General features: G+C 40.8%; 6 protein-coding genes across 7 annotated transcripts in view; 2 read left to right on the top strand and 4 right to left on the bottom strand.

Annotated features, from left to right (window-relative positions):
* Positions 1–11,105: 11,105 nt before the first annotated feature.
* LOC308142045 (mitogen-activated protein kinase kinase kinase 7-like) lies at positions 11,106–22,390 on the bottom strand. Its single transcript, XM_080512335.1, has 14 exons — positions 22,203–22,390; positions 21,714–21,824; positions 20,535–20,600; positions 19,707–19,752; positions 19,465–19,603; positions 18,664–18,788; positions 18,303–18,431; positions 17,339–17,469; positions 15,998–16,082; positions 15,761–15,891; positions 15,543–15,681; positions 14,719–14,780; positions 13,801–13,916; positions 11,106–13,567 (listed from the first exon to the last, which is right to left on the bottom strand). The coding sequence occupies exons 1-14, from the start codon at positions 22,281–22,283 to the stop codon at positions 13,402–13,404; spliced, it is 1,527 nt and encodes a 508-aa protein (XP_080368461.1). The 5' UTR covers positions 22,284–22,390; the 3' UTR covers positions 11,106–13,401.
* A 1,076-nt stretch (positions 22,391–23,466) lies between these two features.
* daam1a (dishevelled associated activator of morphogenesis 1a) lies at positions 23,467–40,864 on the bottom strand. Of its 2 annotated transcripts, none has more exons than XM_080513263.1 (26): positions 40,338–40,864; positions 34,552–34,765; positions 34,375–34,464; positions 33,884–33,955; positions 33,612–33,706; positions 33,315–33,534; positions 32,739–32,852; positions 32,145–32,255; positions 31,928–32,031; positions 31,734–31,800; positions 31,427–31,544; positions 31,190–31,328; positions 30,443–30,501; positions 29,922–30,109; positions 29,555–29,812; positions 28,843–28,950; positions 28,362–28,462; positions 27,866–27,950; positions 27,450–27,556; positions 27,251–27,339; positions 26,438–26,606; positions 26,201–26,308; positions 26,015–26,075; positions 25,762–25,896; positions 25,229–25,399; positions 23,467–25,045 (listed from the first exon to the last, which is right to left on the bottom strand). In XM_080513263.1, the coding sequence occupies exons 2-26, from the start codon at positions 34,735–34,737 to the stop codon at positions 24,842–24,844; spliced, it is 3,159 nt and encodes a 1,052-aa protein (XP_080369389.1). In that variant the 5' UTR covers positions 34,738–34,765; positions 40,338–40,864; the 3' UTR covers positions 23,467–24,841. The 2 variants fall into 2 exon arrangements, with proteins under 2 accessions (XP_080369389.1, XP_080369390.1); XM_080513264.1 differs by having other exon boundaries at positions 28,362–28,459.
* A 2,912-nt stretch (positions 40,865–43,776) lies between these two features.
* gpr135 (G protein-coupled receptor 135) lies at positions 43,777–47,815 on the bottom strand. Its single transcript, XM_080512455.1, has 2 exons — positions 47,604–47,815; positions 43,777–47,190 (listed from the first exon to the last, which is right to left on the bottom strand). Exons 1-2 carry the CDS (start codon positions 47,717–47,719, stop codon positions 45,840–45,842), a joined length of 1,467 nt encoding a protein of 488 aa, XP_080368581.1. The 5' UTR covers positions 47,720–47,815; the 3' UTR covers positions 43,777–45,839.
* A 2,560-nt stretch (positions 47,816–50,375) lies between these two features.
* jkamp (jnk1/mapk8 associated membrane protein) lies at positions 50,376–53,890 on the top strand. Its single transcript, XM_080512454.1, has 7 exons — positions 50,376–50,445; positions 50,770–50,849; positions 51,648–51,802; positions 51,887–52,093; positions 52,307–52,488; positions 52,716–52,792; positions 52,930–53,890. The coding sequence occupies exons 1-7, from the start codon at positions 50,442–50,444 to the stop codon at positions 53,146–53,148; spliced, it is 924 nt and encodes a 307-aa protein (XP_080368580.1). The 5' UTR covers positions 50,376–50,441; the 3' UTR covers positions 53,149–53,890.
* Positions 53,891–54,560: 670 nt separating this feature from the next.
* On the bottom strand, positions 54,561–59,201 carry fam241a (family with sequence similarity 241 member A). The gene is made up of 2 exons (XM_080513205.1): positions 58,859–59,201; positions 54,561–58,356 (listed from the first exon to the last, which is right to left on the bottom strand). Exons 1-2 carry the CDS (start codon positions 59,006–59,008, stop codon positions 58,060–58,062), a joined length of 447 nt encoding a protein of 148 aa, XP_080369331.1. The 5' UTR covers positions 59,009–59,201; the 3' UTR covers positions 54,561–58,059.
* Positions 59,202–68,177: 8,976 nt separating this feature from the next.
* enpep (glutamyl aminopeptidase) overlaps positions 68,178–70,964 on the top strand; it is a gene marked incomplete at its 5' end in the record, with an annotated part of 12,951 nt that continues 10,164 nt past the window's right edge. The window contains 2 exons of the mRNA XM_080513509.1: positions 68,178–68,812; positions 69,945–70,086. Of these exons, the coding sequence (XP_080369635.1) occupies positions 68,178–68,812; positions 69,945–70,086 (777 nt within the window). The remainder of the gene's footprint in view (positions 68,813–69,944; positions 70,087–70,964) is intronic.

Raw genomic sequence — 70,964 nt, 5'->3', positions numbered from 1 at the left:
TGATTGTTTGTTTGTTTTTCTAGAGCAGTGAATGCTTCACCTGCCACCAAAGTCATTGTCATTGGAAAATTCCATGAATGGCATAGAGAACAAAAAAATCCTAGTTCACTGGATCTGGATGTGAAAAATCGATGAGTGCAGAGGGTGAAAGCCAAAATTGATTAATTGGTACCAAGGAGAAGGATCGGTGTCTCTGAAGAGCTATTGTCTTAGTGAAGGACTTCACAAAGCTTCATCTCCAAACCGCTGGGGCTCTGAATTTAATCTAAACTCCTATCTCCACTTGACTATGAGATTACTCCCTGCAAACTCAGTGGAATCACAGGTACAGGTGCATCGCAATGTATTAAAATATTATTGAAAAGCTGATTTATTTTAATGATCAAGATTTAAAAATGAATAAATGCCATAAATATACAACCATATGGAATAAAAGTATGATATATTAAGTTTGGCGTTTTGAACTGAATCACTGGAATAAATCGACTTTCCAATGATATTCTCATTGAAATGCACCTGTACACCGAGGGCATGACGGTGCTTGTGTGAACGGGCAAATCGCCACAGTGGGCCGACACACATACAGTCTGCGTGAGTCACTGTAACATAACAAGGAGATGGTAAATGGCTACACCCATGTTTTGAAGGTGTTGCTGAATTTCTCTCTGAAAGGGACTTTTCTTACACTTGTATGACGTTGCGAGGCTGAAATCACCAAACGGCATTCTCACATGGGTGTTTCCCCGGTCCCGTGGTGACTGCAAACCTCCGTCAGCCTGCTGGCTCCAAGTCTGCAGGGCCGTAAACTTTAATGTAAAGCAGGATGGGTTTCTCAAAACATTTGCTAATGAAGATGTTTTAGATTTCAATTGCTCGATGCTCACGATTCAAGATATGAGTTAAACCCCTGCCATTATTGCCATAATAGCAGCTGCTATTGCATTATGGTAGTCTCCTATCCAACAGTGTGGCATTGGAAAGATTGCCGCACTTGAGCTCACAGGATTGAGAGTCTATTGAAAAACATTGAAGGTCCACCGACGATCCTTGAAACTTCACTGGATGAAAGATTCTGTCCTTTGGGGGGGAAATCCCTGAGATTGGAGTGGATACTCAGTGCACTTGAGGAAGTGACCTCACGATACTCTCAACATGAGAAACATCATTACAACTGCACAATAAGATATTTCAGCTTTCATAACATCTGATATCATTCAGGGAGGTACTTTTAGATATAGTGCAGATTTATGTCGGCATTGTAAGAAATCTTTGTTTGTAATGTTGGGTTTGAATATTCAGCCCCCGACCTCTATAAATGCAGCCAAAAATATTAGAAACATTTCTGAATAGATGATCCAGTGAATGCACCTGAATGACATCTATAGGGGCCAGTCCTAACAATCTATGGCATTGGGTGTGTCAACATCTTTGTTTGCAGATACATTCATATGATAGGTCCCTTCGTAGCAAAAACATGCATTTGAAGTTAATTGGTGATTTAAAAATCTGTCATTACTGGGAATCTGCATGTGTACGTGCATGCAAACTGTACTTAACTGTAGCACATTTCTAAAACAGGTTACAATTTTAATTTAGAGAACTGGGAAAGATGAGCATGTAATAACTAATAAACTGTAAATACTAAAGTCATCACTGCTGTATATGCAGACAGAGTAAATATAACCTTTTGAACTATTGTTCTACTGTCACATAATCAATGTGAAAATTCACACGTAATCATTTTGAAAGCCGGCTGCCATTCTGTGCATTGCTCAGTCGTGGAAACAGATGATTACAAAGGGGCTGTTTTAAAGACTGAATGTCTCCGCACAGATGAAAGAAATACAGTCCACACTCTTCGCAGGAAGCCAAACACCAACTGCTTCCATTCAGTAACACCAGTCTATAGATAGATTATACACAGACCGACGCAAATGGCACTTGATCCGTTTATACCAGATCGATGCCTGAACAGTCATTCGCCGTTTTGATTCAATGAACAATGCCCCTCCAACAAAATGCTAGATGGTACAGAGATCCCATTTCTTCAGTTAATTAATGTATTATAGTGATGTTTGTTTCATCTTTCTTTGGACGCCACCAGGCTCCCTCTCCCTCTTCATCACGGCACAGCAGGACCTCTCAATTTGCTCCTATGTACACGTCATTTTTCACTGTGAATCATTCAGCTGAAACATTCTGAGTTTGCATACATTATGTACATTTAGCTTATTAATTAGCGTGTCATACAGCCCAAGGACAGCAAACATGCTGTCATACTTCACTTCAAATACAAGGAAATGACTTCATCAAGTACAATTACAGCAGATACAATTGCAAAGCTCATCAATGCTTAATCCTGTATATATTACTATTCAATATTACTTTCAACTTTATTCTGTCATATTGATATTTTCACTTCCATGCTTTTTATTATTCTGTGTGGTGTTTTACGACAAGAATTCCCCTCTGGGATCAATAAAGAATTTTTTTATTCTATAGTGAAATGCTAAAAACAGATCAAAACAGCACCTTAGATAGAAAGATAATCTGCTCATGAAATTCACCGGTGCTGTAGTGAATTTTTAAATTTACACTTGTGACATCCTTTTTTCAGCTCAAGAACTGAGGCCATTGTTTGATACCACAAAGAGGAGATGCTTAAATAATTAATTAATACCACATACAGGAGAACAACTTCCACCATTCACTAAATATAATTGACCCATCGCAGGTGTTGTTATGGAAATAAAGGGGCTGATCTGGTGCTGACCGGGGACACAAACACTAAATGTTGTTGCCAGCACTTTAGTGTGATTACGCAGTTAAAACCAAACACTTACAATGTGGTCGCACAGCTTAAGCTTATCTGGACAGACAATCACACACACAAAGCTGTGTGTGAGCACTGGAGGGTGGAGGAAAGGTCAGGAGAAGCAACGACTTAAGACTGAGTCATTGTCCGGCGCTTTGCTTCTGTTGACAATAACACTCGGCTGAGCTGAATTTGGTCGAGGCCCTTTTTTTTTTAAACAACCGGCCCTATTAAATCACCATCAACAACACAACATCATCTGCATACACACAGTCTGACATAAAGAGGTGGGAACAAAGGGAAGTCATCTGCTCTCTGATTGGTTGCTTGATTGCACAACTAAAAACAGCAGCAATGATGGAGAGTAAGAATCCTCACTGTTATCTTTGTCGTCTTTTATCCATGTTGAAGGAATCACTAGTTATGTCTGTTTGTGTCCCTCTACAGTAGGACCATGTGACTGGGGTGTGACCAATCATGTCATAATGTGAACCAATCAGAAAGAAATCATTTTCACAAGCATCCAACCCAAATTCCACAGAGAATTTAGGATCTTACAATTAATTTAAAAGAAAAAAAAGACTTATTTGAAACTGTATATCTCATTGCATCACGCATCCATTACTTCTGTCTCGTTATTACTACCTTTAAATATTCTAAATCAGTTGCATTAACTGTGAAGTACGTATTTTCTCAATTATGTTTGCGCTCCAGGTTTCTATCATTTTCTATACACTGTTTAAATATATTTGCACCACAGTTAAAGCGTCAATATTTTAATTAAACAATGAGAAATAAGAACGGAGGTTGACTTGGGGGGAAAGGAAATGTAATACTGTGATATAATCTTGATTACACCACCGGGGTAATTCCCAGAAAATCAACAAGGCTCCACAGGAAACATGACGAGTGTTTTTCATTAGACATCAGAGAACCTCTATAATATACCTGCTTATCTTGCTGATGAATTTACTTATATAACCAGCTGAGGAAGGAGACATCAGGCATTATTTACGGGACACCATGGGAGCATCTCAGCTGCCTTTGCTCTAGAAAGCTGTCTGCAGCAGAGGTGCTGCTGGTAAATATTTCATTGGCTTCAGTCACCTCTCATCTGCTCTGTTCAGCTCAACTGTATGCAAACCATAAAAGAGGGAGAGAAAGCGAGTGGGACAGAAGTGCTTCATACACTGCTGCTGCTCATCCATTAGGACTAAAGAAGGAGGATGCAGAGGAGGGGAGAGTGGCTGTTTTGCAGAGCCCCGGAGGATGCAAGGATAACAAAGAGCTAATCTGTTCACAACAATCCAGGTTCAACAATGGCTTTAACGAGTGCTACAAACAGTGATTATGTACACGGTGTAAAAACAAAAAAAAGGAAGGAGAAAAAAAAGGCTGGAGTTACTTGAATGTAGCACAATTTCTACATGCATGGCTATGCATGTGCTTAAGCTGAGGTTGCAGAATAAAGAAGAAGAAGAAGAAGAAGAAGAAAAAACAGGGGTGAAGCCCAGTGTGATCTAACCTTTGTATTTGTAGGAGAGTGAAACAATGTGGGATGCATCAGCGTGCAGGCATCATCGCTGCCTTGTTGCAAGATGTTTACTGAGGCGGCTACGGAGCGGTGCAGGGCGGGAATAAGGGGGTGGGAGGCAGGGTCCTTTGTCCCTCTCAGCCCCCTTCCTCCCCCGGCATGACAGCAGCCCGATCCCCGGCGATGGCAGCGTTTTTGTTGTTGTTGTTTTGGTTTTTTTGTCTCCCCGATCAGTCCATCCACAAAGTGCGCTTTCACTCAGCAGAAACGATCCAGACAACAAATGACAACTTCCTCGTAGAATCAACGAGCGCGTGTGGTCTGTCAGAAAACCATCACACACACACACACACACACTCACACACTGTCCGCTCCGCAACGTGCAATACACAAAGCAACCGTCTCTACTGTCAGTGTTTTCCTATTTTAACTTATCTTTAGAAGAAAAAACAAACAAGCAAACAAACAAAAAAAAAATTCTTAAATAACCATCCGCAGTCTGCACGCGGCCACGCGTTTCTCGCGGACGCACATTTTACGCACAAACACGCCGAGTCAGGTGGGCGCACCTCCCGGAGGAAACCGTGGTCAGAGCAACTCGGATAAACACAACAAGAAGCGGGCAGACAGATTAGTACGAGCAAATCCGCTGCTGACGAGAGGTGGTGGGGGGGGGGGGGGCTCCCTCCTCCTCTCGTAGCCTGCTTTATCCCCGGCGTAGTAAAAAAGAAAAGAAAAGAAAAATCCCAGCGGCGGGGACTCACCCCCTTTTCTTTCCTCGCTCGTCTTTCAGATCCTCACAAACAGCAGCGGCTCCACATCGCGTTCGCCCGTCTGCGCTCCTCCAACGACCGGACCCCCGCTTTCACTGGACCCCGGGCATCGGTCGGTGTGTGTGTGTGTGTGTGTGTGCGTGTGTGCGTGTGCGTGTGTGTGCTCACACGGCGTGTGTGTGTGTCAGGATGAAACGCCTTTTCTCCTCCAGGAGCTGCATTGTTGACATTGGCTTCCTGACGTCATGCTGCTGGTGCTCATTCACAACAGCTGCCAGCCCCCCCCCAATGCTCTGCACAGTGCCCCTCCTCCTCTTTCTCCTCTTCCTCCTCCTCTTCCTCCAGCCTCCCTGCTTACGACACCCCCCACCCCCATTCCATCCTGTCACTATACCCCCTCCTCCCCCATCAACACTGCTCATTTCACCCCTCCTCCTCCTCCTCCTCCCATCGCCCCTGCTCACAACTCCCCCTCTGGTTTCGCTTAAGTAACACGTGTTCCAGATCATTTTATCTCTTTAACAGGCACCTATTATCTTATTAGACAATGCATATTTCTATGTAAGCACATTTTTGACAGCATTTGTTGAGCTTTTATTTCAGTAAAGATCTCCGGTGGGCCACGGGGTGAGCTGTTTGTGGTTTTCGTAATGAAACCACACACACGTGAGCAAAGAATAATACACTATAAAACTTTAACACAATTGAGAATACCCAACATTCATGAACTGATGACAAATTGGATCTCAACTATAAAACTAGAATATGGACTGGGGGGGGGGGGTCATGATGTCGCTCTGGAGGCAGCCATGTTTGTTACTGGTGCCTGAGCAGAACTAATGTATCAGAACTCCATAGACTCCGGCTTACGGTTTCACTCGCCGTGTAAACAGGGCCTAAGCTGCACTGCCACATGATGTGTCTAAATGACACATATCGTCCAGAGATGTAAAGAAACGCCATATCAAGCAGCAGCAGACGAGAACCGACTGGTTGCTTTTGATGTTGTAATCCTGCAATATATATTGTAATGTGAAAAAAAAACAAAACTGGATTTTTACCTGATGTACTATATGTTATGCCACAGTGCTGCCATCTTAAAGGACGATTAACCCACACTGATCTCACCTATTTCCGCGAACGTTTCAAGTATGGCTTCCAACTTTGCTTTCGAGATGTTCTTATTGTTATCTTTTATTGTGCTGGGACCTGTGTAGATGTCTCCTTAACATCTACACAATGCTTTAGCAATGCTAAATTGAATGACAACAAGCAAACATTTGACCCTTTTGAGCTCTCCATCTTAAAATGGAACATTTTAGCTGTCAGGATAGACCCAAGTGCCGACTCGCACTCGAGTTTATTGTTTAAATAAAATACAGGAAAAGCAGGGGAAACAGGATTTAAATACACAGGGAAGGCGGGGAGACACAGGTGCTGCCCATGAGCGCTGAGCAGGGGAGGAAGACGATATAGGATAACTGGAAACATGAGGTGAGACACACGGGGGCAGACTGATAGAGACCTGACACTCGCTTCATAACTACATTAAGTAACTAACAATTAATTTCAAACAGGTTGTCCAAACTTTCATTCAACAACCGGAACAGTTTGAACAGGAAGCAGCCAGCACGGTCAGATGTGGTAGTTCGCTCATTCGTTCTTTTGAATTTAGGCACCTTGCAAAAAAAAGCCAAACTGCTTTATATGAGGTGTAAATTCAAAACCATAAACTAGGGTTTCTTGATGAATTTAGTGTAAAATGAAGAAAAAACTACTTTTTTTTTAATTGAATCGATTCTACAATGAAGTGGTGCCTTTTTTAGATTGAAAAAAATCCCCTTGTGGTGAAATGTATTGCACTTTTAAACAGCAAGTGAATAGAGAACACTTGTATTGTATTGTAAACCAAATACAAGCAGATGCTTTATGCGGAAAATAAGTTCCAAAATGCATCACCTCTTCTTTTCATTGCCAGTATTGCTTCCCCCAAAATACCAGTCCCAATGCCTTTTGTAGGTTCTTCTCTGCTCTGAAAGAAACCGTCTCCAGGCCCTTCAAATACAAAACGCTCATTATTTAGCATCATGTCCCACTTGAGACACCAGCGGAGCAGCATGTTACATCGATGGGCCACATCTGGCCAGCCAACCGTTTCTGGGGTTTTCTTCTTTCCTAATAAAGTCTACTCACGTAAATAATATTTGCACATATTGAAATTTATTTTTGATTAACTTTTAAGAGGTCACTTTTCAAAGAGAAATAAAAAAAAAAAATGACACGAACAAAATGATATTTAAATTCTATTATTATGTCATGTTTTCAAAATTACATAGAAGACAATAAATCACAGATTTTTGCTTGATAGGTTATTATTGTCAGCAGCTGTTAGGATCCATGGTGGGGAAAACAAGAAAAAACTCTTAATTTGAAATATCTGGTCATTCCTTTCGGAACAGTATCATTTATTGTTTTGCACATAAGCCTTGTTTGATTTTCAGTCATCTGTATTATACTTTCAATTAAAAATAATTCTGAAAATGTGTTTTTAAACGCTTCCTACAACTACAAAAAAACATACACAAAAAAACCCAATGTTGGTTAAAAAAAATGTACCCATAACCCACGTTTCGATGGAGAACAATGATACATCTGTAAAACCCTTATTATTTTTCCTCACCTAATGAAAACACAACATATATACTTCTGTATAAAATTTAATAGGATTGCAAATTACAAGAGGAGGCTCTATAAGCTCGGAGCAGCTGAAGACAGTCAGTCACATTACATTAAATCACAAAGGCAAGTAAATAGGATAGAACAGAGAGAAATTCCAGCGTCAAATCACAGCCATGCGATACCATGTTCGCGACGAGCTTGAGACCATTCTGAAGAGGACAGTAGGTACGATATGGTTTCAAATACAAAGTATAATCCTGCCGGAGCTGGCACAGCTTTCACATTTTTTATCAGTTTGCCACAGACAGGCACCTCTTGGGCCTCATTCTGAGCAGCTGAATTCAGATCAGCCCACATTCTCAATGTCAAGATGTTATAAATAGCCATAACTGATTCGTACTGCTCCTCTGGCAGCTAAGATCAGTGCAGGGGGGGTGGGGGGGGGGTGGGGGTGGGGGGATGTACTCAGGGATGGATCCATGAGTAACCTAATATGGTTGGAATCACAAAAAACACCAAAAAAAAAGAAAACAACCTTGCCAGCATATAGAAATATGTAAGCATTGAATATATGTTCAATCTTACTGCATGCAGTAAAATCACTGTCCTCTTCATCACTTCGATGAAGTGCATTGCTCCACAAATGAATGCAGTGTAATGCAGAGTGAGTCATTCATGCACTCAAATGCAAACATTTACTACCAATAATGGTTCTCTTTTGCACACATGAAGTCTAAGAAATGAGATCAGGAAGAATCTCAAGGAGCTTGTTGACCGTTCACAACATGAATGGACTGTTTTTCAAAGAGTGTTTCCTTTTCAGCTGGGAGCAAGTAAATGTAGTTTTCCCAGAAATTTAGATAAAAAGTGCAAAGATCAATAGCATTGGTTTACTTGTTTCGCATTTCAAAAGACGGCTGGTTTAAACTGCCAGCATAAAGGTTGATTCAGGCATTAAATCTTACCTTCCCCGGGTGTCTTTTCTTTATTACTGCTGCTGCTTATTGTGAGAATGTGCTCAGACTCGACATTAAACACTTATAAAAGCTTGCACTCCAGCAGGATATATAGGGATGGCATTTTTTTTCTCCCCTCCAGTTGCCATGGTGAATCGTAGTATCTGAGCTCCATTGATGATGGCTTTTGTTATATTCATCCCACATGCGCTGAACTCAGAATGAACGAGCGAGCAAGATGATAAAGTCACTCCAGTGAGCTCTTCTGAAGAGAGATTTCCATCTCAAAGTTTTAGGCTGCAGTTTCTCAAACCGACATTCATTCGAAGTCAGAGTTCTACACTGAAAACAAACTGAATATTGCAGCGTACAAAAAAACCCAAGGAAAACCCACATTTACTCTATTCAGATTAATACATCTTTTACACTGCTTCATCCAATTCAGGGTCACAGACACAAAGAGACAGACAATCACCCAAATTTGGCTACAGGCAATTTAGTCACCAATTAACCTCAAAAAGAGTTTTTTTTTTTTTTCTTTTAGTTTTTTTTATTGGGACTGTGGGAGGAAACACACACTCCAGATTCAAGGCCCAGCCCACAACCTTCTCACAATGACAAGCATGCCAACCATTACATCACCATCTCTCTCTCTCACACACACACACACACACACACACACACACACACACACACACACACACACACACACACACACACACACACACACACACACACACCATACAGTGGTTGAGAATACGTTCTATTTTAGGGATTGCTGTGGTTGTTTCTAGAGAAAACAGCCTGTGGGGGTAAAACCTGTGTCACAATAATTCAAGTTTAATTTGTCGCCACCTTCGTAGATGAGGGCTGTTGAAGTTCTGCAGACGAGCAGAAGATGATAAATCTCATATTCGCCGCAACGTCGCTGCACTCTGCCTCTTTTAAAAGACAGATGCAAGTTCTAGTGAGGTGCTGATCATGACAGAGCATGGCAGGTTCAAAGCCAGCTCAACATATCATCCTCTCTCTCTCTCTCTCTCCCTCTCTCTCTCTCTCTGTGTGTGTATGTGTGTGTGGCCAAATCACCACAGAGCACATTGCACTGTTGTTAAAAGGAGTACTGGGATCTATAAAAACCACTGCATTGCTATGGAAACTGCAGCTTTGCAGTCAAGTGATTTCAGGTTTTCGCTCACATCTTCAGTGGGAAATGACTTCGAACATCAATAACCTGCCGCACTGTTGCCGCAGCGGCTGATAACGGCTCTCAGGACATATCGTTTCACCTAATTTGCTTCCCAATTTCCCCCCACAAATCAAAACAATGTTCTCCATTCATTCACAAGGACCCGCACCTCCTTACAATGAAACGATCTGTTTGAAGATGTAAATGAAGCTGAGCATGAAATGAAAGATTATAATGTCCTTGCGAGAATACAGCAGTTTAGTCTTCAAATGACTGTGTTGAAACTCGAAATGCATCCGTCTTTTTAGTTTGAAAAGTGTGGTTATCAAAGAGGCTCATCATATTTCCCTGCATTTCCAGGTCGACATCATATTTGTTTACATTAATTCAATTAAATCCATTAATGTGAATATTGTCTTGTTGCTTTGCTTGTCCACCGTGTCTCAAGGCGTGGTCATGAGCCAGTTCTTTTTTTTGCATTTGCTTCCGCGGCAAAGCTTGATTTCCATTTCCCTATTGAATTGTAGTATTTGGACAAGCGGGGCCTTTAGAGTGTCTGCAGGAATGTGAGCTCAGCACACTGAGCGTGGGCCGGCTGCCTGCGTGAGTGGGAGGTTCAGCCGTGATCCTGCAGACAAAGCCGTTTCTCTGTGAGCTCTACTGCCCCGTCACTATTCCTGAACTCGCCCCAGACTTCCCTCAACACGCTCTCTGCACATGCCTGCGGTCCTGGCGAACACTGGAGTTTGACGGCTGTGCAACATCTTGCACTGTCCCATCAAATACAATGTAGCCCGAAATAATATAAAATGCATGGAGACAACACAGCTGGGAAGAGACAGTGGTACAGAAGATGGGATTGTAGCATAAATGCAGTTTAAAAGTGGAGGATTAGACCGCTATATAACAAATTATTGAAAATATCACCATAGATAAATGCTGCTAACGTTTTGGGACCAAAGTAAATTGAAATGTAAGGCAAAACAAAATGGTTCTGAGGTCAGAGTAATAGAAAATTCAAATTGTTTTGGGGTTTTTTTAAAGTCCACATATGCATGTACAGTTCAAAAAGGAGAGTTAAAAAACAAAAAAAGCAAGATGTAAGAATTAGCAAATCCCACAAACCCATATTTTATTCACAATAAAACAAACAGCATGTCAGGTGATGGAAGGGAGATATTTTTACGTATCATATATATATAAAAACAACCTTTAGCTCATTTTGAATTTGATTTCAGTCACATCTCCAATATTTAAGATGGGGAAAAGTTGATTGAGTGGATTGCTGACAATGAAAATAGGCATAAAGAAGCTTTGAGAAACAGTGTAAAGATGGTCAGAATTTCATAAATGAGAAAAAAATATTTCTTTGAACCTTCTGCAGCACATCTCGCAATGGTCACTGGGTTGCATAAGTGCCTGTGAGCAGTTTACACATGTGGAAAGGCACCGCCAACACTAAACAGTACATGGAGGCATTAGAACTTTGTATTCAGAAAACATCTCACTCAGGGAAGGACTTGCATAGTTCAGCAACGACAAATCACATTCATAGCATTGCTTCAGCGTCGAAAAGTCTGGGTCTGCAGCGCAGATCATTTACAACAAGTGGAAAACCAGCACTGTTGAGGAGCTCTAATGGGACATTACTTATGTTAACATTAAGAAGTGTCGCAGCCATTGAATTGAAGCGGCTTACATTGGTACACATTGTCTCAACTTTTGGAATTTGAGCTGTAAAAATGCAACTATAAAATATCATTCCTACAACGCAGTCGATTTTGTAACGGTTTTCGTTTTGCTCCGAGGCAACATGTCTCCTAAGCAGTAATCCTTTGGCAAAGTGTTGTATTCACAGTAAAACTGGTAGAAAATTAGGAAATTCATTAGTTCCCCCACATGTTACAATAAGAAGAAAAAAAAAGTACAAATAAAGTTACTGGCTAAATGTCTTCCAAAACCTCGGGAGAAAATACGGCCATGGGCTTGGAGGGTATTTTTCTGAATAAAATCCAGATGAAATCAGTTTGGTCCTATCGTACCACCGTGAAGGAGCCTCATCGTCAACACAGTGAAGAAGTTCATCTTTTGAATGGTGATTACCTGAAGAAACTCAAGGCACTCATATTTAAGGTCAGGCTGACTTGGGATACTGGTATGCATTCCCCCCCCCCCCCCCCCCCATTTCCATTAGTGAGCAGATTTGTACATGACGAAGTCTGCAGCGACAACATGACATACATCGACATCTTACAAAGACATTTTTAATACAAACTAACAATGCTTGGACTGTAAGCGGCACTTCTTCAGCACATACGCCCGCCAGATAGGAACTCTCCAGAGCTCAATCATTCAGGTTACATGCAGGACTATTGTTGAATACTGGATGTATTTCACATTTAAAAAAATATTATTAACATCTGTTGGGCTCCGTAGGAAATATATCGCACAACTCTTCTGGTGCGAGTTAGATCTTGAAATATGTGGTAAATCTTTATATACAGTCTGCAACCATCATAACCGTTACAGGTTCACGCTAAAGCTTTTTTTTGTGTGTCTTAACATTATTTCATTACGATTAAAAAGATTACAATAAAAAAAAATCATGCTCGGCAAAGGCATCTCTCGGTGCACCGGCTTATTTCTGCTGCTCTGCCACCTTGAAGGATTTCGAGTTGACTCATCTGAGCAGCCAGCGGAACATTCACCGATAGTGCTCGAGTTGACATTACTTTGCTGTGCTTCCTTTCCCATCCTAACAGAGCAGAAGCTGCTGGTTCTGCTTGTCCCAAGCAGCTTTAAGATCCGTTTCTAATCAGATTCCACTTAACCAGGTGTGACTTGTTGTTTTACAACAAATAAGGAAATGTTGCATTCTGCAACCTGTCAGTATGACCGGGAATAAAATGGTTTCATATGCTATCGCCCTCTTGGCTTTCAGTTCAGTCCAGTCATACACAGGGTTTTTTTTTTGATTTGCATACTTACATGACAAAAATATCATGAATATGACTCAGATTCCAAATGAGTTTTTCTCAGCAGTGTGATGATCACCTTGCCCACAGCTCCCCCAACCTGTGGCTCACCGCATGAATCCGTTTAGACTTTAATCTCCACAGAGCAATGACCAGAAAGCTCAGCGTTTATGGCTACTTGCCGACAATCCGAGACGAAAATACCGGATCCTCTTTTCGGAGCGATCATTTTGTGATTTTAAAGTTCACTTGTAAAAAAGAGAACTTCCATTTCAGATGAAGTCTTTTTTTTTTTTTTTTTTTCTTGTACCGTCATCCTGATACACCGTTTTGTCTGACTCACTGTTCTCAGGATAATGAAGCTCCCTAATTTTGTTCTTGGGAGGGGGGGGTGGGGGGTGATGGATCCATCAGAGGAAGAAGCAGTACAGATGGGAGCAGAGTGAACGTGTACAGCCTGCTGCAGCCTGTCCGATGGTCCTAGCTGTGGTTCTGACTCTTGATCAGACTCAGTTTGCTCTTCAGGCCCTGGCAGGAGACCAGGAGGTTGCCGTTGTCCTCCAGCAGCTTGCTGTGTTCCTGGATGAGCCGAGATGAAGTCTGCTGCTCTCGCTGGTCCTGCTCCAGCTCCGCCATCAGCTCCTGTCTGAACAGGGGCAGCAGTACAGAGATCATCTCCTATGATTTGTTCCAATAAACAACATGAGAAACAGCCAATTCAAATGCAGTTAGCTCAGGATAGCAATCAAAATGTTAGGAGCAGCTAACAATAAACACATGGGATTTATTAGATTTTGAAATTACACTGAATAATAACAAATCCTTAAGATCAATATAAATTGTGTAAAATCAGAAATATATAGACAATGGATGACTTACTTTCTCCTTGCAAAGTGAGCAATGTCTGACTGAACTTTGAGGTACTCCTGAGCCATCCTGATGTGCTGCTCGAACACAGCCATGGACTCTTTGGAGTTAGGACATGGAGCAAGAGGCTGAGAGCAGAGACACAACTTAGTCACTTCATGCGACATCGTAAGTTCTGATTAACGACAACATTGACATGAGAAACTAAAACTAATATTAAAAAAACCCCATATCATACAGTACAACGCAACCTATTCCAACTAAAGATAACTTGGAAAAACTAATTCAAGCACAGTATGGAAAACACAAGACCAATAAATTAAAGAAAATATTTACAATTCCATATCAACTGCCAGACAATCTACACACATTCTTTAGGCAGTGGACTAAATATCGGATTGGAAACTTTGAAGTAACACCATGAGAGCAATGAGGTGTATGTGTCAGATTGAAGAATTGGCAAATTCAAAATCATTGCCAAACAAAAATGAATGACTTTGGGTGGGTGAAGGGTATTTAGACATTACTTGCAAAAGAAAGTGGGATAAATCATACATTTTGAACAAGTCTTACAATTTTCTGCCAGGCAGAGGCATAAAGGATGAAAATATTCAACTAAAGCTCCAGTGATCACGCCAACCCTATACACACATATATTACCATCACTGACTGAAATAAATGGAGCAATGAGCGACCTCATCGCACAAATTAGTTTTTGGTTGTTATCAAGAGGTCACCGTATACATTATCCATCATGTGTGCGAGAAAACACCCTACTGATAAAAAGAGTTCATAGGTCCAAATGTGTACATTTACTTGTTATTTCAAAAACGATTCGTCGGCAATTCAAAACCAGTCAATTTGTGTTATTGCCGCTTGTAAGTCTAAATAAAAAAACACAACAGTTTCCTCCAACAATTCTCCACTTACTTGCAACTGATGATCCAGTTTCAGGTAGGCCATAGGAAAAGAGCTGTCTAATCCATTGGTCGCTAAACACACACAGACACAAACACATGATGCAGCCATTGTGTAGTGTAGAACAAAGCCTGAACCTGCAGAAACACACCGACAGCAGTGTGTTGCCCCTCGGTGGCACGTGGTGAGCGGTGCACTCTCGCCGAAGCACTGATGCTTTGTGCGCGCGATAACCTTTGTATAGTCGCGCTCATAACTCATCTTGCGCCACAGAATATTTGGAAAGGGATTTTATGGGATTTGTCATGTGTGTTCATATAGAGAACTATTTAAAGGACTCGAGCTTACAGGAGGATCAGAGCTTATCCATACACAAAAGCTCCTCTTACCATTACATTAGATCAGTGGTTTTCAAAGTGTGGGGTGGGCTTTAGTGGACGAGGAAGCGGCAGACGAAAACAAATCAGGGGGTCATGGGGATGCCCATCCCAGCATGATTTACTCCTCTTATAATTTTCTAATATTCGTCTTAATAAAAAGAGGAAATTATGGAACTTTCAACCGTTTATCTTTTTAACACGTTTAAACTTATTTTGGCCAAATACGATGGTGGCAAGGTTATATTAAAAACTAGAGAGTGTTTCTAACTTTCTATTGGCCCTAACAGCGACCAACAATATCATATAGAGTGAAAAATATCAAAGAATTCAGCTTTGTTCAGCATGAGAGTTTTGAGCAGCTGGTAGGATACAATGTGATTCATATAAAGGGGGGACTCATCCTCCCACACACCCTCTTTAGTGAGATCTGTTTATGCTTCTCATGAGGATTGATACCTGTGGGACTAAAAGTCATCCTCAGCTCTGATTGGCTGCTGCTGGTTCCTGGGCTGGTGGAGTACGTGGGGCTCTGGGAGCGTCCCGGTTGAGAATCCACATTAGAAACCCTGGCGAGACCGGTCCGCAACGTGGCAGTCTGAAGTCACAAGATCATTCCCGATTCAATGAATATACCAGCAGTCGGGAGTCTGCACACTTTTGTTCAGTTATGTCACCTTTGAAGGTTTGAACTGCAGCGGGAATTTGGACTCAAAGCTTTTCAGCGTGTCCTCCCTGCCGACTGAGTTTCTGCGTTCTGGGCTGTCGTCGCTCCGGTTACTGTTGAAGGTACATTCAGCGAACGACCCTGCAAGCAGCACACAATAAAATATAGCGCAACAAGACACTCTGGAAAACTGTTCACCAGAGACGAGCCCGGAAATAGCCGAAAAACTTGCGAAAGGAGCCATCACCTGTACTTGTGGCAGACGAGGAGCCACTTCTGTTGGCTGAAGACTGGTGAGGCAGGTTGAGGGGCTCCTCGGATCCCGGGAAGTACTACAAGATCCAAACACATCAGACAGAGCTCTGAAAAAAAAGGGGTTATCACACACCTTTCCCCACTGTGTATCAAAGGAAGTAATGTCACGGAGCTAAAGCGACACTCTGCTCCCATACATGAAACCCTCCTCACTCGATACCTTAATCACATTTCTCAGTGAGCCACATTTTGTACTTCTCTAGTCCAGCTGACACGATCCTGGAAGCTTTGCTAGAGTTTGTATGTGACACATATCTCCAGGAAACCACACAGGGCTCTGGAAATTCCATAAGAAAAAAAAAGAGGAGCGTGTATACTGGAGAGGAAAACCCGACACCTGTGCAACCATCATAGGAGAATTTGCTCTTGGCAACTTTAAAAACACCTTCACTACAGTGGCAGAATTTTGGATGAAGGGGATAAAGTAGTTGTGTTTCTCTTTCAGAACGGTTCCATCGCAGGGTCAAGACTCTTCAAGGTGAGTCTGTCATTGTAGGCTGGGGAAGCTGAGTCAGGGCGTGGCGCTCTACGGCTCAGGGGTATAGCCGGAGGGAACAGCAGGGGCGAGGTACTAAAGCCGATTTAGGGAAACATTGACAGACAGAGGTAATTAGCACAGCTGCTTCTTTGGGGAGAAGATAATTAATCATCTCCTCCTCTTATACTGCAGCAGATTAGAAGCTGAGACTTGAGACACACATACACAAGAGCAGGCATGTGTGCTTCACATGCAAACTGGAGACCTGCGAAACATTTGTCTTTGTGCATCTTGGCCTAAAAAGACAACAACACCCCCCTCCCAAAAAAAACAACAAAACATAACAAATACTGTGAGGTTGGATTTAGGATGAAAGTGATTCAGCTGCATGTTTTCCACATGTGTGAACTTCCTTCCAGCTGCACACCAGCTGATTGTTTTCACTGGCCTGGGTCCTGAAACCCGAGCCGAACTGAAAATTCCACGGTGCTACAGTACTGTTTTGACAGCATCAGTCGTTTCCGAGTGCCACGCTTTCGTCATCCTGTTCAGTTCGTCGGTGACTGTAAATTGCACAAAGGTGTGGATCACAGATTTAAGGGAGACTTTACTCATTTTCATTGACGTCTACTGTATCAATCTTGCTGCAAGGACTTCGAGCCATCCTCGCAGAGGACTCAGGTTTTCATTTACCTCTGAGGTGCTTATTGGAAAAACTTGAACTATCCTTCTCTGGCTCGTTCAGTCAGATCTTTTTCCACAACGCCACGCATTTATCATAGACGCGGATGTTACCTTCATGAGATTGCTCACGGTGTTCTTGACCTCGCTCATGGATGGCCTCTGGCTGGGTTCTTTGTCCCAGCAGCGGGTCATCAGAGTCTCGATGGGCTCGGGGAGGTCTTTGATCAGAGGAGGCCGTGTACCTGCAGCACAGGAGGGCATCTGGCAACACTGCACAACGCACCGTTTTGAGATCTTGGTCCCGTGTGTGAATTCAACTGAGCAAAGCGCTATGGTCGGCCTAAGTTACTGTCACTGCTATTGGTACTGACTTTAATCAGCTTACGGACGGTGCACATGAATGCTGACTCTGGGGGATCCACTCACTGTTTAAGTGAGTGGATAGAGTGGAGGATCATATGGAAAGACCTGAAACCAACAGACATTTGTCTACGACTGCTCCTATCGAGGACTATTTGTATTGCGACTGCTTAGTGGAACCATCTCCTCTATAAATATGGTACAGTGTAGTACAGAGCCTCATCAAAGAGGTTGAGTCCTATTGCAAACCAAGGTATTATTAGATCGTCTGTGATGTTGAATTTTGTGCAAACATTTTTTTTTTTTACATGCACAGGTTTAAACTGATGTATTGTCAGGGCAGTTTCTTGTGACATCGTTGTCTGTTTCAAGGAAACCTGAACTCTAGATATGATACTGAAACCCAAATATTCACATATCAGTCTGCAACTATCAGAGAGATTGCATCAATAGTTTTGCACTTAAGCTCAGTTTATCGTTTTCATTTGTTTCTATTCTATTTACATTATATCTAATTGTAAAAGTGAGTGTTTTATTATAACGATTAACCCTGCACCTTTTTTTTTTTCAAAAATAACACTTGGACAGGTTATATTCTGTTGACTGACACTTGTCTTTGGTTTTCTTCCTGAGGCGCACATGCAAAAACCATCCTCACGGGCGTGAGACTTCTAGTCACTTCATTTACAAGTGACATTATCAGGTCCTCACTTACCTCTGTGGACGGCCCACATTATGCAAAACGCAGAGCCCCCAATCTCGTCGAAGGGCTTCTTGCGGGTGATGACCTCCCACAGGATGATTCCCCAACTAAACACGTCGCACTTCTCACTGTAGTTACTGCCTGAGGATCACACACACGCACAAAGAAATGATATTTACCACCATCGAAAAGTGAAAGTGATCCTCCATTTGTCTGGCAGAACCAACTACTCTCCTTATTTCTCTCTTTCTGGAAGTAAAGTTCTATCAAGGAGCACACTGGCAGTTTTAACAAATATACTGAAGCTGCTGCAAAATGCGGCTCTCGGATAGTCAACCGTCTTCCAGCCAGAAGGAGGAGTGAGAAAACCGACCTTCAAATACTTCTGGCGCCATCCAGGCCGCGCTGCCTTTATTGTTGGTCATGTAGGTCTGAATGTCACACGCTGTTCCAAAGTCACAGATTTTCAGCACGGTACCACGAGCCACCAGGAGCAGGCTGGGCAGGAAGAGAAAGAGACATTGATCGTGTTTTACTTCATTCAACAAAATTGAGGATACTACAGTACAAAAACATACGCTTCAACGCAACACTGCCCCACTAATGACATACATAACCAACGTCTGGTGTCCAATCATCTCATTTAGACTTGTTATAATTAAAATGTACAAGAAAGTTTTAGAGCCAGACATTCATTATAGTTCAAAATGTATCTGATGAGATGCAAAAAAAAAAAAAATTGTAGTAATTTGGAGGTTGTTTTTAAAAAAAATACTTTTAACTAACATGCAAGAACTGACTTTTGCATCTTACTGCCACCTACTGGACCTTGAAAAGTTTGGCTTTAGGTAGGGGTTAAGTTATCCTAATTAAAACAAAAAAACAAAAGGAAAAAAAAACGTGAAATTGTCAGGATAAGCAGGGAAGAGTTGGATGGATGTGAACTGTTGACCGAGCTCACATTAAAGTATAAAGGTTTTCTTGTTCATTTCACTTAAAAAAAAAAAATAAAAAAATCAACCTTATGACTGAGGACCATTGATGACAAATGTACCATGGAATAACAAACACTCCAGTGAACATACTCATGTTTATAGACTTCTTCACATGAAGTCTGACTTATTTAGCTTTGTTATGTTTGGTCATGAAAAAAAAAAAGGGGGGGGGGTCGTACTTGGGTGGTTTGAGGTCTCTGTGAATCAAGGCCTTTGGCTTCATCGCATGAAGATAAGCGACTCCCTGGGCACACTGCAGACACCAGCTCATTGCGTGAGACGCCGTATAGTGGGGCTGAGGGTCTGCACTGTGGAGGACTGTGACACAGTGAAATCACTTTAAAATTGATACGGTTAATTTATTTGTGTTTGAACACTATGTATGTATTTCTATACAACTGGAGGATGTAATAAGACTTACGGTTATATAAAGAGCCACATTCTGCATACTCCATGACCAGACAGACCTGCAAACAGAAAAGGCACGAAGTTAATGCACAGCAGTGGCACTATAATACCAACATCACTGCACAACATCCTGCAACTGCCTGAAAAGGTGAAGATAAAGTGGGAAGGTGCCATAATAATCTTCTAATCGGAGGTAATTGTGCAGTAGGTTTATGTCTCTTTTACTTCCAAGTCCTGTTGTAAAATCTCAGTGAGGCAACCAAGAGATCTGAAAGACTCGAACTTCTTTCATGTTCGAATATCTCAAGACATGAAAACTCGGCAGCTATTTTTACAACCCTTTCATCGTCACGTCTCCTAATCCAACAACATCTCTGGAGATGGTAACTATACTCTCTGCTCGGTGATCGCACTTCCTCCCCTTTAAACAAAAGACGTTTTATGATAAGAGTGTTTTATTGTATACACTGCATGCTCTGCGCTGGGTCGTGTGCTCCTGTAGCAACCAGTCGGGGGTGTTTTGCACATCGTTAGTGTTGACAGCCGCTATTCTCCGGCCCCTGGTGACCATATCAAAGGTTTCTCAAAGAAGACGAACCCCCCTCAGGGAGCATCGCCACACTACTCTGTAATGACGCGTCCCTCATTCGTTTCTCCGCCGACGGCCACCGGAGAAACTATTTTCAATAAATAATGTCCAAACGATGGGATTTCAAAGTGCTTGCGCTTCTCTTTTCCAGCCTCTGAAATCCAGCGAAGGAATGACGAGTTAATCATATCGGGGCTTGCTGATGCGTTTTCCAACATGTGCTCTGTTTGCTTGGCAGTGCTGCATACTCACTGGATTGTCACAGGAGCCGTACAGCTTAACAATGTTGGGATGATTCACCCGGGAGAGCTGGCGAAGCTGTGTGTACACAAACACAGACAGGTGAGAAGGGCAGAAACCGCATGGTGGAAGAGAAGCAGAGAGGTCACAGTTTGGGGTAGTGTTGTATTTACACTTTTTTTTTATTATAGCCAATTAGTTGTTTTTCATTCCAAATTTGTATCTGTATTTGTTTACCAGTATTATTGTTTGTGATCGGAATATTGTATGAAGGGTAACTGAATCAAATGTCTGTTATTGACAATGCAAGTGTGTGAGGGGTTTTTTGTGAGCTGCAAAAGCTTCTATACTAAAACTAATTAAGAGACGTTCACAGCTCTCAAAGTTCTGAGTGTCGTTTTCAAGACAGTTGATTTATACAAGTTTAATTTGAATCAATGTTAATAAAGTGTTAGGAAGACCAAGAGTAATTTCTTTTAATAATCTTGTTATTTCTATTTGGCTACTATATGATATCGAAACACTTGTTCTAAAAATAAAGTTTAAAGAAAAAGGCCAATAGTGGTTTTTACGTTGTTTTCAAAGAGCAACCATCATCTTTACTAATAAGAAGATGAAAGTCGTTCTGTGGCTCACAACTTGGAAATATAATGGCACGAAACCCAACAAATACTGCAGAATCTTACTTTTGTTTTACAGCACTGAGTTGTGAGAAAACTCAGAAAAAGTTCACATTTGATGTAGATTTTGTTTGGGTTTTTTTTACAAAAAATTAGTACTCCTAATGAACAAAAAGTATTACACTAGTAATAATTATTGATTATATACTACATAGTGAAATACCTTTATTGTGTCCACTGTTATTGTTAAACTATTTAAAAAAATTTAAAGACCTAACCAGGTCCTACCTGACTTTTAATAGTTTAATCCAGTTTCTTTAAATAATACCTGCACCCTTTGCTGTCGAACCACACTCTTTATTTGTGGGATCTCTGCCAAATGGTTGTTAAAGAGCAAAAGACACACGACAGTGACTTCTAAGACAAAGTTTAACCCAAACTTTAAAAAAAGAAAAGAAAAAAAACTTCCTTGAATCCAGATCTGATCTCATGCTTCAGATTAGAGAGGTGACCAAACTATGGGAGGCATGAGGAAGGTGGATGTTGGACCGAGGAGACAGTTTGCGTGTACCTCGACGAGGAAGGCGTTTCTCTCGTTGTCGCTCTCGATGGTCTTGATGGCCACATCTTTTCCCTTCCACTGGGCTTTGAACACGACCCCGAAAGTTCCTCTGCCAACAGCCTGAGGAGAGCGAAGAGGTGAGAGAGGAAGGGGGGGGAGCAGTAGTAGTAATAGTAGTGGTGGTGGTGGTGGGGTGGGGGTTCACTTCTTTTACTTTTAGGACCCCCTCTTTATTTTTGGGTACGTTTTACGAGTGTTTCTACTCCGTTGGGGGAATAAAAGCTTTTGTTCTGCTTCTACGAGCCTCTTCAAGCTGTCATGTTCAGGCCTTCGAGGACTTCTCATTAAAAACCTCACGGCCTTTTTTTCTGGAGTTCAGAGAGAGAGAGAGAGGGGGAGAAAGAGAGAGAGAGGGAGAAAGAGAGAGATAGGGAGAGACCCCCCCCCCCCCCCCCTATATCCCAGCAGGGCTAACGTTAACCCCCTCTTCACATTTACCGCTTCGACCTGGATGTCTTCATACTGGATGTCCTCGAACACGCAGGCGGCGGCGGCGGAGGAGGAGGAGGTCTCCGCCATGGCGGCGGCGGCGAGGCAGCTCTCCTCGGCGAAGCCAAAGCCGCTCCCGGCGCTGTGTTATCGGGGCTACGACGTCGCGCTGACCGCAGTCAAACGGTCCTCATCTATCTGTTGCTGAGAAATCAGGAAGTGAGCTGCAGGAGGAGGAGGAGGAGGAGGAGGAGGAAGAGGAGGAGGAGGAGGCGGAGCGGGTGGACGACGCAGCAGAGCGAGTGGACACACATTCACTGCAACCGAGCCGCTTCGCACACCGGAACCGGGGCCAAACTACGCTTTAACACCCCCATCCTGCGTCTGCTAACTTAATGCGACTTCTGTGGATTCGTACTTGACTTTAGTGTCAAATATCTGGAGCCTATTCGGAGTCTTGAACGCAGCTTTGTTTGGTTTCTGCACGTACGGCATCCTCCACCAGGGGGCGACATATACGACCGAGAGGGGCAGTAAATTACCTGTAATCGCATTACTGTGATGTCAATTGGGATTGTTCTAATGAATAAATAAAATGATGGCAATTTATTGAGCAATTACAGGAAATTGCATTGTTTCAGCCGCATGCAGACGCTCCATGTCCCTCGTTGATAAATAAATGCAGTACATGTTCTCCCATGTCCATAGGTTTCTTTCCTGGTATTCTGGTTTCCTCCCACAGTCCAAAAACATGCATGTGATGTTAATTATCTTGATAGCTTGAATTGGCCTTGATGTGATTTGGCGGTTGTCTGTCTGTGTTTGCCCCGTGATGGACTAGTGGACTATACAAGGTATATTATGCCTATAGTAAACTGGGATTGAACCCAGAATAAAGCAGTATAGAGGATTTATGAATAAAGTGGTTCGCATTCTTTCCTCAGAATGATATTGTTGCATGCAAGTTCTTTTGTAGAATGTACTCATGCTTCTTTACACTAAATCTAGCTGTTGACTTAAGGTTATTGTTATCTCTATGTTACCATGCTATCATTTTACCAATGTGGCTCAATTGATATCAAGCAGTGTCATATGTGACTCCTGAATTGAATTGACATTGATACCAGTGATGTAAGATGTTCATCATTTTAATTTAATTTGGTCAAGTTGAAAACATATTGTAGCAGTAAAGCTCATACATGTGAACAAACAATGCAAGAGACTCAATTGAATAGATTTGTGTGTTTTAATGCATGTGTTCAGTGTTCACAAGTCAAGTACACACTACCTAAAAAGACACATTTTAAAACCTGTTTACAGAGTCAGGATTTAATACTGCATTGTGCGACAGTGCTCAACAAGTACTAGAGTTGTACACTCTAGTACTTGTTGAGCCATGGGCATATAATGTTCCCTACGACTTTATTGTTTTATATGCAGTCATACAATTATAATCTCACCTCACTCTGAGCAGGTTGAAAAGCTTAATATACAGTAGGTTAGATAAACTGATTGTCTCCTTGGGAAACAAAATCCCAGTGCAAACCATCTGTGCAGTAATATCAACAATTCATTATCGTGGATGTACACACATTGAGACAATACAAAACACTAAAAGATAACTTCTTTTAAAATGACCAGTTTCCTGCATCAAAAACATTGTTTTATACATAATAGAAAACTTCTCTGCGGTCTATTTGGTTTACTGATTGACATTTTTATTATACTGATCTGAGCCGGGGTTTTTGTATTTGAACATTTCATAAGGCCATAAATATTATTCCATGCCAAACAATCAATGGTAAAACTTATAGTATGATAGATGAAAATGTTAAATGTACTCACTTTTGATAATAAACCCGACTTCATCTTGGCTTATTGCTTTTATCAGGGTAGATTCATAAGGCAAATAGAAAACACCGCTCTGTACAGGTTAAAATTGTAACAGTGCACAAAATGAACAGAAAAAAAAATGTGATCAAACTGAGGATAGATGATGCAAATGTGCAGAAAGTGATCTGGCAGACAAATCTTTACACGTCGTTCTATGCAGAGACAATGTTTTGTTAATATTTTTATTATTTTACCAGGAAGACCCAATGAGAACAGGGTCTTGTTTGTTTGGAGCCCTGGTCGAAGTAGCAGCTAATAGCAGATTTTAAAAAAGAAAAAAAAATCACTATAGTCATATATTTAAATGTGCACTAATTTCCCTTTCTGGAGGGACACATGAATATCTTGCTTTTGTGTAATGCAGCTGGTAAACTCAAATAAAAAGCATAATCCTTGACGCAATCTAACAAGCCTCTGGTAACAATGTGGCAGAACCCTTGTAAGTAACAGGAAGTTTTATAAAACTAAACAGTCCGCTATAAACTTTAATTACTAGTTTTTGGTCAGTAGCAGAGTAATTCTCTCCTGCTTCAAGCCTAATCAAAACCTCATTTTAAGACAAATACATTCATGGACATACGTAAGCAGCTTTTTTATCGTTGGTCCCGTCTACAACATGGCAGCTGGATGAAAGTTCAAAGCTCTATTATGGACAAAAAAGCAACAATATACATATAATGTGCAGAATGCAGCCTATTTACTCCATGTTAAGTATCCCTGAGATATTCGTGCATTTCAGTCACACTCAGGTCCCGCTATTCGTCTAGCTTCGTCACGGGTCTCTCCCGGTTGGTCTCAAAGGAGTTGTGTGTCCGCTGTTTTCTTCGAGTCATCTTGGACAGATCCTTGTCAAACACCTCCCCAGAGCGAAGAGCAGAGACCAGGTCATCAAACTCGCCATCCTCCTCTTCCCCATTTGCTTTGGCTTTCATTGCCTTCAGCTCTCTGTCTCTCTTAAGCTGAAATTATACAGAGACATGATGACGGGTGAGAACCTAGTGAGGGCTGAGTCCACGATTGCTCTGACGGTCAGACTTTGGATCTGATGTCGCCTCTGAACCGTCAGAGTTTGTGCAGAATACGTCAACTGACCATGCAGAACAAATCAAATGGCTTTAGTATCATCGATAATGTCTGCTCACCTGTGCTTCAAGTAGTGCCCGTTTCTCCTCTTGCTCCTTACGTCTGGCCATGTTCTCGTTGTCCTGCCTGGCTTCCGCAAAGGCTGAGAGGAATGTGTCAAAGATCCCGAAAAAGGCATCGGGCTGCAGATTGGATGAGATTTCTCCAAAATGTCCAAGTGCCTTTGCAAACTAGAGCGAGAAACATGATGGTCACTATTTGATCTCCTCTCTTCCGAGGCCACAAATTAATTTCCTGTTGTGTGCTTGAGTTTTATATATATAAAAAAAAAAAAAAAACAATGCTTAAGTTGCTTGAATGTATATTTAAAAAGAAGAAATAGCACATTCAAGTTGTTCAATAATGGTACAAAAATCTGAATATTCATAGTTTGAAATCAATACTTGTAATGAGATTGAAAAATTCATGCTAGTCATAATAAGGTGCAGGCTGTATTTTATAGCATATTGACATTTAAAAAAAAAATTGTTAAGACAACTTTTCAACACTTTGCAGTTGTAAAATTAGAAAAAAGTGTGCGTTAGCCACTCACCAGTTCTTTGGCCTCAGTGAGCGACTCCTCCACCTCAGAGAAGCTGAACGAGGCCACAGTGACAAACTGACTGACCACAGAAACAAATTTATCAGCAGGACGCTGAGCAGTCTGAGTCTGCTGATACTTCAGCTCCTGCAGACGAACAAACAGAAGTCAGACTTACGTGTCCAGACACACTCTCATCAAACATGCTATTTTCCACATACATTTGGTTATATTTATTCAATGAAAAACAACTGGACACACTCACTGCCTCAACACTCTTCAGGCCAGATCTCAAATTGTTAATTTCTTTTTCCAACTCTGTCATACTGCATAGCGAGAGAGAGACAGAGACGGAGAGAGAGAAGATAACAAATGTCTTATTAGTAATTCAGATTGCACTTGCTAGTGTTGTGATTAGTTCCGTCATGTATTCATATCAGTCACTTCTCACTTGACTTTTGCAGCTTCTGGGACGTTCTGTAAGTCTTCACTGAAAGTAACCACCTTTGGGTACTTTCTTTCCAACACAGTGATCAGGTAGTGGAGCAGAGTGACATTTCTATAAAACACACACACCACATATACATTCATTGGAACCCATTCAGTCTAATGGAAGTAGGCGTTACAGTAACAAACACTGATGTGTAAGGATATGTCCTGAATTTGAAAGTTTTAGACTGAATCGTACCTATCGATGCTGGACTTGGTATCAGCTATCTTGTTGAGACTGGCCAGTTTAAATCCATAGGCGTTTCCTCGCTGCCCCTTGTTCATGTAGTTTCCAAAGGCCAGCACCACTTCGAGGAGCTGACGTAGACTCCTACTCCGTACCACCTCTCTGGACGCCAGAGACAGAGCTGACACCACAGAGACAAACAAAGAATGACCTTGCAAGCGCCTCAACTCAGTCAAATCTGAGAGTACCTCAATGGAACAAACAACACAAGGGTAGAAGAAAAGGCCTCACAGCTCCACCACATTTACCACAGAGACATCATATGATGGCAATGCTAACTGCTAACACAGCGAAAGTTAAACTCTCCTACCATCATCGATATAGGAGTTGTTTGTGTTTTTCTGAAGAGTGTAGACATACATGACATCCCATGTTTGTTGGTCATAAGGTGAGGTGCTGTTGGTTAATCTGTAAGTGGGGATGTCTGCTGCTTAAAGTCCAATGATCTTTTAAGGGTGCTAAACCTAGATATAGTCTGCCCTTAGTTATATAGCTAAATGGAAAATAGTAAAGAAAACATGAGGTCTTGATTAGTAACTTGAGACTAACAAAAATTCAGCTTTGAACAAAAATTCAAAGTTGGACTGAACAGAAACTTAGTACTCCTGTGAGACCTAATTCCATTCCTTGCACCTTTAAAGACATTGAGTTATTGACATATGTGAGGGAGAAATACATTCATTTTCATTTGTAGAATTGGATAAGATGGAACACATTTCATTAAAGAGTTCCATGTGAGTGACTATCGGGATGATAAAAGTGTACCTTTCAGCTTAGGTTTGACATCTTCCACTCTTTCTGCAAACTTCTTTTTGAAGTAGAGGGACTGCAGCCTCTGCTGATAGTGGTTGATTCTGTGGGTGAAAACAGATGACAATTTTGCCCCAAGAAAATAATAATGGAGAATTTTGCTATTTGATTACAAGAGGTTAGTCTTTCTTTCGCTGTGTATTTTGATGTTTACCTGCTCATGTCAAATAGAAAACGGTCTGCTTTGGCCATACGATCCAGCTCATGCTTGTGTTCCTCCAATAATTCAATGTCACTCTTCTCAGGAACAAATTTTAGAAGCTACAAACAGAGAATAGTAAGGCATTAAATGAAAAAAAAAAAAAAAACCTTAATGTTATTTACAGTATTATTATCAAACTCTTCCTCATGTGAGCCATACACATTGAACAGCGTTCCAGTAATTCCGCTGAGCCTCAGGACTTGTATTCTTGGTGATAAAGTGATTATAGATGGCCATGTATTGTACAAACATGCCCATTTACACTGCACATTAACAGGTAATTGAATTTTAATACAGACTGTGGTGGCTGATTAAATACTGTCCATCTTTAAAGTGTGCTGTGTGTGTTATCATGTGTATTGTAACACCTGCTCCAGCATGTCTTTTGGCAAGTCTTCCTGTTCATCCATTGTAGAGATGGCCTGACGGATCTCGTCATTAGTCAGCTTCAGCCTGGAAGAGAAAGGTTGAGTATTTTTTTTTATTTATTTGCTTTTGATACCCTGAGTTAAGAAACAGCCCAAGTAGAATTCCATCAACAACCAACACAACCACTTGTAGTATTACCAGGATTGTCTGCTTGAAATTAATCAAGACACTCGAAATGTCAGTGGCCTCTTAGAAAATAAATAAAAAGATTCCTCATATCCAAGTTCATGTGGACAGTATTTCACTTTAATATAGTGTAAAATGAATATATTAAATATGATATTGTCTCTCACTCCAGTTAATGACATTGTACCTGCACACACGCGCACGCGCACACACACACACACACACACACACACACACACACACACACACACACACACACACACACACACACACACACACACACACACACACACACACACACACACAGACCTTGAGAGCAGGATGTTACAGTTCTGTGCTCTGCGACCGTCGATTACTGACAGCTCCTTCACTTTCTTCGCAATAGCGTGGTCGTCTTCATTGTCCTTCTGCTATTACAGAATAAGCAACAACAACAACAACAACTGCATTACTATTATAAAATCATGCCCACAACACAGTCCCACCTATTTATAAAAGGCATCGACATTAAAAGTATGTTTTTTTTTTATTCTTGCAATATTTATCAATGTTGGTGTTTGCTGTCTTATCATAAGTAGCTTCATAGCATGTCATTATAAAACTGATATGATATGAATATGATATGAATCAGCTGACAAAAGTTTGTATTTCAATGGTAAAAAACTGATAAAACTTTGTATTTGAACAGTAAATACTATGAGATGATTTTGTAGAATTTGGCACTCTACTAAAAAGTAAATTATTTCTGGTTTAGTAGTGGGAAAGTCAGCATGTGTGGGACGTATGTTACTTGTGGCTTCTGGTAGGCTGAGAAAGTCTTCTGGAACTCCTCAAGGTCTAAAACTTTAAAGGCATTCAGATCATCAATCTCTTTCCAGATGGTTCCTTCTGTCTTGTTCTGAAACAGAAAGTGATATAGTTAATCAACATGACATTTATTTATTTTTTTTAATAGCCTATTTCTATTTCTCACAGTTTCTAACTCTCACAGAGTTCACCATTTTGTCATTTGATAAACTCCATGAATCTCTACATTTCCTTATCCAACTCAACGTCATGGCTTACTGGAGTCGATCAAACAGCTCTAAACATACCATCAAATTTTGTAAAATGTATGTTAAAGAAGCTACATGAGATTAACAAAAAAAAAAAAAAACAACCCAAAGACATTGCCATTGTGAATGTTGATGTGGATGGATGAAACAACAGCATCAGACAGATAGGGTGAGTCTACTTAAGGAGTTTTCAACAATTTTGAATTTTTCCTGATGTCACGCTGACTTCACGGTGGTTGAGTAATTGGACTTTACTGATATAACACAAAATAAGTTACATTCACTCCATCAAACATTGTCATACATGTTTCCAATAAGATTTAAAAATGTATGTGGTGATGAGGAACTAATAGTAAGTGGTGTCTGAGCAATATAGTGTGTGTGTTGTATTTAGACGAGAAGAATTGTAGCAAAAGTAACGTCTTCTAGTAACAACCGTGGCTGTACCTCAGGCAGTTTGCTCCAGTTGTATGACTTCATAGGATTAGATGGTCGGGGGATATTCTTCTGCTTGAAGATTCCCAGGGGACCTCCTGGAGGAGGTGGAGGGGGAATTGGACCATTGCCGAAAGCTGGAGGGCCACCTGGAGGAGGAGGCGGTGGTGGCGGAGGAGGCGGGGGTGGAGGACCAGGGACGGATGAACCAGCAGGACCTGGAGGTAAACCAGTCGAGGTGACTGGAGGTCCTCCTGGAACGCTGGAGGACTAACACCAGAAGAAGAGACTGAATGAATAAGTCGATCTTCAGTTCATGCATCATAACATTTAGTCACCAAATTGAAAATATTTATAACAAAAACAAACAAAGACTCACAGAGGAGAGTTGCTGCAGTCGAGCCTGGAGTTCTGCCACCTGCAGTTTGGATTCTTTGAGGTCGTTGTTCCCTCGTTCCAACTTGTCTTTGATTTTGTCCAGCATCACTACCATGTCTTCTTTCTCTTTGTTCTTCACTTCACACTCCCTTTCTTTCTTTTCAAAACGCTGCAGTAAGTTCTGGTGCTCTGCGTAGAAAAGACCATGAGACAGCCAAGTGGTCGGTATATTTCACAAACTGGAGTTGAAGTTAAGAGAGAGGTTGAACAGAAAGCTGTGAGGATGATTGGTTCGTGACAAGCCCAGCCAAAATGTCCCATAAATTTCAGCATTTTAATTATAGATTCTAATGTAATATATGTTATTAACATGGTGATATTAAACAAACATTTATAAAAAACATCAGAAATGTAAGGGTAGTTGTGATTTATTGAACTTTCATTTTTTATTTAGTGTGCATTTGTCCTTTAATATGTTCCTACACATCAACCACACGCATATGGATGTCCAGGTATGTTTACCTTTTCTTATTTTTTCAGCTTCATCTTTCCAGTGTTTTGTCTCGTTCTCCTTCACCAGCCTGGAAACACAAACACAACTGATGTAAACTTTCATCAAAACCTGACATAATGAACTGGTACCAGGCAGTTATCAAGTGAAGAGCTTTACTGAGTCAAATCAGTTCATCCTCTAATCAAATGAAACAACACTCAGTAAAGCACAAATAAAATACCAATGAACAGAAGGGGCTGTAGTTAGAACTAACTTTGTTTTCGTTTTTGCCACTCTAGGAAAAGACAGCCTATCCCAGCATATACGAAAGAAAACAAAAATTCTTATTTATCTTCGAGGAATTCATTGGTGGAGTGCCACATATATGTATGGGAGTGAAAGAAGTAATATGATGGTGGGATTGAGGAGAGAAGGGGGAGGAGTGAAGGAAATACTGGGTTGTGAAGGAAGAGGAGGGGCAGAAGATGTTTAAATGGCGACTATCGGGGGGGAAAGTATAGAGCGGTGTGAATAGTATAGACAAAGTAGAACCAGTGGATGGAGGTGGTGCAGCTTCCAGGTGAAGAAGAAGAATCAGAAGGGAAACGGTCATCAGGTTCAAAAAGCTGCTCATAAGACAGTGGGGGACGACGAGAGCATCGGGAAGCAACGTAGATAGATAAAAGCAGCAGATGGTGGTCATGCAACTTTATGGATGTAAACTGCCCTTAAACCCAAAAGAAGAAGGAAAAAAATCAAACAGGAGGACCTCTTACTTGGAAACAATTTTTTTAACGTTGAAGTCCTCCAGCGGGGCGGCGTCAGGGTTTTCACCTTTGTCACTCTGCAGAACCAGCTGCTGAATGATGCGGTCCAACAGCACCCAGTACTGGAGAGTTACACTGTTCTGCTTATCTGTCCACGAAGGAAACAATAGTCAGGACACTGCGAACCCTCTACGAGCAAGCCTCAGTGTAGAACATGAATCAAGAAAGAAAGGGAGCTGCTCTTACAGGGCATCATGAGAATGTGCTGCAGCGCAGACAGGAGGTGAGGATAAGCTTCAGTGTGGTTCAGTTTCTTCTTGATCAGCTCAAACATCAGGCCGGCACTTTTAGTTTCAATATGGGTCTGAGTTAAATGTGAAGAAAAAAAAAAGAAACGTAATATTGAAATTCAAATTGTAATGATGTCTTTTCTCAACAAGGAACACTAAAAATTCATCAACATTCACAAACTTGTTATGACTGAGTCGTGTGTGTTGAATAAAGAATGCGTTAGTAAAATAACACACTTGAACAATATCATATAAAAACTCACTGAATCAAAGCGTCTGGACAGCACAAGTTCATCTTCGTTCCTCAACAACTCAAAGTAGTCCAGATGCCTGGAGGAAAACAACACCACTGATATAAAAAAAAAATCTTTGAATTGAAGCAAAACAATCTTCTACATGTTGTTTGATCAGCAATAATAGTTAGGAATTATCGCACAATTGTTGTGCAGGTCTCTACCTGTCCAGTGTGGCATTTTCATGAGAGCGGAGTTTGTCAATGACAGGCTGAATCCCCAACATCAGAAACTCATACCGCAGGTGGGTACGAAACTCTAGACTGGTCTGCACAACAGTGGAACAGTTGGAATGTCGGCACTCGTGATTTTGAAAATACAATCTGAAGTGAACTCCAAATGATTTCTGATGGTTTCTGTTGAATCGTGACAGTTGCTCACCTCTCCTGCTCCCTGGCTGAGCACGGCATTCACGAAGGACATGACGGCTGTCTTCAGATTCACTTCATCTCGATAGCGACCCGTCGATCTGTCCAAGTCTGTCAGAAGGTTCTGTACGGAAACACACAATCAATTTATCAGTTCACTCTCATTCGCTCTCAAATTCCTGCTGATTGTATTCCTGATCCAAATGTGGTAAAAACAAATTTAATAAAAGTGAATTTGAGATTGAAATTAACACATTAATATGTCACAAAAGTATTTTTACCAGACCTCCCATCAGTCCATCAGTGAATGTATAAAAGCTGAAGTAACAGCAGCAAAAAAAAAAATCTGTTTCTATAATGGCAGTGTATTGTTCATTGCATGCAAACATGTTTGGCACAAACTATGTATTTAATTGTTTGCATTTTGCATTGTCACTTGAGCTTTTTGTTGTTTTTGTTAAGTCCAAGCAGGGAGAGGTCGTTGCAGATTAGCTCTGGCTTTAAAATCATGTTGTGTCATCATTGATTCATGCTGCAGACTTGTTCCTATGCAAATAAACATCTTTAATCAGGTAAACTGATGGAATCACACAAATGACCAACAGACCTGAAAACGAGTTCTCTCTGAGGCGAATTTCTGATAGTGCAGCATGGCTTCAAGGACTTTTTTATGGCCTCCTGGCACCAAACACACGGCACCAAGGATCTCCAGAACTGCAATCTGAGAAGAGAAAACACCATCAGCATTTGCACATAAGAACAAAAGAATATTCTAATAACGTGCATTCCAATTGGATTCACATCTGACCGAATGCAGAAGTGTTTGTATATGTTAAAAAAAAAACCAATACAAACAAACCATATCTGATCTGGTCCAATTATTCCAAATAATCAGCACACAAAAGCACAGGACACTATATTGAAGCAACATAAATTTGGTAATTAATCACAACTTTATTGAAGCCGACAACAGTTCTTATTAGAATAAAAGTAGAAGTTGATATATGCAAACTACAGAGGCAGGAACAGCCTTAGTTTTTAGCACAGATTGCTTATAATGTGTGTTTTAATCTTCATTTGATAAAGACAAATACAGTATTAACATCACACTTTTCACATTTTAGGTATATTGAAAACAAGCTATTGGAGGAAACTCGAAAACAAATGTCCTGCATGTACACACCTTGGTTTTGATGTTTTCAGCTGCGAGGCTTTGTGCGATGATGTTGATGCTTTCGCTGTGTCCGAGGACATGAGCTCGGCCCTGAGAGTTGTTCATCAGGGCTTTGATGCAGCCAATCAGCGAGGTGTGAATTGGAGATTCGCTGGTCTCGTAGTCCATTGACTTGAGGAAATTCAGGATACAGGACAGGCCATCAAAGTCAATGAACCGTGTGACGAAGCTGAAGATCAGCCAGAGTGGTGGGTTAGGGTAAAGTCTTTTCAGTGAGAAATGTGTAATCTAGAAGTCATGGTATACCTCATTGGCTGTGTCCGCAGTGCTGTTTTCAGGCCTTCAACCACTTGACGTCTCCCCTGATCATTTTCATTATCCACCATTAGGAAGGTCTTTCTCTGGAAAGAGAGAAAAAAAAAATCAACCCCTCACAACTTGCCACTTTTTCTGTCACAAAGCAGTAATGGAGAGTTTGCAGTCTTATTAACCAAGGAGAGAAATGTTAGTAAAATATGTGTGTGCATGCATGTGTAGTAGAAGGACTGGATGGAAAAATGAATATACGAGTTACTCACAGCAGCCATGGTCCTGAGCTGGTCAATATAAAACTCTGGCCACTTGTTTGCCCCCATTTGCTCCTCTGCTTCCTGAAATGCACAAAGAGCAGGGGCTCCTTTAATTGGGATTCCTCCTCAGAAATCAATAAACTAATTGATCCTTGGGAAAAGGCATCACTCTGATCCCAGTTCACTAACGTGCTAATGAGGTGAGGAGACATGTATGTTGGCGAGGCAGTGATGATGCCTCGGGACACTTCACGATCGGTTTCAGTATGCAGACATGATGGTTTGTGCTGGTATGTGTCAGTCATCATGGGGAAGTTTAGACAACGCTGAGTAATTCAGTGGCGGTACACGACAACAATGAATGAATGTCAGAACAAACAAGCTTTGAACTTCTCTAATTTTTCCATTGATGCAACTGCTTGGCTCACGTCACATTTAAACAGACACATCCATTTGCGTGTTAACAGCAGTACGCATTGTTACAGTTCAAATTGTCTTACCATTTTCTTACTACAGTAGATGTGCCATTTTTTCTCTGCCGGCAAAGCAAACATGGCAGCCCTGTGCTCCTCAGACAGATCCAGCTCACCCTGTTACAGAGTGAGATATGGAGGGGAATTTAGGAAGATAAGACACATGACATTCTAGATGTTTGCATGGACTGTGTTCTTACGCACCACCAGCTCAGCGAACATGGAATCGAGCTCTTGAGCGGGAGGCATGGGCAGGGTGGGCTCCATCATCGCCATGGCGTCGCTGTTCACTTGGAAGTGTTTGATTTCTGGTTGATCACTTTCCTTGAAGCAGCAGGAGAATATGGACGACAGGCCCCGCCCCCCAGGCTGCTTTAGGCGGGAGGCCATGGTTACAGCAGGGACCTCACCTCAACTGCTGATTGGACAGAGGGACAGATAGAAAGACACATATTGACATGAAGTATTGCTGGTAATGAGGGAAGCTTGTTCGAGACGAATCAGCAACTCTGAGATCTTGACATGTATGATTAGATTTTTCACTGTGGTCAATGATGTGGTTTAATTCTGTTTCCAATCTGGTTAGTTGGGCCTCCACTGGGGGAAAGGCATTGCCTGCTTTAAGGTTTATCGCAATTAGATGATAAAGTCAAAGAAAACCATGATAAGACCCTTTAATGAATTTAATTCAAACTTGGGAAAACTGTTGTTAGCATTTAGAGTCAAAGTGTCCCCCACAATTTGGCTTCACCGCAAAGTTTTGGCAAATTAGAACGATTGAAGATTGTCCTGCCCATTCATTTTTATTATATTTCTCGTAATACTTTGCAACATATTAAATTCCAATAAAACAAAATGCTGCCGTGTTCTACAAAATCTATCAATCTTCAAATCTATCTTCCTTCGCGCCCCAAATATTTCCACTGGTATGAAAGTTTGATTTTTTTCGACTTCCCAGTGAAATGTTAAATGCAAATACAAAATAATGCATTATTTACACTGAATGACACACAAACATGATTGCATGCACACGCACAGACACACTGGGTGTGAGTAACACGACAAACAACTGGAATAGTTCTTGTTCTCCCAGTTGAGTCACAAGGTGTGGCTCAGTGCATTTCCATCGCCGTGTGCTTTTGACTTTTTTTTTTCTTTTTTTCCAAGGACTTGACTTAAAACACAGTTGATCCTCTGTTGGGTTTTTGTTTTTTTTTCCCCCAGAAACAAAGCAATTGTTGTAAAAAGCCACCAACTGATTATAAATAGAAAACTCTCACTTTCCAAGTAACTTTTCAATAGATGATAAAGGCTTCTTTGTTTATTTTCCATCTTTCGATCAATTGTTTCTTTCAATGTTTTAAGCTTGTATTGTTCAGTTTATAAATTCAGTTTTTGACTTAAATACCACCAAGTGCCATTTAGTCATTTCTGACTTATAAACACATTAAAGTCCAGCTACAACAATAAAATAGAAGTTAGCAACAAATCAAGTTGAGCTTATGGATGCACTGTTGAATTATAAGAGCCCATTTGTATTTAAAATACACTTATATTTGTACCATTGTATTGCGTTTTCATGTTCAGGTCTAAAAATCTTTATTTCATTACCTTACAATTCTCCTTTCTAATATTTGCATAAGGGTTGAATGTCCAACTTACAAACATATTTGTACTTGGAGGAGTTTTTTTCAATTCAAATATTAAATTAAGATCTTTAGCATTAAATATACTCACAGTCTTCCTGTTTATTTGAAGCTCACGTGAAGGATTTTTGCACTAAGGCGCCTACATGTTTACTTTACTATTTAAAAAAAAAGGTTTGTTTCAAGTGTTCCTCTTTATTCATTTTTTGAAATGTTGCATTTGCACCAACTTTGCCTGCTTAAACAAAACACTCATGGAAGACTGATACTCAATAGATGAATACAAAATAGGGAGTTTGTCATTTCACAATTATCTTACAGTCAGAGACATTTTACAGATTTGCTCACATGCTTCCCAAATAGCATCGTTCTCTATCTTGATGGAGCCCTGATACTGTATATTTGGTCATCAGTTAAACCTGTAACTCGTCGCTGTCTGCTCGACACAGGATTTTTCTGTGGTTATAACAGGAGGAGTTGATTAATGACGGAATCATGACTCTGTCAGAGCGCTGAAAGTTGGCACCAGTGCCAGTAGGAGACAACAGGTTAGTGTTTCATGTGGAATGGTCTAACGAGCCTTTCGGGAGTGGCAGAACTGTTATGTGAAGTATGTAGTCCTGACACACAGGGAGGATCAGACACACCCTCGCCAGCAGAAAAAGTTGTTGGAAGTGATGCTGAACCAGAATTAGGTCTGAAGCTTTGTCAGTTCTCAGATGAAACCCAGGTGTAAGAGGGTTGGCTGAGAGTCTTTCAGACTGAACTGTTTAACAAACTGTAAATGCTTGAAATCTTTACAAATCTACGTGTAGATGATTGTATCTGCAGAAAAGATGGATGAATAAATGTGCTGCAGTTCAGGTATTCATAACGGAGAGGAATGTTCTACTGGGATTTACAGTGAATGCTAGAATCCATAAAAAAATTCAAAAGAGAAACTCCATATACAGCAAAATGCCACCATCCAAAAATCATTACTAGAATAGAAAGGATATCAATGTGCTCCCACCGTCTTTTCAAAATGTATTTGAATATATTCTTCTGTTTTTGCTGTCCATAGATAATAATCAGAATTTAGCTGGAATAAGAAAAATCCTTCAACTATACAACAGCACCAATAACACTAGTGGATTATCTGTTCCTACTTTTGTAATTTACCGGTACCTCTGGGCTTCCAATGTAAGAAAAGTGAAAGTAAGGGTTTAGACCATCAATGATAGACATTAGCTCATGGTGCAAGCTCAGCAAACCTTCTTGCCTGGTGTAAAAGAGGAGAGGTGCTTGAGGTAGAAGAGAGGATGTTTTCAGCCGTCACATCATTTGTATCAGTAACAATGACTGGTTTTGTCTCAAACACTCACTGACACAGTAATGATGTATCCTATGCTTTTTTGTTGAGTCGGAACATTTCATCATGCAATTTGTTAGAGTAAAATAACCCCTACAACAAATGTTTTATTTTGAACTATTTGCTGTAATTGTTATATAAATTCCATCGGTTTGTTTCAAGCTCACTTAAATGCATTTTGCCACCAAATCACAACATGCTGGTTCAAATCGAACCAATTTATAGTTTACTGTTATTGAAGACAAAACCATTGTACTTAAATTACCCAGGCTAAAATCAATGATATGACATTTTTATAATTTTACAATTCATTTTTACAATAAAAATACCATACGAAAGATGGATGTTATTCATTTCTATAATCGAATTATCTCATAAATCTGACGGCACAACAAAATCGAATCCCCACAACAGCCTGACCTGTTGGAAAAGTTGTAGATATACACAAGACTGGAAAAATACACATTATCATCAAATATCACTGAATTCAAACAGTCAAAATGACCACAACTTCAAACTGCAGTCAATTCAACCCAAGTATTAACTCAAAAAGAGGGATCCAGGGTTGACATTTGAATATTGATTTTAGGCTGAAAGTTGTTCTTATATTCTTTTGTGATGAAGTATATTTTTCCACAGTCAGAAATCAGACTTGGCATAAGAGCAAAGAAAATAGACAACAATGAATACAACAGGTTGACAAATGCAACTTACCATTCCTTCTGGAAAATATGTTTAGACAGATTAGTTATAGCATTGTTTGGTATTATACTAGTACTAGTAAGTGTGTTTGAACTAAAAAAAATTCTTGTCAGGAAGGAAATCCCTTAATTATTGATAAACATGATATTTATCAGCTTAAAACAAGTGTCTTGGTTAAACTCACTTAAATTAATGCTTCTGGATCGAGGCGAGCAAAGAAATATTTCAAAATTCTAAAAGAAACATACTAAAAGAAAAAAGAGAGATTGAATGTTATTCAATTCATTAGCCAAGAAACTAATTCAGATGAAATAAAACTGACATGTTGAAAGATAAAACATGTAAACCAAAGGAAGCATGTATTCCGCCGTCTATCCTGATGTATTCCAGTATCTCACAACTAATTGAATTTGTGCACTCTTTATATATTTGAATATTCCACCCCTATATATGGGAACTATTTCAAACAAGATCGAATTCTGAGACAAAACATTGTTAAAACATGTCAAAAAGGTTTGTTGAAAAAAGCCTATTTGCCTGAACAGAAGAAATAAGAATAACTATAAACGAACTACAGACATAAAAAACCGATTGAACTAAGATTATATTCAGCTGCTCCAAAGGGAGACATTTTTACGGGATATGTGACAAGTCAAATGGATTGACACTGAACTCTTGTGCAACCTATCAACCTTATTTATATTTGGGAATTATCTGAAGTCCAAATTCAAAAACATATTGTAAAGCAGCTGGAGGCCAGTGGTCAGCAGCATCTTTCAGCTCACTTGGATTGTGATCAAAGGTGATAAACTGTATACCAGTCATCATGATGATAACATGTAAGCGGTCCTTGAATTGTCACATATGGCCACATTGGCATCACTGACCTGTTCTCACGGTTATCATCTGGTAAACATGATTCATCAGATAAACCTACTTTTCACACGACAGTCTATCGTCAGCTCTGGTTGAAAACTATCTGGAAGCACAAATAAAGGAGGCCTTGATGGCCTTGACTAGTTAAAACTCAGTAAAAGCCTTCACAAAATGTGACAACAAGTTTGAAATGCATTATTATGTTCTTTTACTAGTTTCTAACCTGCAGGGTCAGAGAAGTACTGTGAGAAATGGAGCCTCCCCTCAATAGGATGCATATCCTATGCAGTTTCTGCACCCAAAATCCACTGTCTGGTCCTGCCTTCCAACAGAAAAAGTAATGAACTACTCTTAACAAGTGTCCCTTGATGTGTGGTGGTGTTTGATAATGTCCACGTGGTATGCTTGCTTCAGTCACGTCAGTGTTTTTTTTTTTTTTCACTTTACATAACAGAGCATCAATGTTTCCTGCCGACCTCCAAATGTGATCAGAGCAGTGGAAGTCTGTTCACTTTGCGGATTGATGGACACAGTTCACAGGGTTTAATCAATAGTGTATAGATCTTTGCAGAGAACGTGGGTCATAACTTGGCTCTCTACAGTGTGAGGTCAAAGGTCGGTGTCGCCCTGGGGAGGTGGGTGGGGGCACTAGTTTCACTGAAAGACAGTTCATATGCTAAGTGTTTGATAGTTTGTTTGTTTGTTTTCTGCCCGAGCAGGTATCGTGCAGAAACGATCCAGGCTGTGATCCTCAGTTTTAGACAAAACATGGCCACTGTCACTGCTCAGCAGGACATTTTAGGTTTCCAAAATGGGTTAGCTTGCTGTCTGTAGCCAATTTATTTGTTTGTTGTTCAGTATCCTAGCCTTTCCTCTCATTATTTTCAAACCTGCAAGGAGAAGAGGTTTCTTCCTAATAAAAACGTTGGCCTTTCCATTGTTGCTTGCATTTGTCAAGAAACAGCTATTTTGTTTCGGCGCTATAGGACTAAAACTGCATTAAAACAGATTTAAAGGATTGATTGACGTGTATTTCTTGTAAAACTGATCACCACAACTGATAATGAACAGATCAAAGTCAAACACACAGACACTGAAGTTGCCTCTCAGCAGCTATTCAACATAATTACTATTATTCAACAGTACATTTAGACCATCATAGATTAATTTGCGTCCTGTCACCGGACTTTACCATTCAGCACTGACTGTGTTGTATGATTCAGCAATAAACAAGTCTACATTTGAAAAACTGTGCATTGAAGATGAGACATGCTGAGACCCTCTGGATGTATTTGAAGCTGAGAAACCAGATTTATTGAAAACATAAACTGCAATTTTACATTACAGTCACTTCCCACGCTGTTCAACAACATGGTCTGATTATTTACAGTGTGAATGATCAGAGGGTGTCTTACCTTTGTGGTTCTGTGTAACTCGGTAAAAGATTTTTTTTCCTCCAGAATATGAAGCAGCAGTCACTCTGTTGTCGCTGCACATCAAACTCCACTTCATCATCTTGTCAGCTGCTTGTCAATGAAGCCAGCTCTGGATCTCTTTTTAGATCATAACTTCACATTTTTTTGTTTGTTTGTTGTCCAGAGGAAGAAAAAAAAAAGCGGACAAAAAAAGAATCAAATGAATTTTGGATTTAGTTGTTCAAACTGAGTCGACGGTCAAAATCCGCTTACAGGCTCTCCGGGTCCAAACTGCAAAAACATATTCCACAAGTAACAAATAAAAGTAACTGAGAGTTGAGTCTGACGGAAATTTTTCTTGTGGCAGTTTAGCAGGTTTGACATGAAAAGTTCAAAATTCTAAGTAATCAAAAAAAACCCGAAACCTGTCTCTTAAATAGTGTAATGTAATGTTGCCTCAGTTTTCTTATATTTTCCTGATGTCCTCCTGAAAGTCAGTGTCTGCCGTTTCAGTGCGCCAAGCTGAAGGTACAGTGAAACTGAGCGACCAACCTCACTGAGCGTTTACAGTGTGTCACGATGTGCAGGGCTGGAACCACACGCTACTGCATTCCTAATGGGGACGGTCACACCCACAGCCGAGTGTGTGTGCGCGCGTGTGCGTGTGCGTGTGCGCGCGTGTGTGTGTGTGCGGCAGAGAGACTGAGACTGCTCCCTGACACTGTTGTGTCTAATAATCAGGAGATTTTACACATGCACATCAGCATATTTGGCTATTTTGGTTGTGCAAAATATTGCAGTCATTGTTTACTTTGGCGCATCAGCGGGATCCTCTTCCAGGACCACAAGCAGCTTTTTCCATTTTCCCAGAAAACGTTAACAAAAAAGTAGCTCAGAAAATACTTAATAACAATTGGTGATATGTCTCTTCATATAGCAGCTGAACACTTCTGCCATATATCTTACAAATGTAATATTGCTTAGTTTTGTTTGATATGACAGGAGATATATATTTTTTAAACTATATAATCACTTCCAAATTGTGGGTTGCACTCGTCTTGAGTTAAACTGCATTATAGTGACATTTGTTTCTGAAATGAATTGGAAACGTGTTGAATAAGCGCTATCATTACTTGTCTTTCAGTTTATTTCAATGTTCTTCATTCAAAAGTAAAAGTTATGGTAAGTCTGCAACAGTAATTATGTTCTTTTATTTGTTCATCTGCATTTGGTGTAAAGAGTCCTATAAATATCTTCAGGTGATCATCTGGCCACGTGTGTGTGCGTGCATGTGGGTCTGTGTGATATGAAGCCCGGTGACATTCCTGCTCACTTTTGCTCTCGGCTGTTGCACAGCCGTAAATGTTGTTCTTTGGTTTCCCAGTCTTGAACTGCAGGTAGCGTTAGAAGAGCAGCGATTTAGCCATTATCTCAGATCCTATCGTACCAACAAGTAGTCCACGCCCAGATGTAGTGGCTTGTCAGGTCGAATGGATAATTCACTATTAAGCAGCAGCCTCCTGGGAACAGAATTCAAAACTTATTAAACACAATGTACACAGCATATACAGCTGTGAACCCAGCTGTTGGTGGTCATCAACAAAGCTTATTATAATCTGGCTAAAGATCAGTATCACCAAAAAAAACAAAAAAACAATGTTGTTTCTTTGTGGGGTCGATAAATACTTAATCCAATGAGAATTGTTACAAGTTTTTCCACTTACAAAGAATGGACAAGTCTGTAATATTAGATACAATTCAAATGTGAGAATCAATCTAAAATAAATAAATAAATAAATAAAAATCCAGAAAATCACATTGTATATGATTAAAAAAAAGTAAACATTGTATTCCATATAATAAAACTTGCAAATCCGGCATTGTATCAGATAATTAATAGCTCTACTATATGCAGCGTCACTCTAAAACAGATTTTCGTGGGAAGACGAATCTCACCTCACTGAGCTGGAAGCACCTTTCACCACCTCGACCCTCCTGCTGCAGCCATGCTTTTCTTCCTCCAAAGGAATTCCTTATCTTTTTCATTGTAAGATAATATCAGTAATCTCTGTTGGGATCCACAGCCAAGAAAGAAGCATAAAGGTATCACTGTGACATTTATGGCTGATTTGAAATATCTGGTCAGCCTTTAGATATGGTATGCTTTTATCGCCGTAAACCTCTTGGTATGAAACTCATTTTTATCATTTTAATTAGATTTTATTAAACTCACAATAAATCCACCTGTTAATAAAGTGTTTTAAAGTTAATAGATAGGTGGGACCCCCACCCCCATATATTAAAACAAACTGCTCAGCCTGACTTTTTAATCATCAGGAAGGGCTGAAGTCATGATCAGGGTCAGATCACAGATTTATGCAGAAGCCAGATGAAGTAAAGTAACTTCACAGTAAAAGTCATTCATCCTCTGTAGGCCACTGTGCAGTCCCGCGGGATGCCCACTCTTTCAGAGGAAAAGCCTCGAGATTTAACCTCAGATTGTAAATGGACCAGCTTTATTGTCCATGTGGCCTGACGTACACTGGTGTCGCGACGCCCTCTAGTGTGAGCCGAGAGAAAAACACCTCTGCGTCATTCCGACTCCTGGTTTAGAAAACCATCTCAAGTTATCGGCATCAAGTTCAGATGTAGTGCCTATTACAGGTGCATATTACTAAAGTTTACATCTAATCAAATATGAAAATAAGACAAATATCTATTGCGAATGTCACAACCTGGACCTCCACAGCACTGTGCACATTCAAACTTTAAAGATCAAAGCATAGATTTTTAACACCTCTGCAATATATATATATTTTAAACATGTTTAATCAAAGTCACCGAACCAAAAATATAGATGAGTTAAATTTACTTCAACAATTTAAGAATCATATATTAAGTGGATTTTTAACAGTGTTGAACTGCATATTCACTACATGAACATGCAAACCCCACACAATAAGACGTGTCTGATACAATGCAGAGTAATGCAATACTGAATTGTTCAACAGTAGTCAAAATAAAAAAGTACAGACAGTCATATAGTATGTTAAAGAAAACTACAAAATAGAAAGTCAAGCCATTCAAAATAGTGTCTGTTACCTCCTCAGAAAATGTTTTCATTGTCATTCAGCTTTTGTTACGTAGGATGTATTAATTAATTCACACTAAATTCCAGTCATTTGTATCAATTAGAATACATTATCATGTGATGGTGAGAAAACTTAATAAATAACATGAAAGGACAAGAGCCCATGCAGAAATTTAAATTGGAGAATTGGAGGGGCCATTTAGCTAATTTTCAATGTGCCTTTAACTTGAACTTTTTTTTCACAAGAAACTCTTAAGTACTTCAAAAGTTGATTTAAAGGAGTAAAAAATGGAATTTGCAATTAGAAAATGTAACAAGCTTTTTATTATGACAAAGGATGATATAAAAAACACATTTACACAGAAAGGGCAGGCTGAAGTGTTCACATTTGCTTTCTGCTTGACACATAAATCTTGTGGTTCTTGACACACCGCCAGAACCACTCGGCACGTTCACAGCTTAGCTCGGCCACGAATACTAGATTTTGTGTGGTTCATTCCTTGTCAAACCATCCTGACTCATTATTATAGAAAACCTTGTCTGTGTATCTTCCTCCTTAACTTATATGTCTTCTCCTTCACACCAAGTTGTTTGTACATGAGATATTTTTGCTGTCCAACATTAACCCCCGATGGAAACATTATGTACATTTATTTCTGCCACTAAACATACAAAACAGTACTCGGATTATGAATTTTGTGAAACTTGGGCTTCTTCTGGGGAAAGTGAAGCCGTTAAAGATGTATAAAACACAGAAGTTCACTCTTTAGTTATGCGGCGGAGCCTGAATTCACGTTTCAGTAAATGAACAGAAAACACCTTCAATGTTTTCAGAGATCTCTTTCCTTTAATTTTGGAGTGTTTCATCTTCTACCTTTGTTTACTGAACCTGCATAAACACTATGAATGACTGATTTTACCCAGATGCTCACAGTTATAAGAACTTGCCACTGATTTGACTGTAAGATGTCTAAAATACGCATAGCTAAGACATAAAAGTTATGTTATGTTGCTAAAATCTGAGTCCATCGATTGTCAAGTACAAGACAACAATCATCCGTACGTGTGCCTTAAAAAAAATACTCTACGGTATTGGTCATCTCCTCCTTGCAATCCAATAGCTACTTCAAGGGTATTGAGAAGTATGAAGGGCTACTTGCAATGTAATTAGTTTTGAACCGTGTTGTTTTTACAGAGCAATATCTTCAGAAGATAAAGTATTCTAGACCGTGTTGGCCAAGCTTGGTTTACTGGCCTCCTGGCTGAGATGATGATTTCAGCAGTTTTGTAAAGGATCGTGCTGCTACTCGAGCCACACACTTCCGTTTGATCAAACCTCAAACTTCGAGTCCTCGGAAGCATGTACGGATGATTGCCACTGTGCGACTTACTGGTTTGATCCCATCGCCACAGCATCTGTCTGACTTTTCAATAACTTCTAGATTCCACTGTCTTACTGGTTATTGTTTTTACCATCATGTTGGAATGACGGGATTAGATGGAAAAATTGTGTCCTTTGGTCTTTTTGGAATTTAAATCATATAAGACATGTACAGTACATACATGTAATGTGTCGTACGCATGAAGTATCAAAGACTGAGGATATGTAACTTGCTTCCTCAGTTATCTAGAGACACATGCATTAACATACTGAAATGATATATTGAACTGTCATTGATAAACTGCTCTGTGCTAATTCAATGGACAACTTGTTGTAGACACAAAAATCCAAGAATCAAACCGAATTTGTACTTTCCATATCTCACACGTATGTTGCAAGGACGTAACCTAAACGTCCGGTGAAATTAGGGTCAAAATTCGACTGGACAGGAACCAAAAACAAGTGCAGATGACTCACTTTCTTGAACTTGTAATTGACAGGAACTTATGTGGAAAGGATTTTGGAGATCCAAGAGAGAACTAATAGACTACACTGCAACAATAAGAGTTGTACATGTTTATCATTTGAGCCAAAAGATTGTGAGGCCCTGCAAATCATGCTAGGTAATGAGTAATCCCTGCAAATGTTTTCAGATATTTGGGGAAATACTTTGCAAAGCCTGTTTGCAATTCGTCGCAGCCTAGACAAGATTGGTGCTTAACCCCTGTAACCGCCGCCTCCACACATACACACGCATATACCCACACACACACACACACATACACACACACACATTTGATCACTAGGGGGATTTCAGAGTGATCCTGTAGAGTTCTGATATGATTCAACCTTGCTATCCTTGTTGGTTTGCACGAACCATTTTGGCACATCAGTAAACACAATTCTTTAAATTCTAAGTGAAACATCGTCAAACCTCATAGACCTTTAGAATCTGCGATGTGACGGGACACAAAGATTACCAGCTATTATAAAACTGATTTACACCAACGAAACAGAAGTAAGTGACACGTCACAGACTGGTGTCGGCCGTCTTCATCTTTGGAGAGCCCACAGAGTTGGGTAGCGCTTCAGTGCCGTGTTGGGCATCCCTGCAGAAGAGCACAGCGGGGTTTTTACAGGCCCACATCGCCACCTCTCCTCCCGCTCCTGCTTTGCCAGGGCTTGAACTGGACAGCCGGCTGTTATTAGTCATCCCCACACGGCTCACATAGCGGTCCCTTAACCTTTCGGGTTGGTTCGGACGAATCTCGCGGTTCTGAGTGTGGCTGGAGAGGTAGGCGGCAATGTTTCGGGTCCGGTAGCCTTCCTCTCTGCTTCTACCGAGTAACATGGATATGTTAGGGTTCCTCAAAGCATAAATGAGGGGGTTGATCGCCCCATTAGCCCAAGCCAGCCAAATCGCTACCGTGTCCATGGCAGGGTTGAATGTGTAGTCCCCTATTGCTGTAACTAGTCCCATTAAACAGTACGGACCCCAGCAAAAGATGATGAAAACAATCATGATCAGAACTGTGGTGGCCGTCCGCATTTCACTGTAGAAACGCAGCAGGTACGCGTACGTCGTCACTGGTCTGACTCGTATTTCAGAGAGTCGAACAGTCTTACAGATGTTGTAATGGCAAAAGCACATAAGGGAAAAGGGCAGTAAGTAACATACAACAATCAGACATATGCTGTAGCCTGTGCCCATGCGTGACGTACCAGAGTGGAACACATACATACAGTGGTAGAAGCCTTGTTTGTGGATTTGTGTCGGGGTTGAAATCAACAGATACCACGGCAAAGAGAATATGACTGCAGTTAGCCACACGGCTACCAACAGCTGGGTTGCTTTTTGACGGCCGATCTTGGCCTGTGGCTGTCTCACTATCGCATAATACCTGTCAAAGGAGATCAGAGTCATAGTCAGGGTGGAGATAATCCCAAAGCAGGTGTTGAAGAATCCATTGGCCACACAAAAACGGTCTCCGAACATCCAGATGCCGTCCTTACTGAAGAGCATGATGAAAGAGAAAGGCAGGCACAAAACAGCGGTGAGGAAATCCGACAGCGACAACGACATGATGAAGGCGTTGGTGACTGTCCGGAGCTGTCTGTGTTTGATGATGACGATGACAACCGCCGAGTTCCCAAGGCTGGACAGGAGAAAGATGGCGAGCAGTACCAGGGCCTGGGCCGCCACCCTGATTCCCTGCAGCACAGAGTTATTGTTGGCGGCGCTCAGCACCGAGGGCGTCGATGCCTGCTGGATCTGGCTGAGCTCACTCCCTCTTTGGTCTATGAATGCTGAGAGGTTTGCTGTGGCAAGCACTGTGGCCTCTGTGGTGGCGGTCACCAAACTGGTCACTATGGAAACAATCCTATAAAAACCCACGCCGGACCCCCCCAGAGAGGACAGGAAAAATCAACCTTCAACATAGTGCATACTTTGAAAACACATATGGTTGAGAGACGACACACATTTGGACAATACTTGTTTCAGTTCCAAGAAAGTCCTGTGGTACTTCTTCTCGGCCTGTGACACATTTCTGCAGTCTGTATAGCCAGTCAATCACAAATGAGGTATAACCGACCTATATAACTTTCCATTGACATAACATCTGCAAATCTGTACCGTACTGTGATTTAATTGTGGAATTAGCATGTCACCCTACACTTGGCTGTGTGTCACCCATAGGTTGACACAATGAGTAGTTCAAGCAGTTGCTTGTGTTTTCCGTGCCCCTCACATGCACGTTGGGACAGTATGCATAAAACATCGTGAGTGAATTACCTCGGAACAGCAGGTGAGGCGGTGCCCAGCTGGTTGAAGAAGCTCTGGCCCGAGGAGTCGGCGGTGTAGTTGCTGCCACTGCTGCCCTGCAGGGCGGTGCTAATAGGCGAATCCATTGACGAGGCACAAAGACCAAATGAGAAAAGTCATCCCTCGTCTCAGGCGTCAACATTCAGAGAAGCTTTCCTGGATCTAAACGGAGCAGCTGACGACCCTCCCATCTGCAGCTCTCGGTTTTAATCAGCCGACGAGGAGAAAACACAAGGGGAAGCAAAATCTGCTTCCACATGCTGACAGTCTGTAGATGTTTGACTGATGGGAGCAGTTAGCACCTAGAAAATACTCCCCAAAATGTTTCTTTGCAACATGTTATGAACTATGCTTGTAAACGTTTTTGATCAATTCCATAAAACTCACAGTGACAGTCTTGTCTTGAAATCACCTTCTCAGGATAATCCACTAATTGACCCCATTATACCAAAGAAATACTCCTTAAATGTCCAAAATACTTGTCTGTTGGTTAAGATAAGAACATTCCAAAACTTGTGCAAAATAAATGCATTGTTTATTTTATCCTTTATAAGGTCAAACATGTTGCTATTTCATATACACTGAAGCAGCACAGCATGGCTTGTTATTCCTGTTCCTCCAAGGAGTAAGTGAAGAATTACAACGACTCACATTACTGTAATTACATTGTCTGGGTGATTTTGGGGGGGTATTTTTCACATATGTAATTATGTTCATTCTTTAGTACAATATGCACCATCTGACTGACTTTCACACTTTTTAAACTTGTAATTGGCTACTGAATATCTAAGTCTAATCTGTTTGTTGCTTTTTTTCCCTCACCCACAATATCTCTGTCTCTCTTCTACTTATCTCTCTTTCTATCCTCTAACCCCAACTGGAACAACGGAAATTCTCCTCCTCTGAGTCTGGTTGTGTGGATTTTTTTTATTTCCTATTGTTTGATTTTGCTCTAGAAAGTGCGAAAGTGAGATTACTGTATTGTATTGGGCACTTTAGAAATAAAACATAATTGAATGTCTACATAATCCAAATTAATATTCAACACTTCGGGTATGAATTTAATGTTTTGACAGAGTAAATTCCTAATGAACGTAAAAATAATTTGCTTACTATAGAGATACTTTGAAATAATCCAGTGTTTGTGTCATAAAATTTACAAGAATGTCTGCTATTTCAACAGCCCTATTTATTTGCAATCAAGCACAATATATAAACAGTGCAACTGTACTGAATTTAACCAGTTGAATTAGTCTTTTCACTTTTGGTTTACAGTCATTTGTCACACTGTAACAGAAGGATGGTGATTTTCTAAATGCACATTTCTGCTGTGTTTATCAAACCTGGCTCAGCTGGTATGTGTTTACATCTGGAGGAGGGGAGCAGCCAGTCAGTCAGTCAGTCAGTCAGCTCTGTGGAAGCAGGTTAGCCACATTAGCAGTGGAGCTCAGTGTCGCTGAGTAGGAAAAAAAAAAAAAAAAGAAGCTCCCATTGTTTCTCCTCCTTCCACACTGACCAGCCCGGTCACCAGCTCCTGTTCAGGTTCGTCGCTGTGTTTTCCTCCCAGCACATCTTCTCTCCTCCTCGGCTCGGGGCCTCACGAATCCTCCCCGGAACACACACACAACTACACAAGAAAAAGGAGGTGAACCTGGAGTCCAGACCGATGACTTCCGCTGTTCCTCCTCGGTCGCAGGAGGAAAAAAAAAAACACCGTCTGCGGAGGAGTGAGAATTAAAAAAAACCCCAAAACAAACGCACACATAAACAAAAAACAACAGCAACTATTCGTATCGCCGTATTCCCGTGTGGAGCCACGCCCCCTCCTATAAACGTGCTCACGGCTTTGCGTGACGTCCCTCGAGGTTGCCATGGTAACTGCTGATCGATTTCGCCTCTACTGTACGTCCATACGAGCAAAAATGGAAAAAAAAAACTACATTACGACTATATAATCTACTGCAAAACAGACTGTTAAACATCGTGCAGCTGAGACGACGTCACCTCGTGATTGTTTCATCATTGATGACATATTAACTATAAAGTGTCTGCAATCAGGAAAAAATAAATTCACACATTGTGTCGAGGGGGTTTGGATTTCCCGAGATTCAAAAAAGTGTGTGCAACCGTTTTATTTTGAATTGATTGAATATATTGTAGTGATGGCGTTTTTGCATTTTTGTTGTAACTGTAAATTGAAATTGTATCTCTCTCTCTCTCTCGCTCCCTCTCTCTCTATATATATGTGTGTGCAACTATAGTGTATTTAAGTATTTTGTGCAACGTGAAACCGCTTCTGTGATGACCGAATTTTCCCATGTGGGATCAGTAAAGTCTGATCTAATGATCAAGGTAAAGGCAACTCATATCCATTTAAAAATCCTGCAGTAATTTGTAATTTATGCAACCAACCACAGAAAGATCGTCATTCAGTCTCTGAACTCCACTGTAAGATTTATAACCATGGGGACAGAAACAGTATTTAACGGTATCTGACAGGCTTTGAATTGACCATTTGACCAAAAAATACATAAATCATCTGTTTTCGAAATGACTCTTGCTTTGCATCATTTCTTTCCGTCTGACCCTGTAATTTCCGCACAATGTAAATCCATAAACCTCAGTTATGAAAAGCACGAACATGGACGAACAGCAGAGGGCAGCACTCCATCGTCGCAAGCATCTGATCAGCCAAGCCAGAAGAAGAGGTTTCGCCGGTGCTCGGATTTTTCCGTCCACTTCCGGTCCTAGAAAAAGAAACGACACAACGAAGAGGAGCTAACTGATTAATTTACTCGTTATCCCAACATGGGTACGTTGTGCAGGCTTATTTTCCTATCTCCACCTAAATCCTAAAACGTTCTTCGACACGAATGACATCGCTTCGAATACTATATCAGCCAGGGGTATCCTGATGCTCGGTGGCTAAGCTAACAACATTCAAGTGCCTGGATGGTAGAATTATGCCATCACTGCGCGTCCATATAAACTATTAACGTTCTGCAATGACAGTTTGATCAGTCGACTCACAGTAATGTGTATGTCATCGGAAAATGATGTGCTGAGACACGGGGATCCTGGAGCTTCCTGACGTGCATGTCTGCCTCAAACAGTAACTGTGTTTCTGCCCCTCCAGTTGTGGCCATGAGTTCAACCTGCCCCGGCCTGTACTGTGGGAGGCTGATGGTCAACGGATCAGTAGAGGGAGATTGTGGCGTGAGTACAAACATCAATCTCTGTTCCTAATCCTTACAGTAATAAGGAAGACATTACAATGTGTTGTACAGATGCGTCTGGGGAACTGAGTGTATAGCAGCTATATAGCCTGTATAGATGGTTGTTAAATTGTGATCATTACAGTAAAAGTTGTATTTGGTGCACTATGGCAGACCTGGGCGTTGTAAGGTCCCGTCCGACCCATTGGCAGTTCAATAGGAATATACGAATAGTATGAATGTCTGTGTACATGCAGCGTTGGAACTGTTTTGCTATTATTTTGAAGGTGGCATATCTCTGAATCTACTAGTTGTTGGACCTCTGTACACATTAGGTGACTGTCTATGTTATGCAGGAATTGTAGCTAATCAGAACTATATAATGTAATTTAACTCAAATCTTAATATCCTTTTGGAAAATGATTTGGCCACACTTGTATGAGGGTCTCAATATTTTCCTGCAGAGGTGATTGTGGCAAGATTTTATTTCTGTAGTGAGAAATGCGTCCATAAAACCTGATTCTGACTGTGTCAAGCAAGGATTCGTATATATATAGGGATGGCATATTCATTGTTGTTAATGCTTTCTTTGTGCTCAAATGATTTTTTTTAGCAGAATGTGTACTGCTCAAATAAACAACTAAACAACGAAATGTCAATTCACAAATTTGAAGAAAATGCACTCAGTCCATCGTGCAGTCGTTGTAAGCCACTTCTTGAACGCAAGTAAATATCATTGCAGTGGATGTGGGTGTTTCTTCTTCTCTTTCTCTGATTGCTGTTGTGTGTCTCCTGGTAGGTTTGTCCTCGAGGAGAGCGGGCCAACATCCAGAAGGTGTGTGACCGTTGCACGGAGTCCCCCGAGCCGTATGACTGGCTCTACCTGGGCTTCATGGCCATGTTGCCTCTGGTGCTACACTGGTTCTTTATCGAGTGGTACTCTGGGAAGAAGAGGTTAGAGATGAGAATGTGCACAATACGATGGGGCCAGTGTCTTGTAGATCTTCTTGGTGCTCACTCCTGTGCTCTTGTGCCCAGTTCCAGTGCCCTGCTGCAGCATGTGACGGCCATGCTGGAGTGCAGCCTGTCTGCCGTGGTCACCCTGCTGGTCACAGAGCCGGTGGGAAATCTAAGCATCCGTTCCTGTCGAGTCCAGATGCTGTCAGACTGGTACACCATGCTTTACAACCCCAGTCCGGACTACATCAAGACGTTACACTGCACCCAGGAGGCTGTGTACCCTCTGTGAGTACCAACAACACAATGTATCTCCAGAGATGGGGGCAATACAGCATCCACTGGATATACAGGTGACGGGAGGAGGAAGGTCATATTAATTACATTTGGACCAGATCGCAGGCTAATAATAAAGTGGTGCAGGAGACCAATGTTCCATTGTCTCACCGACTAGAGACCATTGGGTAATAATATCGTTTTGTCTAACTTCATTTGCTCCAGCTACACCATCGTGTTAATCTACTATGCCTTCTGCCTGGTGCTGATGATGCTACTCCGTCCTCTACTGGTGAAAAAAATTGCATGCGGCTTGGGCAAATCCGACCGCTTCAAGAGCATCTACGCAGCGTTGTACTTCTTCCCCATCCTCACCGTGCTGCAGGCCGTAGGAGGAGGACTGCTCTGTGAGTACCACTGTCAAAGGGGGATTTGTTGTACAGAAGGAAAAAGCAACTGGAAACGGTTTCTGGCTTTGTCTGGTTAGCGTCGGAAAATTGCCGTTCAGGATTCATGCACAATTGTTTGTTTTAATCCGACCAAACCTGTTTTGTGGGAACTGAAAAGGTGCGAGAGTTGCTCTGCAAGATTCCCATGGTTGTTTATTTGGGACTAACCTTTCTGTGTGTTTCAGACTACGCTTTCCCCTACATCATCCTGGTCCTGTCTCTGGTTACTCTGGCTGTGTACATGTCTGCCTCTGAGATACAGGTAGCTGCACTCACTGCACCCTGCCTTCCACACACAGCAATACTAATAACCTACAATGGAAAGAAAAAAAAAAAAAAATTACATGTGACCTCTCCTCGCATGGATTAATCCTCACTATGACTTTCTCACACCAACAGTCTTTTAAGAATCTGGTTGCCAAGAAGAAGCGTCTCGTGGTCCTGTTCAGCCACTGGCTGCTGCACGCGTACGGCATCATCTCCATCTCCCGGCTGGACAAGCTGGAGCAGGACCTGCCGCTGCTGGCCCTCGTGCCGGGGCCCGCGCTGTTTTACATCGCCACGGCCAAGTTCACCGAGCCCAGCCGCATCCTGTCCGAGGGCGGCAACGGCCACTGAGCCATGGTTATTACCGCCCCCCTCAAAAAAAAAAAAAGCTGCCGAGAAACACTCCAAGGAACCTAATGTCTGATATTCATTTTTTTTTTTTTTTTTTTTTAGAAATATGAGTAAAGTTGTTTTCTTCCACTCGTTTTTAGAGAATCCGATTCCATTTGGACTGCTACTCCTCAATTCTTTTTCTATCATCAGGAGTTAATTCATATTTTTGAAACACATTAATGACAGAGCATATTTGGTACAAACGTGTTAAAAAGGGACTTTCTACCTTTTTATAACCTTTGAAACCAAGTTATGCGCTTCTGGTAAATGTGCCCCGAGGATCTGCAGGCCACACTGCTACCACTCTGTGGATGCGTTGTAAATATGTACATACTGTAAATACTCGTTTATTTATGATGGGCGGAGGAACGCCGCACTTGAACGCAGCGAGCGCCTCCTCTGACTGCACGGGGTTAATGGTTGTCGTCAGTGAAGCTGAGCTCGTCCGCAGACTCCTGTCGCAGGCAGACAGACACGCCTCCGGAGAGTAATCCACATTTACGTAACCACACACGCATGATGACAACTCTAAAGATGCCTTCACTCCTGATTCAGCAGTGAATACATTAAAAAAAAACATGCCTGTTTTGCTCAGTGGAAGTATTTGAATGTGTTTGAGAATTTTTTTTAACATTTTTTTTTTCCTGGAAGTTCTGACCACAGATTTATTGTTGCTTGAAACATCTAACTACAAACAGTAAATGAACCAAATAAGCTTTTTGTGGTTTATTTCGTTGTTTTGAGCCATTTTAGACATTTTGTCTGTTCATTTGTTTATTGTACTGATTTTAAGCATTTTAGCCAGTTTAGCTGCTCTCCCTTTTTTTTTTTTTTTTAAGTTCAGCCACATATGTCCTTTAAAAACAAAAAAGTGCAAATAAAATATTAAAACCATACATTATATATTATGATAGTGTTACAGAGGAGCTAAAGAGCCACAGGTTGTGCACCCTTCTCTGAACTAAATGTCATCAAGATACAATATAAGGTCAAGTGTAAAAGTGTAGCTTCTATGGATTAAAAAGCCTTATATAAAATGATTTTTCACAGTAAAAGCCTCCAGTGGACTGACTGTACTTGACATTTTTTTATTCAGATATCCATGGACGATATATTATTAAAAATACTAAGTCCAGCATGTGTGACAGATTTTAATCCTTTATTGGAAATTGATCAGAATATGAATTCATTATGTTCCACTCATAAATGTGTTAAAAGAAATTGGCCAAAAATCCCAGAAAAAGTGGTCTAAGTTATTGAAGAATCATTCTTGTATCTCATACTATAGAATTGGAAAAAATAACAAAACATCCCAATATAAATATGACTCACGACAGGATCGACTGTCTACTCCTCACTGGGGAAAACAAACCATAATAGCAGCACCTATGTCAGTGTTTATATAACCAGGGATTTATTTTACTCATCAATTTACAGTTCAAACATTGTAAAGAAAGTGGCAGTTAAAAAAAAATAGTCACCTTGCATAATCTGGGGTTTAAAGCCATTGTGTCCAAAAAAAACTTTCATATCATTGAAGTTATTCAAACAGCTAAATTAACATTGCACACATTTTAAAAATGTTATTGCAACAATTAAGGGGGGAAAAAATGGTTTTCATATATTTCAGAAGTGCATTTGTAGATGTATCTGTTTTATTTGTCGGGTCTCAAGTAATTTTACACAAATTTTAATCGACCAAATCAAAATAATTATGCACAACTGAGTAGCCCCATTCTGTATTCTCCCAGATAATCTCACTGTGTTAGTTACAAGTACAGTCCTGGTTTGACAACGACTTGGCACATTTACCAATCACGACATTTTGAAATCACCCGACTCTTCCGGTATCCGTGAAAGAAAATGTAGAATGAGGACTTCTGCAGGAGACGTGTCGGCGTTTGACAAAGAACAATCACCTTTAATCCCACACACACACACACGCACACGCATGCCATAGACTCAGGTTCAATCATTTCTCTAACAGGAATGAATCAAATCTCGTCAGTGCAAATCTCATAAACAATCCCGTGTTTACAAGAGGTAACTACAGTTACTGTGAATCAGCAGTGACGATTCCCTCCACTTCAAAGTGGTTCGGTTTGATATGGACACTTTGACACATCTAAATAATCCCAGCACGTTGTGATCAAATCATTTGAAAAATAACCTGAGACCAAAGCCAAACGGGGACAGCGTTAAGTTACAATCGGATATATTGTACCAAAAAAAATAGAAATAAAACAAGACCGGATAAAATTAAAGTTGTTCTCATGACTCAGTAGTATTCATGCCGCTGTGCTTGAGATCAGGAGCTTGAACCATGCGTCCCCCTAAAGCCCGCCCAGACTTTACACTGCACTCACGTTGTCACGTTTTTATTTTTCAGTTGAACACCACTCATATCATACTTGCATATATAGTCTGCAACTCTTGTAAACCTTCGGATTCATCTCTGTTATACTTAATATAAGCTCTGTTAAGAATGTATTGAAATTAAATATACATTTACTTGCATTTATTTAATTTTTTTAAATTAAATATTGAAAAATCCTGGGATAAGGCATCGACCTGACCACCAGATGTTTCCAGAAGCTGCGTCTGGTCCACACTTTGCAAAACAGCAGCATTGGAGAGATCAATCTCAAACAGAGTACAATTTAAGGAATTTCATGAGGATTTTTTTCTCTCCATTCCGTGTGATAACGCTGCACTTATTATCCTGACAATACAAGAGATGCACAAAACACATCCTCCTCAGGGGTTAAATAATGTACGTGGCCGAGACCACAAATAAGGAAAAACAATGTTTGCACAACTCAACAAACATGTTTTGAATCTGGAATCCCCCCCCCCCAAAAAAAAATAAATAAAAAATGATGTAAGCACATGGCGATTGATATGAGAGAAACAGATTGTACTGTATTCAATCTTTAGGATAAAAAAAAGAAATAGTAGCCCATTAATCCCAATTACACAAGAAAACCTTCAAGTAAACATTTCTGTTGCTGTGCAATCACACAAGACTGAGGCACTGGTGAATCTGCTCACACCAGTATCAACACTATCGAACAATCACCATCACCTCCTGTAATAAGGTTTACTTTCAGAGTTCTTATTGTAACAGCTCAGTATCTGTGCAATTCAGTTGTTTCGGCCATTTTTCTTCTTTATCTTTTGCGCTTCCAACTTCTGCTCTGAGGCCTGGAGGAATTACATGTAACCCAGGATTGTCAACAGATTTAAATGTTTTACTTCTTGTGAGCTCATACATATATGATTATTTTGTGATAAAATTGCACTTTTCTTTCATATTGAAAAGTCTTACTTAAGAGCGCGAATGCATAGAAACATCTGTTTTCAGTCTGTTGATCATTCTATATATGGCCCACGTTTACGACATATTGCGCATTCCGAGCTCACACCGCAACAAAGTGGAGCAGAAGACAGCAGAAGTTCAACCAGTGAGAATTGAGGAAAGCACACTTTCCTCCAGATTAGAATGTTTCCACTTTAGTGAATCCAGTCATACACTCTGGGACGAGCAGTAGATATGACACCATCTTCTGTTTTGGTTTAATTTGTCTTGAACCTGCGTTCTTACCCCCCTTCCCTGAGGATTACTCTACATTCATATTCATCTACCTTAACTGAAGAGTGAGAAATAATGCTGACAGTGAGGCAACTACCCGGTGATGACGAGTTACGGTCAGCATGACACATTGCATACGTTCAAAGTGGTGGCGTCAGACTGATTTAAAGCTTTTAAATATGGCGTTCCTCAGCCGTGTTTGCTGACGTCGCTTCGCTCCCTCGTCTGATAGTGCAATATCGCACTGGAGCTGAAAAGGTAAATACCAGCTGGTCAACTCTCCCTGGAAGACATTCCATTATACTTAACATGAGAGGTTGATTTGAAGAGTAAATCAAACTCTTAACATATGTGGCTATTCATCAAAATGTGCATCTCACAAAAGTAAACTCTTACAGCATAAATACGTCACAGTACAAACCCACAAGCCAGCTTTCAATTCAGACCGATTGCTGCTGTGCTTGCACATCACATAAAAAAAAAAAAAAAACAACCCAAAAAATTGTTAGTGTAGAAATCTCTCATTTTTAAGTGACTCAGGCCACGTTTCCACATACCCAGGTATTTAAAAAAAATTATTTGATATTTTTCTGAGTTTGGGCAGCAGCTACAAGTCACCACAATGATTTCTGAAAACTCCGGGCCACTGGGGGGGGGGGTATTGAAAAACTTTTTGTTTTTATCTAAGGAGGGGTAGGCTGAGATGAATGTCACAATATGCGATGGAAGCATGCTCTTAGTAGCTCTAAACCAGGTGTATATGAGGATCCATGGAAATTAAGTTTTTTTGGTAAACGATCAGGTGTAAATTAAGATTTTTTTTGTGAAAATAGAGGGGCAATTATCAATTTTAGTAAAAACCAGGGTACATGTAAAGGTGGCCTCTGATCACACAGGGATGTGTCTCCCTTTCTTTCTCTGTCAGTTCTACCCCAAACCAAAAATAAACTAGTCACCACTATGTCCTTTAAAACCAGCTGGGAAACAACATTACAATATGATTCAAACAGCAGGGTGCTCCTGCTGAGGCAATACAAGCTCTAAATCAAACAAAATTAACCCCATCTTTTCTCTATGTGAACACGCTTTAAGAAAAACTCCAGAAATACTCAAATTTGTTTACATTACTACAGAAGTAGAGCGCTCTCTCCCAAATCGCCTCGTAAAAAAACGCACAGATCCACCGCAGAGCCGACCCACACCCTCATCAGTATGGAATGAGTCCCACATGTGTAAGCGGTAAGCAAAGAAAGCAGCAGGCTCCTTTTTCTTCGTCGCTACTTTTGGATATAGATGATGATGATGCACAGAGTTCCCACCAGTCCAAGGGCCTGGATTCCCAGAAACCAGAGCAGCATCCAGAAGAACACGATCACTACCGGTTCCACTATCTTGTCCCCAAAATACATCTGGCTGAAGCCCATTCCCCGCAGGCACTTGTTGAGCATCCCAAACAGAGTCCCCATCCGCTCGCAGTCGTCCAGCTGCGGCTCTCTGGTGGTGGGATCATCCACAAGAGGCCATCGGGCGGTGGGGTCACTGGCAGGTCGCGCTCGAGGCTGGGCGATGTCGGCCTGTGAAATATATCATCATATACTTAAAAAAAAAAAAAACACGTGCTCATAGAAGTACAAGTAAACAAACGTAGTGCTGCTTAAGTACATTAAACTGAGTTTCTTTAATACTCATGTGATAATTATAGGACTTCAATGCTAGTTTCAAGCGAGCCTGTGATTTGAGCTGCATTTATTTAACTTGTGTTGAGGCTGAAAACTCACTCGGATCTGGTAACTTAATGTGAGCCAATGGGTGTAAAATCTGAGTTAATGGTGAAAAACATTGAGAGAAACATTATTACTTTAAATATCCCTCCCAACAAATCGCCTCATAGTCCTCATTAAGCCATGAGCCCATTGTTGATTAAATGTTTCGTCTTTTTCGGTAGATCTTTACTAAGATTTCCCAAACTTGAACTGTTCTGAATTCCTGAGTGCTGCTGAGCTCGGCCCTGCTGTCGGCCAGCCTCGAGTGTCCCTCTCCACCTAGCTTGTGCTCCAGTAACGTTTAAGCTCTTACCCGGGTTCTCTGGGGCTGTAGCGCCGGTTGCCTCCCACCGAGTCCCGGCTGGCCGTCATGCCGTCCCATCGGCGCCTCCGACGGAAGCTCCTCCAGGTGCCGTCGGTGGAAAACATAGTGGTCGTTCACACTCGGAGGTCCAGCAGACATATTTCTGCTAGTGCACTGGCAGCAACTTTCAGAACTCCGAACATGCGAGTGAATGTGAAGGTTCAGTCTCCTCCGGACTTGTTGAACGGTCCCACCCGGCACCCCTTGACTCCCCTTTCTGTCAGCGGCTCCCACAGATAGGCAGCCCACGGGGTGTTTGGTGGCAGCGGTGTTTAGAGCTCCACTCAACCAGTCTATCGTCTGTTCCAAGCCGGTGTTTTGGATTAAGTGGTTTCTCCGTTAACTGGTGACCGCCTTCCTCGAGCGTCCCTTGTTACTCGCAGTTACTAGCTGTAACAAGGGATGCAGAAGGAAGTTGTCACCAGTTAACAGGGAAACCGTTTAATCCGAAACACCAGGCTTAAGCGGCTCACTTCCTGCAGGTGCAGCCTTTGCTTTCCGTCCGGAGTGCAAGAATCTCCAGTCACCTCTTCAAACAAGTTCCATTTGTTAAGATGTATTTTTCTTTAAATTTGTGCAGAAATGCCGTACTGATACCAGTTCAAATAACCGAATACACTTAAAGCAAGCTTTAAAAACAAAATTCATAAAGCTTCCAGCCTGAGGGTGTTTTCACCTCCCGGACACAGGAAACAGACCCATATGGAAATGAGTTAGTCAAATGAGCCCATGTTAAGTTCAGAAAAATTCAGGAACTTTGTGCCACAGGGGAGGAACATAATAAATAAAAAACGCCTCACCTTGTTTTGCTCTTGTCTCTTACCATTTGTAAGACTCTTCCTGGGGCATTTACACATTTCACATTTCTTATTTTGAGGTTGATGCACAAGCAGCTCAGACGGTGGCTGAGAGGCCAGAGGCATTCATTCAACAGCAGTTACCACAGTTGTTCTGATTTTTTTAACTTTGCGCCTATACTCTTTCCCAGTATTTCTAAAACCATTCACATGGTACGAACGTTACATTATCTTCGAGGTCTCTGCAGGTCAGATTTAGCCCTGATGTTGTGATTTGTTACTCTGACAGTGAGACGTGGGATTACATGCTGCTTGTAAACTGTGTAATCCCTGCTAATCTGGGATTCAGTTTCACTCTGCAACGTGGGCAAAACCTCACTGTGGAAAGGTCTAAGAACATGGAGATATCAAAGAGCTTTGCAAGTAAAGGGTTTGTCTGATGAAGGATGTATCTGCTGGTGCTTCTTCACTTTCTGCAATCCCTTCTGATGGCGGTCCATTCCTGCCCAGCTTCATGTGCCTGCACGTATGGGAGCAGTGGAATAGCTGAGCTCAGGTGCAGTGAGGCTGACTTTAATTCTATTTGAGTGTCTTTGTGTGCACGTGACCTGTCAGTCTATTACAAACACTTTTATTTTTCCAAGTGTGATTGAATATTGCTAATTTTTGGAATATTAAGATGTTGTGGTCTTATAGTGTTTGGTTTGTAGTGGACACCACTCAGAGGAGCCGGAAAGTGGGAATCTTGTGGAAATGAAACTTTATGCATGCTGACAAAACGACAAAAGTTTTACTTCATGTCTCACATCAATGATTTGTAATTTAAGAAGATATGTTGTTCAAGCTATAATATCCCATTCATGAATGTAAGCTTCTTCCAGAGTCTTATCTACAAGAGGTTAAAAATTTCTGTCACAGATATTATACCAATGGAGTTTTCAGAAAGAGATTTGAATAAAATGATAACATTTAAAGGTATGAAAAGAAATGAAGAGTTTCATTTTCATTTTTAAGACAATGTTTTCCTAGTAGTATATATTATATAATTTCTTATTTCACAATAAATAAATGAAGCTTTCCTGATGAACGTTAAAGGAGATACTTTTAAAGTTATTTGCACTTAATTTATATGCAGTACCATTCGGCCTGTTAGTAGAATCTCATTTCATGTTTGTGTGTTCTGAAATACTTCCCATTCAATGAAAGAGTAGGGCTTGCTTCAGCTGGTAGTGCACTTTGCTAAAGTGATTCACTTCATTTTAATTTTTGTGTTACATAATCTTAACTCCAAGTGACCAAGCAGCAATACATTTTTAATTAGTAAGCTTAGCGGGGCTTCTATTTGAAATTTGGACCCAGTGAGTCTAGCTGTACTGTCAGTCTTTCTGCTGAGCCTAGCAAACAGGGTAAATGGATAAACAAGATATAATGATGACCTAAAGAGACATTACTATCACCTTGTGTCTTGTTTTCATGTCTCTGTGAAGAGTTTCAGCATTTCAACTCTGACAGGAAGTGGATCAAAAGCACAAAATGATCTAAGACACTTGCAAATGGTGTGCACCAAACAAGCAGTCATTGCATCCACCTGCTGCATCAAAACCAAATAAACTCACAGGGTAAAGGTTTCACAACAAGGGCCCTTGTAAATGCAAATGGTGTGTAAATGATTCAGCGACAGTTGCACAGTGTTGTAGTAGTCGGCGCTGTTGCCTCACATTGACATTAATTCTGAGTCGAGTCTGGACTTTTGAGTCTGATGTTATTCCTGTGCCTGTGGGAATTTTATTGCAGTTTCCTTTCACTGTCTATAAATATGCATTTGAGGTTCATCATTGATTCTAAATAGCCTGTAGACATGAATGTGAGTGCGCGTAAAATTGCCTCTCCTATGATGTACCTGGTGAACTCTGTCAGCATCGATTGGCTTCAGTCTCCAGTGACCCCAAGATGTATAAAGTAGCATCGAATATGGATGGATGATTCAGCTGGCATTGATTTTTTCTGGAGCACAACAAAGTTACACAGAAGAGCAGTGGGACACCGGTGTGTTTGTGCACTCTTCACCTGAAGCAGAAAAGCCTTTGAACATATAAAATCTCCACAAACAATTTCTGAACTACCACTGCAAAATATAAGCTTGAGCATTTCTACTTTGCATCAAGGAGCCCGATAGGTTAGAGAAGCTTGCTGATTTATATCAACGTGTCCAGTACTTATGCTGTCAAGAGTAGCAGTCATAAGTTCATTGACAACAGCAACGGGACAAAATCCTATTTACCAAAATTAATGGAGGAAGATATTCCTTCTGGAAAATATTGCAATCTGTTGCCTAAACTGATCTTGGTCACACTGTACCACAGATTTCATATTTATAACTGCCATATGACTGTTTGTTGAGACTGGCTTGAAATATCTCAAAACAAAATAGTAAACTGTCTTGAATTATCCTTCAATACCACCCTCACATTGAAATATTAAATGTCTATGGAATTCAACGAGTGCCACTGTTCAGGTTGACAGGTAAGGTACACAGCTAAAATATCCATTTACATGGTCCAATGTGACAATTCCAGAAGGGAGCAGCAGAAACAATACCTATTTTTGACTCTCAACTTTTAGTACGAATGGGAAAGACATTTGCTTCAAATGTGTCTTTTAAGAAGATGATTACTTTTTGTGTGTATGTGAATCCACTCATGCAGTATATTTGTGTATTATGGCAGGCTGGTGCAGTGCAGTGACCCTGGAATATCAGCTGTACCTGTGAATGTCCCTGCCGACACGGTCAAACTGCGTCTGGAGAAGACTCTGATCACTAGGTTGCCTCGTGCAGCTTTTTACAACCTGTCAGAGCTGCGCTACTTATGGCTGACCTACAACGCCATAACATCCATCCACCCCAGCAGCTTCGTCAACCTGAAGGCTCTACGAGAGCTGCGTCTGGACGGGAACCTCCTGACTTCCTTTCCCTGGGAGGGACTCAGGGACATGCCCCGCCTTCAGACTTTGGGCCTCCATAACAACCGTCTATCCAGCCTTCCTGCCCATGCAGCTCTGTTCTTCCCCAACATCACCTACCTCGACCTGTCCAGCAACAGGTGAATTTACTTTTTTGTTTTTTCTTCACACATGTACCGGGGGTACATAATTGTTAGTACTGTAAAAACTAGGATAAATAAAGCTGAATTGAACTGAACTGATGAATTCTTCTCTCCGCAGGCTTACTATATTACCTGCAGAACTGTTGGACCTTTGGTTTCCTCTTCCAGGACAACAAGGAGTATCAGTACAGAGAAGAATTTTAGGTATTTTATGGATTGGGACAACACATTACCTTATGGTCTACTGGAATGTTCTAAAGGCACAGTACAAAGTTAGAGGTGTGAGGCATGATGTGAGATAAACAAATAAGTTTGACATCGCCAAATCAATCACAGAATCAATATTGTGTTGGCACATAGTCCAAGCAGTGAGGAAAGTGATCGTTGAAGTCTCGGACAACAATGTTATAGCAAATATGTTTTTTTTAAATAATGATTTGCATTACTTAATCTACGCACAGTAAGAGCAGAACTTAAGTGTTTTGCATGTGTTTCTAAAGCAAACAGTCAAAAGCATCAGTGAAATGGAATTGCATAAATAAAAGTTAATATTGTGTAATCTCCACATCAGGCTATTCTGTCATGACAATCACCTAAACAGATCGTATCATGTTGGTACCCAGGTCTCCATGACAACCCCTGGTTGTGTGACTGTCAAATCTCCATGCTCATGTCGTTGTCATCGTCCCTGGGGAGTCCTGTAGTCCTGATGGATCAGATGCTGATGTGTAGCAGGTCTTTGGGTCAGGCGGGGATGCTCTTGACCCAGGCTGAGCTGTCTCGCTGTATGAGGCCGTCGGTTCAGCCTGCAGCCACCAGGGTCATGTCTCCACTGGGTAGCAATGTAATCCTGCGCTGTGATGCCACTGGCTACCCAACACCAACACTGACCTGGATCAAAACCTCAACCTACACTGGTAAGCAGCCCAGAGCTTCTAACATCTGATCACCAATTGATTCATGTCTCCAGTCTTGTGATTCGACTTTCTCTGCAGGTTGTTGCCAACAAGGCCTTTTTGAGAACTCTGAAGAGCTGCCTAAGATTTTGGAGACCTGTGAGTGGAGATGTCTTCTGTGTTTGATAAAAGTACAGTAAACATTCACCTTTTCTTAATAACTAGTATACATGGACCAGATTCTATCGGAAGTTAAGAGTCAGGGGAGCCAACATGTCTGAGCAGGACTGTATGTCAGATACTGAGAACTCATACTCTGCACCTCTTTATTTCCCAGTTATGCAGGAATCTCCTCGAGTGGGAGTTCGCTGGTCGATAATCAGCTTGAATGGATTATCGTACAAGGATGCTGGAGAGTATCGCTGCCAGGCCCGGAACATGGCAGGAATATCTGAAGCGCCAATTAAACTCAAAGTCCTGGGAATCACAAGACTGTCTCGTCCTCTCAAGAAGAAGGTCCAAAAGACTCCGTCCAAATCATTATCAAAGTACAAGAAGCCAAAACAGACCATGGTTATTTCCAAGTCCCCACCTGTGCTGGAGAATAACATACTCACAAATAACCCACCAACTTTTAACAATAAGACCAATAGAGGCAGTAACCTTCTGTCCAAAGTCATTCAAGTGTATCAAGTGGACAAGCATGTGAACAGGCGCAAAATTAACTCAGCGAATACAAAGAGAAAAACTCAGACCTTGATTAAGTCTGTATCTGAAGCCCCTGATAATTCCACAGGTGCTCTCTTGTCAGCAGCACTTGTATGATACTCTGAGACTGGCCAGTATCAGGCTTATTGCAAACTGATGGGAAAAACAAGCTTCCAGTCTGTGAAATGTTTAGTTTAGAAATGTGATAGATATTGTGACACTTTTTGCTCTATGTGCTACAAATGAACATAGTTGTCATGTCCAATTTTCTTATATAGTTTTTTTTTTTAAATCTCTTTTCAAATCCCAGTCTGATAAAGTAAATTGAATTTAAAAGAAACACTTATGTGCCACACATTCCTTTCTATTAAATTAGAAAAAGGGGGAATTATTGTTTCAGCTGCTTTGTCAACTGAAAAGCTATTAAAACTGAACAATTTTGTAAAGTTGTAAAATCCCCGGATGCCCTGGAATCAACATAAATAGTAGACTTGCCAGGAAATAGGAGGAAATATTATCACTCCTTTACCATACATTTGTTATTTTTTTAATCTTGTAAATATTATTCATGTGGTATGACTGTAATGTTACCTTTTTTTCACTCAATAAACAGCTCAGCTAACTGACCTTCCCTATCTATTCATTTACTTCAAATGTTAAATCATGCCACAAAGAAATAGATTGTATTTGTTTTGTTTTTCTGACAGTGTCATTGGGGACTTTAGCAGGATGGGTTCATTCATGCATTCAGCAAATCACGATCAAGACCTAAAGGTGTCTTCAAGACTAAATTTGAAGGAACACACACAAATTCCATCCAACAATAACCCTAAACCTGGAAATCAGTCATTTAAAGCAAGCCTATTGCAATGTTTGTGTTATGTTGGGTGAAACATTTTATTTCTGTTACTATGTGACTCTGTGTTTCCTTCAATGCAACATGCAAACATTAACATGTCTTTAAAGTCGCAATATACATCCTAACAAAAACATGTTAGAAAAAATATAGAGTGACTGTGTGTCTGAAATGTCGGTGTGCCCGTCTGTGACCTTCTTAACATAAATTGTTTTGCAGATTAATGTGTTGCACTGGTGCCAAGTAGACAAAATCATGTGACGTGTCAAGCTTGAGTACCTTGCCCCTGACTGTAAAAAGATATGTCTGAAAATTGTGCAATAACCAATTTTGTTTTTCTTTGCAAAACTGAGTGCTTATGAATACAAAACACTGATTTCCCTGCATACCAGCACACATGTTGGATTTTGTGTATTAGTAATGATCTGGGTGGTCCTGGTTTCATTCTGAGTTGTCCTTCCAATTTTAAAACAGACCCTATTTTTAAAGCTTTGGCTTAACAATTAAAAATCCAATACAAAAAGAGTGCAGCTCTGCAACCACAAGGTCCTTTGGACTAGTCTTTGTCTCAAAGTAAATTTAGCAATGTGCTAACATTCAAAATGTAACAAGTGGGGAAAAAATAATGCGCCATTGATTTTTTGCATTTGGTAATAGATTTAGCTCACATTGCTATGGTGTTTGTTGCCTGTATTTTTATGTAGCCAAGGTTCTCCTGTTAACTTTGATTTGTTTCATATGATTAGTATAGTGTTTCATTCAGTTTGGGGCAGAGCCTTCTCTCTGTTCTACAACTGTTGCTAAGGCTAATTTTCAAAGGCTAAAAAGAGCTTAACCACATTGAAAGTATCAGCATTTCAGGTTCTTTTTTTTTTATCAAAAAGCAACAGGATTTCCTCCATTGTGCACAAACTATTTTACAATGTGCTGAAAGGATGCTGCACTTCTGAAGCCTGTCATGTCTTGTGTTTAGTGTGTTGACAACTCTTTGATCTGTGCTGCGTTCCCACCTAAAAAAAAAAACCAAAAACCTTTAAATGAGCAGCACCAGCGCTGATCTGGAAGTAGACCTTGTTTTCAAATCTTCCTAGTACACTTGTTAAGGGTGCATTGGGGTGTGGATGATGGGTTTAGCTTTCACACTTCCTAATTTAGACCCCATAAACCAAATGGCTTCAATGAAGAGTTTCTGTCCCATCTCCTAATTGTAGCCTATGATGCATTTTTTTGGGACACCAAGAGATTTGGTTTCAGGAATGCATGGCATGAATGAGTCATTAAAATAGTACATTCAAGATTTTCTGATGGAAAATGTTTGCTGTTGTGATATGGGTGCCACATAAAGGTAACTTATCATATGCTCGTATTACAGCGACAACATTCCAACTTTCCGTTACAAACTCTGATCAGTAACAATGCTGACGGCACTGTATGGACCTGTTTTGTTTTGGAAGCAAGGCCACACAAAAAGGCAAGTGAGTGAGTGAGTGAGTGAGTGAGTGAGTGATGCAAAGGAAACACAACGTGATGATAGTTCGACTTTACATGACTCTGTTCTCAGAGTTACCTGGGAATGGTCGGTTCTCACACCCACATCCAACTCTGTCACACTGAAACGTATCCAAACCTTAAGGTCACTTGGACTGTTGAAGTATTTCAGTGAATAGTAAATAAATGTATGCCATTTAAATCACTTTTTAAAGACACTTCTCTTAGACTACTATTATTGCTTTATTTTTCTATTTGCATTCAACACAGTGCCACAACTAGAAATGTGGCTGTAGCTTTTCTTATCTTTTCTTCTTGTCTTTCTTCTTTTTTTGTTTGGCAGTGTGGATAAGATTTTTTTCATCCTATTGTTAAGTGCAGGTCAAGGATGACTGAGCCATAACATTTATGAGTGCCTTATCTACTTGAAACTGCAAAGCCAATAAAGACTCAAAATGCTGAGGGTCAGCTGCATTGTTTGCCAAATTACTTTGACTTTTGATCTTCTCTTTTGTAATCAAGCTCAATAATAGAAAAAAAAATCCTTCTTCCTTCAGACTGCAGCAGTCAAAATCTGGAAAGAAAGTAAATGTGTCCACGTAGAACATAACAGCTCATTTAAGACACATATGGAAGGACATAATACACAATATTTCAAGAAAGTGTAACACAATCGCAATGTGGAAACCCTCCAGTTTAATGAAACTAAGTAACATATTTAAATTTGTGGTTATTTATTGGTGTGGCTTAAAGTGACACTGTTCCTACTGATCACGGACCACATCACCTATTCAACAGCAGACTCAGTTTACAGTCTGATGCTCTTTCATCTGATTGTCCTCATCTGATTGTCCTCATCTGATGGCGCGGATACAAAAAAACAAACAAAACGGAAATGTTTTTATGCAGGAGTTAAACTTCACCAGAACTGCTGCGTGCCTAATCCTAAAACCACAGTCTTCACTTGAAAATGATTTTCCAGATGAGAGCTTGCTTTATGTCCATACAAGGATGACAAGTCCACCAAAAGTTGAGGCACTTACAACAGTATTAGACACACATGCACCAAGAACTTAAGTTCATGCTCAATTACCAGCATTAGTCACACTGGGAACAACAAACTATCCACAGAAAGTGTGAGCTCTTGATTTACAAGATTGTAGATGTTTAACAGGAGGAGGCGTGTGAACAGCATGAGGGACAAGATAAATGTCTCACTCAATGAGTGAGATTCTCTTTGCTGTCTGACAGATTTCCTCTCCTCACTTTTCTTCTCTCCACCCCTCGGCACCACAGAGGCAAAGCTTTGGAGCGGCTCACGCAGCTAATTTAAAGCCTGTAGCTCTGACTCATGGTCAGCTTCAGAGCAGTTCACCTCTAGAAAATCCAGATTTGCTTGCTTGGGGTTTATAAGCGACCATGGTTCACAGCATGGAAATGGACAAGGAAGAGAAGCGTTACTGCATTCGAGGTAAGCATGTAGCCATCATCTGTGTGACCGTGGTGGTGTGCGCTTTGGCAGTGGGCCTTGGGGTGGGCCTCACTGCCACTTCCACAACCTCCACAACCTCCACAACACCAGCTCCTACAACAGCGCCCACCCAGCCCCCTCCTCCCGACAGAGGACCCTGCACACCTTCCACTGACTCCAGTGGAGACTGGAAGAATTTCCGTTTGCCCGAGTATGTGAATCCGATTCATTATGACCTGCACCTGGAGCCAGACTTGGTGAGCGACACTTACACGGGAACTGTGGACATCCAAGTGGAAGTGAGCAAGAAAACTCGCTATCTGTGGCTCCACGTCAGAGAGACATTTGTCAGCGCCGCTCCCAGGCTCAAGAAGATTAACAGTCAAGGGGAGCAGATAGAGATGGCAGTGAAACGCTGTTTCGAATATAAACCCCAGGAGTACGTGGTGGTGGAGGCCATAGATGAGCTGGAAAGTACTACTCCTGGAGAGTCATACGTACTCAGTCTGGACTTCTATGGTTGGCTCAGTGGGTCTGTGGTGGGATTCTACAGAGTTATCTACACGGAGGGGGGTGAAACCAAGTAAGTTCTCTTCTTCGATTCAATGAACATCATAGTAAACACAATTATATGGAATACCAGATAAAAAGTGCATTATCAGCCGAAAGAAACAATTCTTATGGTTTTCATTGAGAAATTAAGCCTCAGGGAGTTGTACTTGCATTGAACCCATCATATTGAATTGTCACATTCTTAATATTTGGTTGCAATCTGCACCTTTGCCACTAAAATCTCTTGTTCTTATAACACTTTCATTCAACACAATGACCAGCCAGTTGCTTCATAGATATTAGTTAATCAATAGATTTTATTAGACAAAGATTTTCTATTTCATCTCTTTTTAAAAATATGAGAAGGTAAGAAAAAGCTATTTATTATGAATAATGATCCAATAATGCCACCCCAGATCACAAACTATTTTGAGATTTTTCTTTTGTAGCTGTGAGCAAACAGCTGGATATATTGAACATGTTTTAGATTTTGTATCAGTCATGTCAGTTTGCATACTAATCAGGATCAAGCATGAAGCCAGATGGAATAGTCTTGAGAATCCCAGAATATTTCCAGAAGAATGACTTTGAAAGAAGCAACTTACGAAACATTAGCATTGGGGAAGTCCAACTTTCTCTTTGAACAGGATTTTCAGCCTGAAATGACCACTTGGTGTTGTCGTTGACATGTTCTAAGTGGTCTTAAGCTGTTGATGCTTTACAACAGTTCTTGAAAAAAAAATTCTAAATAAATTAGCTGACAATGCAGGGCAACATCACTCATATGTTCATTAGGTGAATTAGGACCTAATGCAATGTTTGACACAATAATAAATACATTGCGTTTTTGCTCCTTTAGTGAAGCTTCACCTTAGTTGAGTAGAAATAATATTTGGTTATGTTTTGGCTGCGTTGCTATCTTCAACAGCTTCTCGTCAAACTAACACTCATGATCAGGATGTGGTTGTACAAAGTTTGTAGTTTGCAGCTGGGAGCAGCGAGTAATCACATCAGCCACAGTGATTCTAATGAAGACAACTGTTTAGATTGCAGAAAATCTAAACATCTCCTCCAACATTACAGACCAACTATGCTCAAAAGCCCTCAAAGCATCTGGTTTCAAATACATTCAACAATAATTTGTCTTTTTATTCGGCCACCAGAAAGATTGCTGCGACCGATCATGAGCCAACAGATGCCCGCAAGTCGTTCCCCTGCTTTGACGAACCCAACAAGAAAGCAACCTACACAGTCTCCATCACTCATGATGACAAGTATGGAGCTTTGTCCAACATGCCACTGGAGGTACAGTAGGAGTTCAGTTGCAAATACATGGACAACATACTGTCTATTCTGGTGGAAATGTGAAACTTTTAACTTGGCAAGAGTGGGTCGGAGGTTTGCAAGGGTTTACTGTGGTTGTACAATATTCAAGCTGCACTGGTTTTACAGTGGGTGTATGAATTCCTGGGATCTCGTGGGGCTCTCACCTCACAACGAGGGTATTTCTAGTTGTGTGAGGCCATGCGTTTTCTCCGGGTACTCTGATTCCTGGCCACAGACTAAAAACATGTGTTCGAAGGTCATTTGTGACTCTAAATTGCCTGTAGGTAAGAATGTGTGTGTGTACTTCATGTCAGTGAATAGAACCAGTGCTGTCTGTATACACACAAGAAAAGATTCTATTCTATTCTATTCTGCCAGTTAAATGCATGCTTTGAGTCATTTCTATAGAATTGTTTTACATTTTTATTTGTATTCCACAGAGTGACCCAGCTTTTCTGAAACTGTGGTTAAGAGACAATACAAGTTAAAAAGCTTTGAAATGATTGAATGCAAACCAATCCATGGTTTTCAAACCTCCTATCAACCTGTTCTTCTTAAGACATTCCTCACAGCTCAATACTCAAGGTCAGGTTCCCTGACATGATAAGATTCACCATTATTCACTAAAGATCTGCCAATCTTTGCATTCAAACATTTCCAGTTTATTCAGAGCAAATTCAAAACATTCCCCATTATCAAAGCAAGCAAACAGACACATGGAAACCAAACAGAACAAAGAAACAGGAAGCCATGCCCAGAGTACATGTTGTGAATACTGAAGGGGGGAGAATCAATCGTGTGCCTCTGTTTGTTGGACAGCCACCCAGCCACCTCTGCAGGCCCAGAGACGTCCACAT

This window comes from Blennius ocellaris (assembly GCF_963422515.1).
Source record: "Blennius ocellaris genome assembly, chromosome: 17".
NCBI lineage: Eukaryota > Metazoa > Chordata > Actinopteri > Blenniiformes > Blenniidae > Blennius > Blennius ocellaris.
Note: the sequence above shows the minus strand (reverse complement) of the source record. Positions and strands in the feature narration are given on the sequence as shown.

What these genes read in the sequence shown, in the direction of transcription:
- LOC308142045 (XM_080512335.1), bottom strand. Translation starts at nt 22,283, where the DNA reads ATGGCGGAGACCTCCTCCTCCTCCGCCGCCGCCGCCTGCGTGTTCGAG. An exon ending in GAAACGCCTTCCTCGTCGAG is followed by an intron (nt 20,601 to 21,713) that starts GTACACGCAAAC and finishes GTGTACACACAG; the next exon opens with CTTCGCCAGCTCTCCCGGGT. An exon ending in GATGACTTTTAGTCCCACAG is followed by an intron (nt 14,781 to 15,542) that starts GTATCAATCCTC and finishes GTGTGTGTTTAG; the next exon opens with CGACCAATGGATTAGACAGC.
- daam1a (XM_080513263.1), bottom strand. Translation starts at nt 34,737, where the DNA reads ATGGCCTCCCGCCTAAAGCAGCCTGGGGGGCGGGGCCTGTCGTCCATA. An exon ending in TTTCTATTTGACATGAGCAG is followed by an intron (nt 27,340 to 27,449) that starts GTAAACATCAAA and finishes TTTCACCCACAG; the next exon opens with AATCAACCACTATCAGCAGA. An exon ending in TCACTGAGGCCAAAGAACTG is followed by an intron (nt 25,400 to 25,761) that starts GTGAGTGGCTAA and finishes TTCTCGCTCTAG; the next exon opens with TTTGCAAAGGCACTTGGACA.
- gpr135 (XM_080512455.1), bottom strand. Translation starts at nt 47,719, where the DNA reads ATGGATTCGCCTATTAGCACCGCCCTGCAGGGCAGCAGTGGCAGCAAC. An exon ending in GCCTCACCTGCTGTTCCGAG is followed by an intron (nt 47,191 to 47,603) that starts GTAATTCACTCA and finishes GGGTTTTTATAG; the next exon opens with GATTGTTTCCATAGTGACCA.
- jkamp (XM_080512454.1), top strand. An exon ending in CAGGAGGCTGTGTACCCTCT is followed by an intron (nt 52,094 to 52,306) that starts GTGAGTACCAAC and finishes CATTTGCTCCAG; the next exon opens with CTACACCATCGTGTTAATCT. An exon ending in CGTAGGAGGAGGACTGCTCT is followed by an intron (nt 52,489 to 52,715) that starts GTGAGTACCACT and finishes TGTGTGTTTCAG; the next exon opens with ACTACGCTTTCCCCTACATC.
- fam241a (XM_080513205.1), bottom strand. Translation starts at nt 59,008, where the DNA reads ATGTCTGCTGGACCTCCGAGTGTGAACGACCACTATGTTTTCCACCGA. An exon ending in TACAGCCCCAGAGAACCCGG is followed by an intron (nt 58,357 to 58,858) that starts GTAAGAGCTTAA and finishes TATATTTCACAG; the next exon opens with GCCGACATCGCCCAGCCTCG.